Source organism: Lagopus muta, chromosome 3, assembly GCF_023343835.1.
Source record: "Lagopus muta isolate bLagMut1 chromosome 3, bLagMut1 primary, whole genome shotgun sequence".
In the NCBI taxonomy this organism is placed as follows: Eukaryota; Metazoa; Chordata; class Aves; order Galliformes; family Phasianidae; genus Lagopus; species Lagopus muta.
In genome coordinates this window covers 30700305-30772393 of record NC_064435.1, presented here as the reverse complement: position 1 = coordinate 30772393, position 72089 = coordinate 30700305, and the positions used below count along the sequence as shown (strand labels likewise).

The following is a 72089-nucleotide window of genomic DNA, read 5'->3' as shown; positions in this document are numbered from 1 at the left end:
ACAGGTATAAATGTGCTGGGTCCTCCTTGAAGTCTTGCTCTGTAACACACCACGTCATTGAGTTGTGTGTGAGAAAGTGGTTCCCAAAATCCAAGAGGCAAGGAGTGTGGTCTGCAGTCCATGTGTAACTCTACATTATGTGGTTATATAGGGATGTGGTGATCCAAGAGAAATTCCTACAGAACTTAGATGGTACACATGTTGTTCTTATTATTTGAAAATCCTTTAGATGTTCCTAAATATCACCTAAAATATTAATTACTGCAAATGCTTGTTTTGTCAGATCTTACAGATTCACACAAACAACAAAACATTCAAATTCTCTACTCATTCTAACTGCCTTCTGATGGATCTTTTCAATACAAGTGACCAAAAGTAGCTTCATATTAGCATTAAATACTAAAATGATATTTAATGCAGCTTTACTTTTTGACTTTTACTGCAAAATGGGTTGATATTTTCAAGAAAAAATCATAGAACTTTATGCTAGTGCCTGTACTCAATACAGAAGAGGTCAGAAGCTCAGAAATCATCCTTTCTGCTGACCCTGAATCTTCTGTTCTGAAATTAACCTATCACTGAGTTGCCAGGCTACAGATATATGTTAGTTTCTGTAACACTGCACACAGTAACCTATACAAACCACATCATTCACATTTCTGCTGCCTGACTTAATAACATCATTGAATTTTAGAAATTCTGTAATCAGTTCCAGTTAATTATGAGATAAATTTTAATTATGTGATAAATTGTGAGATTTAATACAGATAAATAAAAACTATTGAGAATTTATGTATTACTTACTTTGAATGCTCTGCTACAAACTTGAGTCGCACCTCTAGGGCAATCTTTCAGTTTGCAAGAGAAGCCTTAAACGCCTATGCTATAAGATAGATTGGCCATCTTCATTCAGCCATGAGTACCAAATGATATTCTTTGAAAGACAAATTGGCAACATTGCCTGGAAAACTAGCACCTTTTCTCAGAGAAAATAGTAAGAATTAATCAGGTGCTAAGTTTATGTTTCTGCCTTTTGCCACACTTGCAGGTCCTTCCAGAGCAGGAAGAGTCTAATGTAGAATCTAACAAGGAAAGGGATATATGTAAAGTCTTTAAAATAAAATCAGAATTGTTATTTCATTTTATCTATGAAATATAATCAATTATTGCTAGTAATATTTGAATTGCTATGCAGTGTTTGTGAAATTACCCATAAATTTCGAAAGTCCACAGTGGAAGTCTGTTATTGGTTTGTATTCATGTTGAGTATCTGCTTAATATGCTTGTTATCCATCTAATGAGGAAGCAAACTTCCCTCCTGATCTGTGAATTACTTACTGGTCAAAAGGCAAATCACCATCATGAGACAACAGTAAATAATCTACATTAGCTTTTAGCTTAATAGATTTGATCTCAAACAATGAGTGCCATATGCCTCATTGCTTCACTCTTTGATTCCTCAAGTGCTTTCCAGAAATTATCATTACAGTATATTTTTATGATACGATTACTTTATTATCTCATATGTTTTGGATACCTAAACTTTGCTATATAGTATGCAGAACATAAATACCAGAGATACAAAACTAGTTTATTACTGCTTCTTTCTAAAAACCCAGCATGGAAGCTTCAGGATTAACATCAGAGAAAAGCAGCCATACAAACATCTGGTATAATTGAACTTTCAGCAATCTGTTACTCATGGACTTCCTTAGGCATGGGAAAAGATCTTTGAGTTTGACATCTCTTGATGTTTTCTCTGGTCATCTAAACTGCTATTTGGTTGTGTGTTTCACAGTTTTAATATTGATTTTATTAGTACTTTTGTTTGTTTGTTTTTGTTTAAATCTTATTGTAGTGTTTTTAGAAAGCTGCATGCTGCTCACAGGTATCATTGAGCTTTTATGAGGCAGCAAAAATATCTGCTTGCAACTTGGAAGGGTGAAGAAAGCATGAAAAGCAAAAAGGAAAAGCTTCAAGTCTTAGTTGATACCTGAGTTGCAGTACACTGAGCAAAGGTTGGATCAGATAGAAATTCCTAGAGTAGGCAGTTATGATGGTTAGTACTTACAGGGCACGGTGTCTCACCTCTTCTGAGGCTGTACAAAGGTTTCTGTTCAGGCTGGAACGTTCTAAATGTTTACCATGTGACAAGTGATTCAATCAGAACTAAAAGGAAGAAGGAAATGAAAACAAGATCATTCACTTAGTAGACATGCAATTGAGGAATGTATACAACTATGAAAGCTACATGCTGTGTCTGTGTTACAATGTATTGATCCTTACTTTTTTCTGGGAATTACCAAAGTATCTCACCATTTGCCTAGGTTCTGGAACTGCTTCTCAGATCTTCGAACTGCATTTTTTTTTCCTTTACTATTTTGAAAATACTTTCAAAGGGGAAGTAATTTTTGTTTTTGTACTTGCAATTCTATTAAGAACATAATAAATAGTGGTGTAATCTGTGTAATGTTGACTGACAACCACGATGATCTCCTGGTAGTGATTTCTTTCATCTAGTTAGTATGTTTTTTGTTTTTATCACTGAAATATTTATTCTGGTGAAATACATTTTCCCCTTGAATAAACTACAAAACTGTTACCATTTTATCAGGGACAGGTGCAAATGTAAGCTACCAAGTAAAAAGTAATAGTCTTATACGTACTATTACTTCAGTATCCTTAGTATTTCTTCTACCCGCACAACTTCTTCTAAAATGTAGGTTAAATATCTTGTACATTAGCAGATTAATTGAACAAAACACCATTATAGTACAGGAACCTGACCTCAGCAAGAAACAATATATATGTAAGCACAAATTAAAACAACAGAGGATAGAAATAAGGATTTTCCAAACTAGAAGTCTCTCTCTGAAAGGCACTTTCCTTTTTTCCCTTGCTCAGAAGTTCTCTACACAGACTTATATATGAGATTACATGAAACAAAGCAAGAAGAAATCTGTTTTTTCTTCATGATGACTGTATGGCATGTTTCAAGCTTGAGAAAAACATGTTTAAAATGTGTGGCCGTGCTTAAAATTGTGGCTTATATCACATTATTAAAAAGCATAATATACCACGGTAATGGATAATATTATGAACTATGTCGGTTTGTACAGACTGCATTTACACACTGCAAGCTGCAAGAGAGAAAAAAGTGAAACAGGTCAGTTATATGTAAATTGTTTCTGCTTACCAGTACCAGCACAAAGGAACACAAATCTGAAAACAGGCAAACCGCTGAGTAAATCTACAAAATTCACAAATATTGCATTAGACAGAAAGAGGATGAGAAGGAGGCTCTTAGCTACAAAATTTTCTGAGACATCTTGAATTTTCTCCTTATGATTTTGGTCTTCAGTGTTCATATCACATTTGGACTTTGTACCATGCCAGTAAGAGCCAGCAGTTCTTCTCCTGAGCTCCAGAATACCACATCGCAGTGTGGCTGCCAGGCCAGCTCTACCATCTACTGCTTATTCCATCTGAGAGATAGTGTCCTCATACAAGAGAAGATGTGGTGCCACATCTTGTGTGATATTGCACACTGCCAAAGGACTTGGGACACCCTATGCTCAGCTGATAATTGTACTGATACATTACCCAGTCTTATACACAGGCTCTCTAGTAAATTGAGAGCACTACAACATCAATCAAATGCAGCTACTTCTCTGGGGAACTTTGTTTTCCTTGGATACTACAATTAAATGAAATGTCTTCTCAATATTCAGTTTTTGACATCATTTTTGTGCTAAACCAAATAAATGATAAATAAATAAACGAAGAGTTGTAATGCAGCATTGCTACAGTATTTTTGCCATTGAGATATCACTATTACCTTCTGTGGTACTCTGGTGAAAATGTGCGTACTCTTATATTTAACACCTTTAGCATCTGAAAAGTCTATATTTTTCAGTGTAGGCAGCTCCTTGTATGTAGTTCCTTATTTTATGAATGTTAGTTTTGTGGTTGTGCCACTGTGGGGCTGTGGCTGCAGTGGTGATTACTGTTTGTCTTCAGTGCCCAGTGTGTCTCTTTTACCATTTATACAAGCAGTCTGATGTTGTGGTGGGGATAGAAGCCAAAGGCTAGCATGTAAAATCCAATATACAGAAGGCAATTCTGTTTGACTCCTTCTTAACATGCTAACCTATAATTAGACAAGAGCCACTAAGCTGAGGAAGAGGAGAAACTTGAAGCAAAGCATTGAGTCAGATGGAAAGGATAGTTCATAGCTCAAATAACCTAAATAACCTCTGGAAAAGTTCCCGTTTCCCTTCATGCAAGTACCAAAATCCTTTATTTTTCAAATTGTTTTCTCATGTCTACCCATTTACTTGCATACTTCAACAATAGTCAGCAATTCCTTACTGGCTTTAGATACTTTTTTAAACTTCACTCTACAGATGGTATTAGTTTAGATTGGAATTCTGAAACCGTTGATGGTACCTGAACTCAGTCTCTGGATAGCAAAACTCTGTGTACATCCTTTTCAGACCTTTGGTTATATTGCAGTCTCTCTGAAAGCAAGAGATCTTTACTTGCAAACTATCTTGTGTGCACTCTTACCTTTCAGATTGGTGTGTAAGAAAGGCATGGTATCGTTAGGAACTGTAGATTATCTGTGGTGGATGCTAACAAGTAGTGACTGCTAACATTTCTTATAACCTTGAGCTTTGCCATATGAGCCTGGATGGGGGGGGGGGGGAGGAAGGGAAGGGGGAGAGGAAGGGGAGAAGGGAGTGGAGGCGGAAGCAGTCCTTCACCAGTACTCTGTCATCAGTAGAAGAAACTATTCTTGAATTTCTCAATGCATATGGGAAACTATCAGATAAACAAACACAGTGTGTGGCATGAGGTTCTTCAGGATTTATTAAAAATTTTCTGAAAGAAATGTGCATGTTGCTGTCCTCTACTATTATGACGGTAGGACCAAAAGTTCTAGAAGTCCATTGGCAATGCAAAGAAGATGAGAAACTGAGAAAAATATCTGACAGTCTTAAAAAAAATAAAAATGCTGGTGTTCTCTTTAAATCATTACTTGACGAATGCAAATTTACAAGAAAAGTAGCTGTCAGGATCAAATATGCATGGAGGTGTGCCGCTGACAGAAGTTCAGACATGTCACCAGGAAATGGCACTATGGGAATGCGGCTAAAATGAGCTACAGATAAAGTGTCTTTGTGAATACAATGTTTAATGAGATCTAATTATTTGTAGAAATGTAAAAAAGAGATTATTCACACTGTTGAGCTTTAAACACATAAGAAGGAGTTTGAGCTCCTGTATAGTCAGTGCAGGCTTCTTCAGAGGGCTGCCCAAGATGAGGAGGTTAACTTTGATGTTCAAAGTCATTTTCATAATGGAAATATTTGTCATCACTTATTAGATAGTGAAATCATTCTCACTTAGCCACCTTTCTCAACTGCTCAGTGTTACAAGTTGTGAATATCCTCTATCACACTTTATAACATTAATACTCAGCCCATTTGTTCATGAAGAAAAAAGCCAAATTCCAGGTGTGACCAGCTGACCATTATATTAGGAACATGTGTTCTGAGGTTGTCAGTTCAATTTGCATAACTAAAAAATGGATCATTTCTTTTATTACTGGTAACTTGTTCTAAATGAGGTTATTGAAATAAATTGACTGTGCTTTTATGTGAAGAGAAAATCATGCTTCTCAAATGAAAACATTAATAAGTAATGAAAGGACAGAATTTAATAGAAAAGATTTAATTAAAAAGTTGTACAGAAGAAGGCAGAAACAGAGAATAAAAAGACAGAGAAGTAGCACTAACTAGTAAATGCAAATAGTTTGTCTTATTCAGCACTCCAAGAGGAAACACTGAAAAAACAAGAGTGTTTTGTTTATTTCAAACCAGAAAGAATTACCAACTCTAGCACAGCCACGACCTGGAGAGCAGTGCTATTCTTGTATGTTTGAAAGGATGATGATATAAAATATGTGTTCTGTGTTAGGTTGCTTACAAAATGGAAAATTATTAGTGTAGATACCTATTATTACTCTGTTGTTGATGTCACTGAACTCTTAAAAATTAAGTAAATCTCTGAAACAGTACCTAAGATAATTCTGTAAATAAAAAAGATGATCTCATTAATGAATATTATTATTGTTTTTAGAGGGGGAAAAAATAAAGGAGTCGCACTGAAATTAGTCTCATTACCAAGAAATCTTGGATTAGTAAATTAAAAGTAATATCCTTTAATTCATTATTTGTTATTTATATCGTCTCTTTCTTGTTACCTCATCAATTTTTCTGAGCCAAAATTTCTTGTACAGGATAGACTTAAAGACTTACTAAGGAATTGCTTTTACACTCATCTCATTTCCACAGATTAGTAACAAATCTATGTATTACCTTCTGTCAAAGAAGTAAATTATCTTTGAAACAGTGACAAATAAATGGTGCACCCGGAACTAAAAGTAATGGAAATGTCATTAGTATATCAGTTTGTTAATATCCATAGGATATTAGATCACTGAGGATGCTTTCACAGAATGAATAGAAAAAGACCTGAGTCAGACTAGTTTTTCAGTTCCTTATAGAAATCTGAAATGGTGCTTCCTGTTGTACTACACTGATCTTGTACAGTATATCTAGTATGTCTTATAACACAAAATAAACCAAATGAAAATCAAGCAAATCATAATCTGAATCCAGATCATATTTTGTAGCGAATTGAGAGAACAAAGGGATGGGCCTCAACCAAAGAGGCAAAGAGAATGAGCAAAGGGAAAATGATCCTGCTTTAGAGAAATTTTTATCTGTCAGTGTCCACACACCCTCAATGCATGATATATAACTTCTGTTTTATTAACTATTTTATAGCAGTGATATTTAATTGGTATCATACATTATTGCGTATTGAAGGGCAATGATAAAAGTAGACATCAAAAAGAGCAAATACAAGCCTATGCCTTTTAATGAGAGACGGCGAAACAAATGCATGCTCTGATCCAAAAACGAAAAGAACAATGAGCTTAAGAAAGATAATAGAGAAGAAAAGCTGAGGATTAAAAAAGGAAAAGAAAGCTATGAGCTGAAAAATCATTCTATCAGGCAACAAATGGCTAAAATAATATTGTGAGGAGTACATAATGGAAAATATTTGTAAATTGCTAAGTGGAGAAAATTCCTGAATTTAATAAGTGATGCTTTTAAGTGCACAAAATATAGGGTGTAGTACTGAGTACTGAAAAAAAAAATTATATATATATATATATATATATATACCTTTCTGTTAAACTTAGTGGTGTTCCTGTATTCAGAACAAGATATGCAGCAGTTTATAGTTTATTTAAATTTGCCTTCTATAACCACTGCAAAATATATCAGCCTCATTTAAGCATTTTTTTGTATACTGTCAAAAACAGATGGCTGTTCTCCAAATCTGAACCACCAGCTCGCCTTCCACCAGGCTCTCCTGGACACCTGGATACTTTCAATTTAGATGTGAGACAAATGCAATTTACCTTGGCTTTTGTTACCAAACACACCATTACGTTAAGGGTATGTTTGGGTCAAGGATCCAGAGGCTGGTTTAAATAATGTCTGTAGTGCAAGAAGGAATAAAGGTTTGCCAAACAGACTTGACAATAGCATCTCGCACAGAAGATAATGTTGGAAGTAGTCATGGAGCTCTCTTACAACTGACAAAGATACTGCACTGAGAACAGCAACACGGCAAGGTGTGGAACTTGGATAAGCAGTTGGATGTCAGAATTATGAGGCACAAAAGAAAAATTTTCACATATTTTCTAGGTCACTATTCTACATATGCAAATAGATACATGTAGTATATGTAGAAACTCATAAGAATCTTTAAAATTAGAAGGACTTTGACCTTTAGTTTCCTTACAGAAATCACTATAGATATTACCAATGCCAAACCATCTTTCCTGCACTTAACTCTCTTGTGCTTTGTCTCTTAAGCTGTCTTAAATATTAGAAGAATTTGCTTTCCTAGCATTTCTACAGAAATGTGTTATTTATTATACATCTGGAAATAATGCATTATATAGCTCTCTCAGGGCATTTCCTTCTAATGTATATTTTGGCTAACTTAGAAATTTAAGTTATTTTTATTGCAACTACTTAAATACAGACATGAGTCTTGCTGATAATTTTTCAAAACCTTATCACATGTCACTGAATGCATGGTCCTAATTTCAGGAACTGATTGTGAAGGGAAAAGCTGTGAGGGGATCATGAGGGGAGAAAGCAAGTAGAGTTAAAATTTGTCCACATCAGATGAGTCACCACATTAATGCTGTGCATCATTTTATTATGATCACTATTTTGAGAACGTTATGTTATCATGTATGTTATCATTTATATGTAGCAATTCAGTTGTAAATTCATGTGATATGAAGTATTTAGAAGAAAAATGCCGTAACGAATAAAATTATTGGCATCTGCAAGTTTTCAACAAAACCATAATATGGGCATCATGTTTCATAATCTTCCACAAATAATTTCAACCTCTGAAAATTTTCTGAGAAATAAGAACTTCAGGTATAAGCACCTTTTAATAAAACCTCCATACTAAATGGCTGGGGAAGTTACTTTACATGTAACTGGAAGTGTTTTCCATTTTACTGCTATTGAAAGAGCTATTGTGAGATAGTTTGTTAAAATGAATATGCATATATCATAACTATTACAGACGGCACTATTACAAAACAAGAAATACTTAAATATTGAAATATTACATTTCTAATGACAGATGTTTTACAATGACTAGAAATTTTGTGCCATTTCATTACAATTCTGAGAAACAATAGCACGCAACACAAATACAGATGTTTTCTAATTGCAAACGACAAATGGACTATCGCTATTATTTGAGAAATAGCTCCTTTTTTTTCTTCATTACTGAATCATATCAATTTGCACAGGGGAAATCAGAAGGAGTCAAAATCTTCACTTTCCCCTGTGCATTAGCATATGGGGAAGTTACATTTCTAGTTCATTACTGATAATATAAGCAGACAGTGATATCTTTCCCATGCAAGGCCATCACAACAGTCCACCTAACCAACCCTACCAAATATATGTCTCAGTTGTGCAATTATACTGTATCATCCACGGGCTCCTTTGCACTCTCTTTGATGTGTACCAGTAAACTGAGGAAGCCTTCTCACTCTCTGTCTCCAGCAAGATCCAGACCATAATTCTAGAAACTTCACTACATTCTGGACATTTCACAACTCCTCTGCAGTCACTGTATTTCTTGCATGGCACAAACTAATTAAAGTGAATCCACATTGGATTTCTTTTCCAAAGAAACAAATTTTGATCAAATTCTGTTCCTTTCACTAGGTTGCACTAAACTGGATATAGGGATATAAGGAAAAAGTCTCTTACAGTGAGGGTGGTGATGCACTGGAACAGGTTTCCCAGATATGTGGTGGATGCTCCATCGCTGGAGACTTTTAAAGTGAGGTTGAATCAGGCTCTGGGCAACCTGATCTAGCTGTGGATGTGCCTGTTAGTTGCAGGGAAGTTGGACTAGATGACCTTTAAAGGTCTTTTCCAACTCTAAGTATTCTATGATTCTACAAAATTTTACAACATCCTCAGGAGAACCAGTTGCAAAAAAACTGTATGGCTCATAAAGTCTATCCTCAGATTGATGAGGTATCGTACCACTGCAAAGATGCCAAAATCCCAAAGCTCTCATCCATCTCAGCAGAAACCTGTTCATTTCCCCCTTCCCCTTCCCCCCCCCCCCCCCCTTTTTTTTTGAAGGAAAGGAGTGATTGTGGTGTGAAAATATTGCAGTCTATACCCTCTGTAACTGTCTTGTTTGCATATATAAATATTGTTTCTTTAAGAAAAACAGGTACTGGCACAAATATTAGAATGTATGTTTTAATATTTGTGCTCATACAGATATCAGTCTGTTTAAAGTGAGAAGGCTGGATAACAGGCACACACAGCTGGCACAAAAGGGAAGCTGACCTTTCAGTATTTACCCTGGTGGTGTTTTCAATGGCACTTACCTGGCTGACATTGGCGACACTGCTTTGGAAAGTGCCAATTGACTTTGCAAATCTGAAAGCTTCTTTGCAAGACATTTACTATATGACTTGCTTGAACTTCCTTTTCTGGGGCCCCACATTTGTAAGCAATTAATTTTTTTTTATAGCCTAAGTATTCAAAGGAAAAGTCAGTGTTTTGTTGCAAATAATCTGCACTCTGTTAAAGGTGCTATGCCTTCAAAGCAACTCAAATCCTCACGTGCCCCCCTGTTGTAGCTCCTTTAGCTGCGTGGCTTTGCAGATACCTGCAGCTGCTGTGAATGTAAAAGTGGAATTGCTGGGTATAAAACATCACGCTGTGGAAGATCAATTAAATGGGATATTATTAGGAAATAGGAGTTCTCTAATAAACATCTCTGCGTTTTCCAAACACCTGTATACCCATGCCCATGCTGCTGCCAAATATAAGATATAGTAATGCATAATTCATACTACACAAGTAAAAAATGTGGTAAATACATTGTACATCTACTTAGAAAAACGTGTCCAGTTATTTTGAGAGACGGAGTAGGAAATTTCAGAACTGTGAATAGATGGCTACTGAGGAAAAGAGGACTTGGAGTTGCCAGTGTGAGGCGGGTATTGCACATCAGCAAACCTGGTGAGGCAGAATATAATGGACTGGGTCCTGCTGTGAGAGAGTGGGAGTAATAGGCCTGGCTATTAGTGGAAGATCACAGCAGAAATGTGGAGGAGAGGGACAGAAGGAAGTGGAGAAGAGAATCTGGTGATTGGATGAAGTCCTTAAATCAACATTGGACACGGTTAAGTTTAAAGAAGAAATGAAGGAAGAACATTTCTTCCTGCTCTGCCTGCAACTGGCAGAACTGCCAGTCTTCATGATTTCCCCTTAATACAACAAAATGTGCTACATGGAATGGTTCCTAAAGCTGTCAGTGCCTCCAAAACAGTCACTGCGTCACAGACTTTTTCCTGATACTGCAAAATAATTTACCCAGTGTTAGGAATGAGTATTTAGAGGTGCTAACAGTCAAGGCTGCACACTGAATTGTAAATGACTGGCAAATAAGCTATTAATTAAAATAGAAATTGATTCCATCTTGTGGGATTTAGGGAGAAATAAGAATCTCACAAGGTCTCTTCTGAGTGTTCTTTTAGTACAGCTAAAGGCAGCATTTTAATTTTCAAATAATCCAACCCTATAATTAAAGTTACATTTTTGCCACAAATTTTAAAATATTAATGAAACTTGAATAAGTCTGGCTGAAGTGCTCCAGGGCAAAATATAGAAATATGCTAACGAGCCACTTCTTCAAAGATCTGCTTATGAAAGATCCATATTCCAACGGACAAAGTTCATGGGTCTAGATGTTCTTTGTAATTCTAATTAAATCTTTCTTTATTAATCATTTTTAAACCATCCTTCCTTTTATGACATGGTAGAATTATATATTTAATTACATTTATCAGGAAATTTAAAGAAAATATAAGAACATATAATAATTTTAATTTATTTGTCTTTAAAATTGTGTTGATTTTTTCCAACTAGAATAAGTTGCCATTGAAAACTGAGGTAACGTGTAGGATGACATAAATTAATTCTTAATAAACGAATCATAAATGTTCATGCTGGTATAATTTATAAAGACCATTCTTGCACAGCAGGATATGAGCAATTTATTGCGAAGAAGAAGGAATTACTAACAATTTATAACAGAAAAATTAGAATGGTCAGTCCTGCCAAAATAAAATTAGAATTAAATATCATTATTGATCCTTGAACAGTTGTGTACTGAGTGTTCAACTTATACTATCAGTGTGTGGGGGAAGGCAATTTCACCTGACATTTAAGCTATGAGATTGTGAAACACTAGCACCAACTCAGAATTGTGGTAGCTAAATAATACAAATTATGCTGAATGACTTAAAACTGTCCTGTGCTCTAGACATACTAGCTGTTTCACAGACATAATCTCCAGTTTCTCCCTTTTTCCTTTGGTTTCTGGTGTTCCTGGGAACAGCTGCCCCCTAAAATCCTTCCTCTAGGGGAATGACTCTTAGGATTAATAGAAATATGATGCCTCTGCCTGGTTTTGCCCAAATTAAAAAGACATTATTAAAATGAAGCAAAGCCGAATACATCATTACGTATTTCATGACAGGATCGTTCTTTATTGTTACAGATGTTAGATGTATTGTTTGGCTTAGGCAAAAGTGCTGGATTCACTGGTTCTCTAGGAGAAATGTTGCTGCCAAGAAGCATTCAAAAGTGAGAGTTTGGATGGTGCAAGATTTTATGGATACTGATGCAGATGATTCAGTATTGGTTACCTGAACATGTTTCACAGATGAAGATGCTGTACTAGAGATATAATCAGCCTGGTTTACCATTTTGTTTCAGTTATAATATGCGAGGAAGTAGACCTGTTCTTTCCCTACATCTCTCACATTCAGCATGGCAAACAGTTTTTAAGGTGTGTGGTGTGGGAACCGGAAGTTGAGTTCAAGATAGAGTTGTAATTACGGTAGTGGATGTCTCAGAGTTAAAATCTGTTTCTTAGAGCTAGATTAATAGAATATACTATCACAGAAAATCCTGAGTTGGAAGGAACCCACAAGAGTGATTGCATCCATATCCTGAATCCACACAAGGCCACCCAAAAATCAAACTCTATGCTTGAGTGCATTGTGCAAACCCTTCTTGAACCCCAGCAGCTCAGTGCTGTGTCCACTGCCCTGGGAAAGCCTCTATCATATGCATTTCTCCCAGCTCACTAAAAAAAGCTCTGAACTAGGAGGATTATGAGAACCTGTGTTGCTATTTGACGAAGGTACCTCACAGCTCTGGTCATACTAGTACTAGTACTATGTAAATCACAGCAGTTCTCAGCTTGAAGGGACCTGATATCAGCAGGCTGATACTGCTGCTGGTTTCATCTGACAATTCTGCTTGAGATTATGCTCTGCCACGATTTACAGAATCACAGAATGGCTTGGGTTGGAAGGGACCTCAAGTATCATCAAGTTCCAACCCCTGCCATTGGCAGAGTCATCAACCTCCAGATCTGCTACTAGACCAGGCTGCCCAGGGCCCCATCCAATCTGGTCTTGAACACCTCCAGGGATGGAGCACCTACAGCATCTCTGGGCAACCTGTTTCAGTACCTCACCACGGTCTCTGTGGAGAACTTCCCCTTGACATCTAATCTAAGCCTTCTCTCCTTGAGCCTAAAACCATTCCCCCTTGACCCATCCTTACCTACCTGAGTAAAAAGTTGATTCCCCCTACTTACTGCAACTGCGAAGAATATCTCCTGCAACTGAAAAATATCTATATTCCCACCTTACTTCAGAAAGTGTAATATATTCTGGAGATGGCTAAATCAAGACGTTTCTTTTCCAGAGAAAAGACTGAATTAATAACTCTCAGAGAATCAAACTATAAACAGGATTGTGCCATTACAATTTATCTGTTAAGCCACAGTAAAATTAAATGCTCTATTCTAACTGGCAGGAATGGGTGCAAACTTCAGTTTCTTCCTCAAATATGCTGTTCCAATAATTCATATAAATAAATTTACAACTAAACAGTCAACGACATTTTATAAGTACATTCAGTTTAGACTTGGCTTTGTTCAAAACTTCACAAGATGATATCCACTCATCTTGGAGTAAAAGCTGTTTTTGGGGAAAATGTTCAAATGAAGCAACACTGAGCCCAAGAGCAACATAAATTTTGTTAAATTATTCTGTTAAATTATGTGTCTGGAGACAATAAAAACCACCAGCAAAGTTCCCAGTCCTATTCCAAATCAGTCAGCAGCAAAGGACTTGGAACAAAATGTTTCTGAGAAAGGATGGTAAACACTGTCCTTAAGGCTTGAATTTGTTGCAGATCTATGGGTATATCCACTAAACAAAACAAAACAAAACAAAAAAAAAACAAAAAACAAAAAAAAAAAAGAGTTCAGTGTGTGTCTGTGATCTTGAAAGACAGGAGAGAATCCACAGGAAAAAATAGACTATTTCTGTGAGAAAGTAACTGCTTTTCATTTCAGCACTTTTTTTTTTTTGTTCAGTCAACAATATACTTTTTGATCCTTAGCAGCTAAGGGGAAAAATTCACTAGTTTTATAATTAAAAGAAAGTTCTACAATTAGAACTATTCCCTGTATTATTCTTCTATAACATGTCTTTACAGAAACTTCAATCATGAGATTTTTTTTCTTAACAATAGCTTGCCTTCCTCTCATCCCAGCTCCCCAGTGGCTTTAAGCTCTGACATTAGGAAGCATTTCTTTACTGTGTGGGTAATGGAGCACTGGCACAGGTTGCACAGAGAGGCTGTGAGGTCTCCTCCTTGGAGATCTCCAGAAGCTGCCTGGACATGGCCCTAGGCACCCTGCTCTGAGTGTCACTGCTTGAGCAGTGATTGGGCTAGATGTCTTCCAAGACCCCTGACAACCTCAGCCATTCTGCGATCCTGTGGTTCAGTGATTTCTCCATTGGTTGAAGTCCTTTTTGGATTTCATATTAGTTGCAGAATGTTAATGGATGATAAATTTTATTTATTGTTGATCTCAAACAAAATAGAGCTGAAAAAATAAACTGTACTTAATCTCAATTATAAACAAAGTAAAAGCTCCCCTAAGTAGAAATAATTACTTCCAATCATTGTGAACAGACAAAAAAGAAATATTTTTCAAAATAAGGCCACGATACAATCATATTTCAGTCCTCATGCAATCACTGCATTCAAATTTTAAAATGAAACCTTTTAAACTGGTAACATAAAAGTAAAATGTTCATGCTATTTATTTCTAACTTATAAAAGTTACATTCAAATAATTGTTATTTTACGTGCCTTTAAAATCCAACTGAAATTTGATTCATTTACTGTCATGAGCAACTGTGGTTACTTTTGAGTCACTTAGGAGGAATAGCCAGTGAAGACAGTACAGAAAAACATTTTTACTGATTTTGCTTTCCATCATAGTGATGGAGATAATCCATGATAATAGTTATGGTTCCTTTTCCCAAAGGTAAATAACAGTGAAACATTATGAATGTCTTTGTTAAGTGCTGATCTTTTAAATAATCTTCAGGCTCCTCTGAGAGACAGTTGGGAACCATGATCTTTGTGAATTCTGATGGTGAACTACCAAACACCATGTTGTGAAAACTGTGCTGAGGAGTGCATAGTAATGCTTGTTCATAAAAGGAAATGGTTTGCAGTGCCACCTTGTACAACGGAAAGCGCTTAGGCACTTGTCTAATTTCTGATAGATTATGTGGGATGTTTATGCATCTTTTTACCCTGGTAAATCTGGCCATAGGAAAGCTATGTCCTGTTGTTTTTTGCTGAGTTCTGCCTCTCGATCACCATTAAAGCTGTCCTCAACAATGGATTTGGCTGAGACATTTTTGGTTGAAGAAAATGTTGCAACATTAGAATAATTTTATTTTGGATGAAGGTTTCCCACCACACACAGAACAGGTAATTATCACCATGTGTCCTCTCTTTACTTCTTTCACTGTTCTTTCCTTTTGTGACATGTTTTTAAACCTGCTCAAGAAAAACTCAAAACCAGTAGGGGCACTTTAGGCAAAAGCTAAAAGTCAGGATTTGAGCATATCCCAACAAAGAAGCACTGCCCTGCATCAAGCATTGACTGAAATTTAAAAATTGGTCTCCTACCTTACAGACTTATCTGATGAAACATCTCATGCTTTGCCATTTTTGTGGAAGTCTGAAGACAATTACCACACGATGAGCACAAGTAGTCATGGTATCTAAAGAGGCAGGCTTGATTAGCAACATTTTTGTTGCTTGAATAGCAACATTTTTTGTTCATGTGACACCACAGCATCAAATAGAGAACCAGAAGGTATATTAGCCAAAGGTGTTTAAAATCAAAAGAAAGATGGTCTGTGTTTTGAGTCTTCCTTTCGTTTTTTAATTAAAAGCCCAGCTTTTATAATTTAGAAGATTTGTAAGTATGCATTATATGTAGTAGAGCCTTTCTCGCTTTCTTTCTTACTTGGTGATGCCACTTTTTCTTAATCAAATTATCCACGCTTAAGGACCGTGTATATATTTTCTGTTAGAAAAACATTGATGATGAAGTAAAATATCTCTCATCCAGTCCTTTGTTTACTTACAAAGACTGCTGGAATTCTGTCTCCTCAAATCCAGAAAGGCTCAAAGAGCAGAAGATATTCGTCCCTTCAAAATTGAAAGGATTTTAGCCTAAGTTTGTGCTAAAAATATTCCCTTCCAAGGTTTCTTCAGTGCCTATTCTTATTGCTTGTCCAGCATGTAGCTGGGGCACTCTTACGATTTTTTTTTTTTTAATTTCTTCTGCAGCTATTTAAAAAATAGTTACTCACACAGTCTGCATATATTCTTGTTTGCATGTGCCTTTGGGAAGGGAAGATGATTAGTTTTAGTTTCAGGAGATATAATGGTGCATAACTGATTATTATAACAATTTTAAATTATAGATGATAGTTGTACCTACAGTGTTGGAGGTTTAAACCAATCCAGAATAAGGCAAACGGAAAAAATGATCTCCCATAAACTGATCAAGACAAGAGATTCAGGCAATTGCATTTATATATGAACAAAATTAGTGGATAGGCCCAAATCCCATTTTTCAAAGTCACAACACTTTTATGTGGTCACAAATCATACAGCCGTAAATCAAATACAAAGGGCACGGTCACAAAGTGTAAAGGGTTTATTCACTTACTGATAAATTAGCTGAAAAAAAAATAAATCAATTTCAATGAGAACATTTCTCTTTTTATATTAGTATTTAATTCATTTAAAAACCTGCATTATAATAATATGATAAGGTTCTCAATCTGACAAAGACCAAATATGAACAAGTGCTTTCTATACAGTGTGATGAACACAGAGAATGAAAGATGTTTGATACATGTCATATATATAAAGTTCAGCAATTGTCCAGTGCTGATGACGTACATCAGTCCAGTGCTGATGATGTACATCAAGGACAGCTACTGAACTTCCCAATGACTAAAGGGAACTCCATAAATATCATCATTCCCATAGATTATTTTTTTTTTTCAGTTTCTTGGCTATGATAATATTCATAATCAGCTATAACTCTTAACTTCTGCTGCTTTCTAATGATACACCACTTGTACCTGTATAAAGAGTAAATGTCTTGGTATGAATGACATAGAGGTGAGATAAAGAAATGCAAGGCACATATGGAACTGAACATAGCAAGGGATATGAAAAATAGCAAGAAGGGATTCTATGGGTACATTGGTTAGAAAAGAAAGATCAAGCAGTGTGTACTCCCTCTGATAAATAAGAAGGGAGAACTGGAAACAGACATGGAAAAGACTGAGGTACTCAAGTTTTTTGCCTCAGTCTTCACTGGAAGTCAGTCCCATGTCTTTCAAGTACCTGAACATCTAGGTGGAAGGTGAGGGAGCAAATCCCTCCTACTATAAGCAAAGAGCAAGTCTGAGACCACCTGTTAAGGCTGGATGTGTACAAGTCTAAAGGGACTATTGACCTGCATCCCAAGCTGAAGTAAACGGCTGATGAAGTTGCCAAGCTGTGGCTGTCAAGTGAAGTCCTTGGAGACTGGAAGAAAGGGAATCATCACTCTTATTTTTAAGAAAGGTAGACAAGAAGACCTGGGGAGCTACAGGCCACTGAACCTCATGTCTGTGCCTGGGAAGATCATGGAACAGATCTTCCTGGAAAACATGTTAAGGCACATGCAAAGAATGTAGGTGATTCAACAAAGCCAGCACAACTTTACCAAGGGAAGATCATGCCTAACCAATCAAGTGGCTTTCTACAAGGGAGTGACAGCATCAGTAGACAAATGAATCATGTTTACCTGGACTTCTGAAAGGTCTTTTATATGGTCACACACCACATTCTTATCTCTAAATTGGAAATATATGAATTTGAAGGGTGGACTGTTTGATGGATAAGGAATTGGATGGATGGAGTTATGGCTCTATGTCCAAGTGGAGGCTGATGATGAGTGGTGTCCCTCGGGGTTCTGTCTTGGGACTAATGTTCTTCAAAATCTTTATCAACAGCCTAGAGAGCAGGATTGAGTGTATCATCAGGAAGTTCACTGATGACACTAAGCTGCGTGGTATTGTTGAAACAACAGAAGGAAGAGATCCATCCAAAGGGATCTTGACAAGGTGGAAAAATGAGATTATATGAACCTAATGATATTCAATGGGTCTAAGTGCAAGGTGTTGCACTTGGGTCAGGACAATCCTGGAAATATGTATAGACTGGGAGAAGAACTCATTGAGAGCAACCCTGCCAGGAAGGATTTGGGAATTACAGTGGATGAAAAGCTTGCCATGGACCTGCAGGTCCAGAGGACAGCCAAAAGATGATCAGAGGACTCAAATACTTCTCCTGTGATGGAAGGCTGAGGTACGTGGGCTTGATCAGCCGGGAGAAGTGAATTGTGGCTATCTAGTATTCAGTAGGAGCTTATGTACAAAATGGAGACCAGCTTTTTACTTGATCAGACAGTAATAGGACAGGGGTGAAGTTTTAAAATAAAGGAGGGGAGATGTAGATGTTAGGAAGAAATCCTTTACTCAACAGATGATGAGGCACTGGAACAGGTTGTCCAGGGAAGCTGTGGAAGCCCCATCCCTGGAGGTGTATAAGACCAGGTTGGATGGGGCTCTGGGCAGCCATATTTAATGATTAGCAACCCTGTCCACAGCAAGAAGTTTGGGACTTGATCATAGAATCATTGAATTCTTAGAGTTGAAAGGGACCTGTAAAGGTCATGTAGTCTAACTCCTCTGCAATGAAAAGGGACAAGCACAGATAAATCAGGTTACCCAGGGCTTGATCCAGACTCTCCTTGAAGGTCTCCATGGATGGGGCATTGATCACATCTCTAGGCAACCTGTTCCAGTGGCTCACTATCCTAACTGTAAAACACTTTTTCCTTATATCCAACGTAAATCTACCCTCTTTGAGCTTGAAGCCATTTCCCCTTGTTCTATCACCGCAGGCCCTGCTAAAGAGTCTGTCTCCCCCTCTTTCCTGTAGCTTCCCTTTAGGTATTGAAAGGCCACTGTTAGGTCATCTCAGAGCCTTTTCTTCTCTAAGCTCAACAGCCCAGCTCTTTCAGCTTGTTCTCATAGGACAGGTATTCTACCCCTTTGGTAATTTCTGTAGCCCTCCTCTGGATGAGCTCCAACAATTCCATATCTCTTCTGTACTAAGGAGTCCACATCTGGGCACAGTACTCCAGGTAAGGCCTCACAGCACAGAGCAGAGGGGCAGGATCACTTTCCTTGACCTGCTGGCCATGCTTTTTTAGATTAGATGATCTTTAAAGTCTCTTCCAAACCAAGTATTGGTCTTTGGACATTTTTGTAACTACATCAGATTAGTTGAATAAGACATGACTACTACAAAAAATCCAGATCTGATGTGCAAACTCTATGAAGTTCTGATCCATATCTCAGCTCTGAAAAAAAAATATCATAGAGAGCAACCAATATAGATCATAATGTTATTAATATATTGTGGTACATAAGTAGCAGAGTACTCATAGAAGCTTGTAAAACAGGTTACATTCAAAGTTTTTAAGGAAATTCTAACTAAAAGTGAGAAAGAGAGGGTACAGTAAGAAGCAGTGTGTTCCTTGCACATTATTGTTTCTCTTGGGCCCAAGAAATTTGGAAGCATTTATGGAGCCAGTCTGAAGCCAGCTGGATTCTGATGAATTTTAACCTCAGCCTCCCAATAGCTGAAAACGAAAATACAGAAAACCTTTGCAAGCTGGTATAGCAGTACTATGAAGACTGGAAGCTGGTCAATCCCACTGTTAACTCAGGGCACCAAATCATACTAAATAAGTGAAACATTGTCTCTAGTGGTTTGGATAAAAAATAATAACCAAGCTACAGGACTTTGATGTAACTATAATTCAAAAGTTCACCTCTGATACCTAGTTTCGCTGGAAAATATACTTGTTACAAGCTTCTCTCCTGTAGCTTTGTGCTACATAGTACGTATAGCAAATAGCATTCTACTTTGTGAAGCCAAGGTTCAAGCAGCTGCTCTGAATCCGTAGTTCAGAATTCCTGCCCTGATACCTCTTGCTGCATTCACACGGTCTGGGCTTTTGGGAGCTGAACACCCAGCTTTTTGGCTTTGCTGAAGCCAACCGACCGCTCAGCATCCTCTCAGCTGTCCACGGGTGGAGGTGGCGGGGGAGTAGGGCCCTCTCTCGACCTTTTCTGGGCCACTACTTTGGTAGGAGCAAGGCCAGCTTCTGACGGGCGGCAGAGCTCGCGGCCGTCCAGGTGAGGACGGGCGGTGCGGTGAGCGGGGGGCGGCCGCGGAGCCCGGAACCCGGAGCGCGGATCGCGGCCCGCCCCCGGGGTGCCGGGAGGGGTGGCCGCCTCACGTCACCGCCGCCCGCGATAAATGCCCGGCGAGGCGGGAGTCGGGAGGAAGAAGCGTGGAGCTCCCAGGGGCGGCGGTGCGCTCGGCGACATCCACCCCTCGCCGGCACAACTCGTTCGCAACCCGGCAGCCACCACTGGGGCGAGGCCGTGCCCGGGCCCTCCTTCCCAGCCCCCCGAGCCCGGCGCGGGCCTGGCGAGGCGGCGGAGCGAAGCTGGCTGCGGAGAGAGGAGGCAGCCGCCGCCGGAGGGTAAGGGCAGCGTCCAGCCCGGGGGCGGAGGCACTGTTCGGGAGGGGGCCGCTCCCCGCGGGCCGCAGGGCAGGGCCGGGATGCGACTCCGTGGCGGCCGCTCGGCGTTGGGAGAGCCCCGCGCTGCCCCTCCGCCTCTTTTTGTTGTGCTCCCAGCGGCGGGTCCGGCTCGGGCGGTGGCGGGATTCACGCTTTTTTCCCCTGGGGGAGGGAGGCACCGTAGTTTTCCTCCTCCTGAGCATCGCTCAATCAAGTAACAGGCTGCGTTGGCACGTTGCGTTCTTGATGCAGTGGTACTTTTTCAAGCGTTGTCCGTGGTTTTTTCTGTTTGTTTTTTGTTGTTGTTGTTTTTTTCGATGAATGGGATGACCCCCATCTCCCCCCATTCTCTTGCCAGAGCTGAGTAACTTTAGTTCTATTAGGTATTTGGAAATCATAAAATAAAAGCTTTCATCGGAGTCTTGTTTTGAAATGCATCAAGAAGGGATATTTTGTATCTACTCCACTGTGTTTCTCATTTAACATTTTGAAATTGAATGGTTTTTTTTTGTTGTTGTTGTTTATAAATTCCAATACTAGGAAAATTATCTACAGCTAATCTTCCTCTATGTCTGGCTTCTGTTAAGTAGCTGCAGAAAGCATGCTTTCTTGCATATGTGCATGCCAGAGTGTATACAAAAGCACTTGGACAACTGAAGTTCACAAAGTTGAAGATAAGCGATCTTTCCAAACAGCAGCTTGTATTTATTAGTGTATATAGCACGCAGCATTCTTGCTTCTCCCTCTTAATCGACAGTGGCCAACTCTGTATACACTATAGTTTGACTTTTTTTGCTTAATGAATTCATACAGACCAGTGCTTCAACCTCCAAATTACATTACTCTCTCTTATGCGTTTGCAGCCAACAGACCTGGAAAAAAGACTTTGTCTTGGAGCTAACTCCTGAGCATTCTGAGATCATTCATCATGAAGTATGTAGTGCAGGAATGGCTCGGAGTAACTACCTTGCTATTCATAGCTCAAGCAGTTTCCGCAATGGTTCTTCCCAATGCCACGCTCTTAGAGGAACTTTTGGAAAAATACATGGATGAAGATGGTGAGTGGTGGATCGCCAAGCAGAGAGGGAAAAGGGCTATCACAGACAGTGATATGCAAAGTATCTTGGATCTTCATAATAAGTTACGGGGTCAGGTGTATCCACCAGCTTCCAATATGGAATATATGGTAAGGAAAAACTGATAGCCACATGCAGAAAGAAATGTTCTTTAGAGTAGTTACTGTCACTTTATAAAGCAGCATAATTTCAGTCATAGCTTGCCTGATTTCTTCTTACAAATGCTTGTTTTTGTCTCTTTTTTTTTTTTTTTTTTTTTTTTTTTTTTTTTTTTTTTTACTTTGTACAGGAGTGAACTTTGAGTTAAAAATGCTTTGTATGTATCTTGTTGTAATTTATTGATATTAATAGGTTTAATCTCTCATATCTCCTTTACTTAATTTAAGAGGCAATTCCTTCGGATCAGGGGCCAATTTCCAAAATTGCATTATTCAGAATAGTTGATTGTGGCCTATGAAGTTACCATCTGAGAAGAGCACTGAACTATGGAGCTTCAAAATAACATGGATTCTCTCCCACGCTTCTAGGTTGGATGCAATTTCTGAGCAAAAAGAGGCTCCTATAAAGTCTTCTGTTTGAGTTGACATGTGCTGGAGTTCTGTATGTTCCCATGTCTAACAGATTAATAATGTAATACATAATTTCTGTATTTTAATCTGTCTTCTGTAAAATATACAGACATATAGAAGTCTGTCTATTTTAGTTTGTTTGTAGATATAAATCTGCCATGTTTATGAGCTTAAATTTCATGCCGTAGTTCAACATTGTCTATTTCTCTTGTTGATTAGATCAAACTAGGTTATTGGAGCTTTTAACAAGAATTACATTTTCCTCCATAGTCTTGTTCTTGCAGAAGCACCCAAATCTTACTCCTATATCTATAATGTGTATTATTTATCTGACCCTTCATCAGAGGAAGTGTTACTGAGTTGTTAACACCGAACATTGCACCGAATATAACACTTTTCATTGTGAGTTTATAACAAAGGATCATGTTAGCATATCTCAGGACTTAAATATCTTTCCGAGCTTGGAGCTATGTCTCTATTAGCTTGGAGATATGATTGAACTGAGAATGTATGTGTCATAGAGAAACCGTGTTTGCTTAAGTCATCAATAAAGGTAGTTTAACTTGAATGTACTATATGAATTTTATTATATTAAGCTATGCACATTCAAAGAATTAGTTACTACATTCTGTCTTCAAACAAAAAGAGGATTGTATCTTAAACCTCTTTAGTTCTTTCAGTTACTCAGTTACTGTTGTCTGCACATACCCTTAGACTTTGTTGAGGGCTTTTTTTTCAAACTTTTCAGTAATATGCATTACATTTTTTGTCTCTAAAAATGAAGGTTGATTTTTTTTTTTTTTTTTTTTTTTTTTTTTTTTTAAAGTAGTCAAGCCTTCTTTCTGTAAAATGACACTAGGAAAGACTATTAAGTTAGAGAAGATAAAAGGTCTGTAACCGGTTGAACTAAGGAATGGAGATGTTTTCAGATGCAGGAAGCTATGAGAAGGATCTGGAACTAGGCTGAGTGTCTGGGGAGGTACTGAGGAGTTGCCAGCAGAGAGGGAAAGAAAATTTGATGAGTACATGCGGTTAGGAGAAGAGCTGGGTCTCTCAGGGTAGAGAAAAACTGAGAAATCGGAGCTTAGAGGAGGAGGTTTTTAGACTGCTAAGAGGCTACTGGAAAGTCTGAGCCTGGGATTGTTCGAGAAGGGAGGTTGTAGCTGGAGGAAGCAAGCAGAAGCAAAGATGGTGAACCAAGAGGATGGTTTAGGAAAGAACACATCTACTGCTTGAGAAGAAGAAGGTAGTGACTGAATTTGTGAATGCTGGAAGATACATTTTGTGATACAGTTTATGACTGACTGTCTATCTTGTTTTCTACATAAGATGTCATAAAGGCTGTTCTGCTTCTTAATAGCTCAAAAAATTGGGTACAAAATTGCAAATGAGATGGGTAGCCCCAGATTGAGCTGTGAGTAGCTGTAAAGGAAGCTTGTTTTGTCCCCCACTTAAAGGGAAAACAACAACAAAAAAATCTTGGGAAACCTAATGTCCAGTCATTATTATAGAGCATATAGGCAAAAGATAAACTTAGAAGCAAAATCCATTCTCTCATAACTTCTGACAGATATTGTAGCTGTATAATTATTAGTGCTGTTCTCTTGTCCATGATTGAATATAGGCAGATACATGTTTTTACATCTTAATAAACACTTTACTTTTCTGGACACATACTAAGGTATGTACCATTGTGGCCTTTCCAGACAAAGAGATAAACACTCTTAGATCTGGTTTCAGAAGCTTTTGTGGCCTCTGGGTCAGTTCTCTGAATCATAGAAAGGTCAAGGAGTCAATTATGAATGGAATTATAACTGCATTTGCCTTTTTTTTTTTTTTTTTTTTTTTGTTAATAAAGGATGGATGGTGTTGAGAATCTTAAAAGTAATTTTAAAAAGATCTTTGCAATATGATTAAGATATGTGAGGCCTTACAAATGCAAGTTCAAAAATCCCTCTAATTGTTTTCCTGATATTTAGTGAGCTAGAGAAGTACAGCTGAAATATTTTTGTCTACTTTTGGAGTGCTTTATTAGTATAAAACTCCTGGCAGAAGCCTTCCTGCTATGGGCACAGCCATGTCAGTATGAGCAGCCCTTTGTACTAGTACAGTCCTTCTTTGAAAACAGGGCTGGCTCTACTGGTGAAAATGAAGTATTAACAGTGTACAGAATCTGAGAGGAGATGGTGAAGGTTCAGGTGCCTCACTCATATGCCTATTTCTCTCTAAGTCTGTTGTAGAGCTTAAAATCTTCAAGTGTGTTTGGAGCTGGGAAAAAGTATGTGGGAACTATCTTCTCTCATTACACAATTCATATTTTTCAATTATGCTAAACTAACAGTCAGCTTCACCTGAAAATGCCTCTGTCCTGCTCCTGCCACTGATACATATCTGAGTTGATGAGATTGGTTTAACTGTTTAAAGAATCAGAAACATGTCCCTCTTTCTTCCCTCTTTCTTCCCTCTTTCTTCCCTCTTTCTTCCCTCTTTCTTCCCTCTTTCTTCCCTCTTTCTTCCCTCTTTCTTCCCTCTTTCTTCCCTCTTTCTTCCCTCTTTCTTCCTCTTTCTTCCCTCTTTCTTCCTTTCGTTCCCAGTAGTTTTAATTTTATGCCAGTTTGAGTTTGGAATTCCCTACATGGCTGAATCAGATGAGTAGTAGTGCTGATAAAAGAAGATGGTGGGAATGAATAGTTAAGGACTGGGAGAAATGAGGAACTGCAGTTTATGCAGAAGCGTTGATCTGTACCTTGATAGCCATATCAGCCATATCTTTGATATCTTTGAGAGAACTGCAGGACCAACACTTTTTTTTTTTTTTTTTTTTTTTTTTTTTGAGTTGTGCAGAGGAGAAAAAGCTTTTACACTAACTTACTTTTGTATAATGTATTCAGCAGGTAGATGATACAGCATGAACACCGAAAAGAATAAACCATGGCATTAATGTCTCATGTCATGCAGCGCGTTGCAGTTTTGATTTAGCCTCCGTGACAGACATGTGTAGTGATAGAAAATAGTATGGTGCTATTGTAGTACAGATTTCTGTAGTTCTTTGGCATGCCTTTGACTTCCCTTGTATTAGAGGATGAGCTTCAGCATGTAAGATCTAGATTTCCTTAAGGAAAAAAAAGGGTTGAATTACTGGTTTTCTGTACAGCTGTAAACTTTACCCTTTTGCCTTGTAAAAGAAAAAGGGTATGAGATTATCACAGTTCAGTGACCCAAAGTTACTAACAGCAGCAAAGGTTAGTGGCTATGTGTAATAAACAGAATATTCTCATGGCTGTCTGGCTGAACTAAACGGATGAAAAGTTCATCTTCCCACATAATTGGCTCTGGTGGTGAGCTGTAGGGGATTCCTAGGGTAAGAGGATAAGAGTAGAGAATGGAAACAGAGAAACTTCTGCAATGAAAACTCCCAGCTTTGAGCAAACAGCAGCTTAGGGACTTTCTAAATCGGCACTTTGTTTTATTTTTCTACCAGTAATTCCAGAAGGAACTCTTTTCTATGAATCTAAATGCTTGAATCTACATATATCTTTGTGATAAAAAGTTGCAGAGCTCTCCACATAATCGTATGCTACATTAACTGTTACTGTGGTTATGTTTTTCCTTTAAACTGGATCTTTTTTTCTTTATCTCATCTATTTCATTATAGCTTTTTTTCTTCATTTTTTTTACCAACTTAGTGAGAGACTTTGCAAAAAAGACTTAACTACTTTTTTTTTTTTTTAAATTTTTTTTTTTTTTTTAATCTTTATGATGCTTTCAAAGAAGTCTGATAGATTGATAGATTTGGGAGCAGCTTGTATTATCCAGGTATTTATTTTATGACTTAGCCTATCAAATCATCCAAGTAGAAGTCAGTTTCTGGTCTGCAGTTTCTCAGAATCCATTGGAAGCATTTTAAAATATTAGCACCCACATACTGTATTTTGTTAATGAGGCCATTTTGGAAGATAATTTGTTGCACTACACAGTAATTCATCAATTCATCAATTTCATAATTAAGTTCCTCCAAATTCATGAATGATACTATCTAGACCTTGCAACTTGATAGCATTAAAGTAGCAATTTCCATTTTTTTTTTTTTTTTTTTTTTTTTTTTTTTTTTCCTTTTCTTTTCATTGCTTAATTCGGGTGTAGGTGCACCTTCTGTTTCTCTGTATAGAAAGTTTCTGGTGTGGGGACCTGCCTAAGCTCCCGTGTAGGGAACAGCAACCCGACATATTCAGTTGCCTCCTCTGCAGTGGCTGCAGATGATCTTATGATTGCACATTAGATCATTCTTTCCTAGAGCTCTTCCATCAGCACTGAGACCTTTTGAATTGTCAGTATTGCAGCTTGGTAGTACGAAAAAAAGTCTTGAGGTAATGGTGAACAGCTTGCTATGAAAACATACAGCAAGTCCATACTCTATGGATGTTTATCCTTTTGTATACAGTAAACAAGTGTTTCCTAATACAGAAAGGAGTGAAGACTTTTTTTCTTTATGATGTGTGCAAGGATTAACAGCACTGCTAAGAGAGCTGTGAGAGATGACGTTTCTGTGCTAATATTCCAAGGCTCCCGAGCTGAAATTAGATGATGCTTTCAATATTTCCTATCCTGAGCCATTGACCCAGTATGGCCTTCTCATCAGTCACTTGGGGTAACTGTGGAAAAAATGTCTGTAGTAGTACAGGGAACTAAAGCAAACTTCTGATGGCAGTTGTGAGTCTGACCAGAACAGTGCCATAGTGAGGCTTTTCTGCTCTGAGGCTGGTCTGTGCTTTGCTGTCTATTACTGCCCAGCATCCCTTGGCACAGACCTGCTGTTTAAGACAAAAATGGAAAATGCCATGATTTCTCATACACTTGCCAGTGTATGCAATAGCCTTGGAATATATAAGGCAACACATCTTTTTCTCTCCTTGTTTGGTAAATTGACTTTAGACAGACTTCTGCACTCTCCTGTCATCTTTTTTTATCAACCTTCCTAGGTTGATAGCAAAGTATTTCAACCTGGTGTTTCTTGGCACCTTGCCACACACTGCAATTTGTAATCAAAATAATTAGGAATATCAGTGTTTTCTAGGCTTCTTATTTAATTATTTTTAGTCTTCTTTTGTCCACATCCTGCCATTACCTGTTAGGGATGTCATCACAAAGCCCCTGCCTCCTGTCTTGATTTTCAGATTTCTTTTCTTTTTGTTTGTTTGTTTGTTTGTTTCTGCAAACCTTGTGAAGGAAATGAAACTCTTGTAGGAGTACTTTTTTCAAAAGTTCAGATTAGCACATTGATTTGGTATAATTTCATAATTCTTACGGACAAACATGTATGTGCTTCTGATAGCAATACTGCATCCATATTTTGTTCATGGGAAAGCTAGAAATATACCTAGCTCGTTCTGATATATTTTCTCAGAAGGTCTTATCTGTCTGAAAACTGCCATAGCATTGTGTTGCAAGTGTTGATACTGTATCCTTTCTTTCAAAATAGGCTTCTGAATGAGTACTGGCTTCCTCGGGGCCTCGTTCTGGGGGTCTTGAGAACTTGAAGCTTGGTTCAGTAGCTTCGTGAAGATTTCAGAAGAAGAATGACTATAAATAATTTGGATTTTTCTTCATTTTCCTAAAGCAAATTCTTGCTGTTTTTAAATATAGATGATTCAACTTTGGATCGGTTGAACCCACTAGTACAGAGAGCTCTTGCACGGATAATAGAAAAACATTCTTCATGTCATCACAGTGGCTGATTTCAATCCCTACTCTAATAGAGACTGAAATAATTTCAGCAATTGTATGCTGCTTCATATAATGATCTGTGTATGTCTGGATTTAGCAGGTTTCTGCATGTCTGTCAGCTCTCAGCTGAGATTTTCAGTCTATCACCTATGTAGCTACAGAACAAGTATGCTCAGGAGTCAATCTCAGTGCTTCAGTGTGCAGAGAACTGAAACAGCATTAGTAAACTTAGAGACCTTGCAGTAGATGTGATGAACTTTTATGTGCTGAATGGCAGTCTCCTGTTGAAATTCCTAGACATTACTGATGAAACTCTTACATGACTCTAGTTTGTCTTGCCCATTTTGCAGAAAGTCTGGGTAGCTTGGTTAAACACAATTCACAAACACAAAACAGAAAACCTTGGTTTGTGGAATCCCTTAAGTGGCCAGAGAGCACTATAGTTGCCAAAAAGAGAGGAGCCTTTTTCAGAGTGAACCTGTCTGTTTTCTCTCTGGTTTTCCACTTACCTGCTCCACTTCAAAGGTTGATGGAATTGCTTCAGCCTGTGCTCAGAGCTTACTGACACTGCATCAAAGAGCTCAGTGACGTTGACTTACCCTCTTATTCTCTCTGGCTGTTTTAGCAAAGGATTGTGCAATGTGAAGTGGCCAAGAAAGCGAGTGGATAAGTCCATGTTATGACTTTTATTGATAGAATGCCAACCACAACTAAGCAACTCCAAGTAAAGAAACTGAAAGTGGAAAGTAGCAGAAAGGCTTACTGTTAGCCTTCCCATAATGAAAATAATTAGCAACATAGAACAGATATTGTTCATCCTTTATTTTGCTGACAGAGGACTTCTCATTGCCCTCCCGAACAGAAAAAAAATATTGATCAGAAGTAATGGGATCAGACTTAAACATAAAGTAGGCTAAAAACAGTAGGAATCAACGAGATTTGTGAAAGCAACTCCATGTAGTCTTTCATCTTTATGACATGCTCTTTAACATTTTTTATTTGAGGAAAATAAAAAATATATTTACTTCTTAAATAATGACATTGAAATACTAGATATGTCTTCAGTCTGTTTTCTATAAAAGTACTCTTCAACCTTAGATTTGGCATAAAGTGGAGTGATTATAACAGTCAAAAAGGCATAATTCATTAAGACTATCTTATGTCTGGACAACTTTTACTATATTATGAGGGAAGATTGCATTAAATCCAGAACTTTGTCTGTTTCAAGACAGTTTTAAGAAAGAGTGATTCTTATTACATAATGCAGTATATACATTCTCAATGCCATGTTGGCTGCCTCAGTGGTCAAGTACTCTTTAAGGCATATTTTCCAATTCCCTTCATTTAAATTTTATTTAAACATTTCTGTCAGTAGGGCCATGTTACGTATGATCACTGTGATCTCTTACAGAAAGTTCAATTCACTTCTGCTGTACTAATATCAAATTGCAGTGGTCACCTTTTAAAAGTGAACATTCATTGTGACACGTATGTGAGACACTGTGGCTAATTCCTGTTCAAAGTCCAGGAAATTCTGTAGCATCTGTAAAACTGCTGCATGAAAGCAATCAGTTACAGCTAGTTTATAGTAGTAATGAGTACTAGGATTTGAGGTAAGGAGCTGTGCTGTGGTCAGTTTATAATTAGCTATGCATATTTATGAATACTGTTTGTAATGAATGTGTAATTCATTCTTTGGCAATGCACAAAATGCAGAAATCAAGATCAGTTTGCACATCTGTGATCAATGTTGTTTCTTTTCCATTCATGTCAGAATATAGAAGCAAATAGATGATTTTTTAGTCATCTTGTAATAGAAAGCCTTTATGCACTGCTTTTAAAAAGTAGCAAAGTAAATGTACTGTTTCAGAACACCTTGGAAACCTGACTATTCCAGCAAGGGTGTTTTTAACACTCTTAGAGTACACACAGAATTAAATGTGATTAGTCATGTCTACTCATTCCTATTCCTGGTTTTTGCTTTTTGAACACATAAGCTCAAACACTTGAAACTGTAATAGAGAGATACTTCTAAATATTGGAGCAATTTATTCAGTGTTTGGGAACAATATTTTTGGCCTCATCTTGCTTTCCTGTTTCCAGGCAAAAGCCACAGTTTTCCTGCTCTTTACTCTTTTCCAAAAAGTAGCTGCAACCTCAAGGTCTATTCAAGGATCTCTGCCCAGCCTAATGCTCTATAACTTCAGTCTACCATGTGGTAGCATGTAAGGTTCTTACCTTTTACTTTTAGACAAGCTCTCTTCTTCCAAAAGAAAATGGGTGCCTAACTTTCCTGCTACTGGAAAGTTTAATGATTTTACCTGTGCTTTCTCTGTGTTTAAGGAGTATATCAGTACTTATTAGAATGGGTATTTTTGTATTTTCAGGGACAGTTGTCTAGTGTTTCAGTACTCCTGGGGTTTTGTGTTCACTCTGCTATATACTATGTAAGTCACCTCAGGCTAGCATGGAATTTGATATTTTTGGATTCAAATGTCTGAAGGTAGCTGTCTCAGTTGCATGCTAGTAAGTGACTTTTCAGAGGTGTTAATTATCCTTAGTTTTTATGGACTTCCCTTACAAGGCTAAGTATGGATAAAATTGCCTTACCCTCACCTTAAGTGAAAACAAGGAAAACTGCCAGTATCTCTCAAGAAGAGATTGTATCAAACCAATCTTTTTTACTTTTGTGACCTGATATTTAACTAGCGTAGTATACTTGTAGAAGTAGTGGGTGTCTCATTTTTTGACTCTGGAAGGGTTTTGACACTCTTGACCCAACACAAGTTAAAGATGACAGAAGCTTGGTGTTAAATGCACGAAGGGTTGAAAATGTTGATGATGTCCGAGCAAGTCCCATTTCAGTTAAGCATGTAGATAATGACTTAGATGAGCAAGGAATGCACTTAAGAACTGGAGAATACAGTAACATAGGTTGGGATTGTTTTAGAATTATTTAAAAATTATCAGAACTTGTCAAGTGGAGGAAATGTCCTGGAATGAATGTGATGAAATAAAGTAAATGTAACTGCAAGATGTAGAGTAAGTAGAGTATCAAGTAGGTGGAACGCAAGGAGTAAATAATAGCTAGGAGTAACACTATCCTGTCCATAAGTTACACTAAGAAAATAATGAGCCAACAAACAATATGTGAAAGAAAATGACTTATCTGTGTGAAACTGGTGAGACCTTGTTTGAAATGCGATGTCCAGCATTGGCCGTCTTTTAGGAATTGTCTAGCCACTTCATAGTCAGTGAAAGAGATTAATGGGATTGATTATAAATGCAGAATATGTGATTTATGAGGACTGAAGGAGAGAAACAGCTGAGTTTTTTTAATCTGGGAAATAAATAAAGGTTAGTACAGGAAAGAGTGATTTCTTGTTTTTTGTTTGTTTGTTTGTTTTTACATGCAAATAAAAACAACAACAACAAAAATCAGCTATCATTGCAGGGCAGGAGGTTTAGGTTGCCTATCAAGAAAATATTCTTTACTCTTACAGTCATAAAGTTTGGAAGAAGAAGGCAATAAATATTATTCGGAAATTACCGTTATTAGTTTCAATTGTTAAAAAGTGGACAACACACAAATATTTGATTCGTCTCAGTAAAAGAGGCTAAAATGTTGTTGAGATCCATCTCTTGAAGTTGTTTTCAGCTGTGCCTTTCTGCCATTCTATGCTGATACCACATAGCTGATTTCTGGTTCTTAAGTGTATTTCTGGCTTAGTTGCTCATGACATTTCTTAATCAATGTTTCATCTTCCTTTTTTTTTTTTTTTTTTTGCTTTTTTTTTTCCTTTTTGTTATCATTAGTCTTAAAGAATACTGTAAATAAATACCCATACTGTATGGTGGTATTTACTTTACTACTCTCTCCCTATATTTAGAACGTATACAGCAATGAAGTATTTATACTATGCCATGGTAAATGTTTACTTTCAGTGGTGCCCACTGTACTTACTTTTCCATCTGTACTGAGCTTAAATTTTAGCTCTTTTTTTTTTCTTTCCATACAGTTGCTTTCCATACAATTTTTTCTTTATTCCTTCACACATGAAAGTCTCTCCAATTAAAATGTTATTACTGTGCTCTTGAACTATTGGGCTTCTCAGTTTTGATGCAACACCTGTTGCTGTAATTGATGGACTCATGCTGATTTGCCTTGGGTAGAGAATTTCCTCTTGATTTAGCACTCATATAATATAAATAGTGAGATTCATCTCACCAAGCTTTTGTTGTCTGGTGTGGATGTCTGCATTTGAGCCAATCTTTTATAATTAGTGGAGAGAAATGAGAATTTCCAGCATGCAGTTCCTCTCAGTTAAAGATAGGTAGCCAAAATTATCTCCTTCTGTAGGTGCCTATTTGTCTATGTAACTACAAAGGTAATTCAGATAATTAGCTCAAATGCTTGTATCTACTTTGAGCCTGTTTAATTTCCAGGAAGGTTAATCCTACCCCATGTGATTGGTTTGGCTGATGCCAAGTTGTACTGTAAGCTGCAGTATCCTCTCTGAAACAGCTTTTCAATAAGCGGAGCATTGGTTTCAATATACATGCTACTTGAACCCCATATTGACAGAGGTTAAATACCACAATTTGTAGTCCAGTCTGTGAAGTTAATCTGGTGTTAGTTTTGGTTTATTTTAATATGATGTGTTGTAAACTGGGAATATTTAAAAGATTTGCATTGCATGTGACGTCCCTACTGCTAAGCCTATAAAACTTTCTTGAGGGGAAAAATTGGCAACTGGAATTAGTAACTGCTCTCACTATGTAGTTTAATCAACCAGCCTGGTGCTAGCCTCAGCTAGTCTAGGATAAGATTTGCAAAACTCTAGGATTGTTATTGGCACACAGTTTTAACAAAATATTGAGAAAGGTGGTGCTTGTGTCAGCAAGTGTTGTGTTACAACAGCAGGTTTTGTAGAGCAAAAGAATTGGTGCCGTGGGTCTGACATTCATACTCTCTACATTTCAGGGTTTTCTATTTTGATCTGGGTCTTATCTGTTGGTGTGGACTGAAAACTCATTAACAACTGTAAACTTTAGATGTGCTCTTAGAACACAACTCCTGGCATTTTGTCTGGAAGGAATCTGGTTTGTACCCCAAGAGTGCTCTGTGATGTACACTAAATGGGAATGATCAGGAGTTTCATTTAGAAATCACATTCCTGATCTAAATTAAAATCCTGCCACTGAAAAATCCTAATCTGATCTGACTTCTATCAGGGTGTATGTGATGGTGTTACAGTCTTAAAAAATTGGCATTGTTTCCTTCATGGATGGGAATGTTTTAGTATGTAAGTGTGAATAATGCAGAAATATTGTAAATAATCATGGTGCTTGGATGATATGCAAGTTATTTTCCAAATCTAAAAGAAGAAGACAATAAAATAAACCCAACTGAGACTATAAGATGGAAGTATGTAGAGCTGAATGTTTTCTCCTCTTACTGCTTGCAGATTCTGGAAGTTCAGCCAATGCCCATGATGTGCATACCAACTCATACATAAGTTTGGGGATAGCAGTTTTACTCTGAGCATACTTATTTGGATAGCAGAAGTCAGTGGTAAACTATTCAGAATAGATAATGGAATCAAGTCTAGATCATCATTAAACTTTCAGCTAAGGGTTTTATATATGGAGGAACATGCTTCACAGTAATGATGCCTGAAAAGTTCATAGACTTTCTGTCACATATGAGGATACAAGTGTAAAAAGGAACTGCTTATGCTGGTAAGTTTCTACAGAAAAATTGCTGTCTTGAATGGCCAAGAAACTGATTTCCAGCATTTGAGATCTCCTGTTTTGAATGTGCATATTTCATTAGAAGAAAATTTGCTTGTCATAAGGAAGCAGATTGCTTGTGAACTTAGTTGTGTCTGTATGTCCTGGGGAGTTTTAGGAAAGGTAAATTTGGCAAGGTTAAAAGCTAAGAGATAGTATCTTGATTAAGTATGAAAAAAAAAAAAAAAAATGCTTGAGGGAGTCTGCCTTGCAGGATGTTGATCTTGAGTAGAAGCAAACTCTGTATTACCTATGCATGTTTTGTTGTTTTTCTTTTTGTATTTCTGAATTTTTATATCAACAACTGAAGCACACTGAGCATCTCTAAATTATTATCAGCTACCACTAATACCTATGCCAAATATTTCTGTTTATTCAATGAAACACAAATAGCACAGTTTGTTTCTCTAGAGAATTTTGTACATCTGGATTTATGAATCTGTCCATCACTTGGAACCAGACTAGCAGGAAGTAATTTCCTGTCCAAAATGGAAGGCAGAATGAGGGAAGAACATCATCCTTTGTCTTCATGAGAATCTACCTGTCTGACGTTGGTTGTAGCTGCAGTTCTCAGGAATATGTGTGTATTGAGTGTTCTAGCCATCTGCTATCAGACACAGCTTGGAATGTAAGAGATTAATATCTTTCTAGTTGAGGTTAGGTCCATGAACTGGTAAAATTGGTACATGTCTTGTAAAAGCCATGGACGACGTACATGACTCAGTAAAGTTGAAGAAGTTTAAATCTGCAGGACTGTGGTAAGTTAATACCAATAGTTTTCTGTGAAAGCCAGAATTAACAAGTACTCAATACCTATGTATAATACATGAAAGAGATAAGAAAATAAGATCTATATAGGTCACTCTGAAAGTAGTGCCTCCTGTTTTTATCTATTGTAGTTTCCATGGAAATAAAGAATGCAATAAAACTATTTGATAGAGCAAATTCTCTGCGACAAAATACTATTTTTCAACATAGTCACCACCATTAGCTAGGCATTTTCACTAGCGATGAATAAAAGCCTATATGATGCGCACAAAAAAATCTGCATCAGCTTAAGTGACCCTTTGTTGCTGTCACCTCTGCTGAAATGCACCACCCACCACCTCACTGTGCTCACATCCACTATTTGGTTTCCATAAATGTTCAGCAAGTGTAATGAATGTCAGTGGGTGCAATATTTTTTCTGCATGAAGGAATCTAATGATGTTCCTTTTGCTTCACGTGTAATTCCATGTCAGACACCATTTTGTCTGACTGCTCCTTTGCTGCCATCTGCCAGATGATAACAAAATGTAATGGAATATTGGTGGGAAGAATCAGTTCTACTGTCATACCACCATTGTCCACCTCTGACTTCATGCGCCAACATAATTAAATAGGAAACATTACTTTCAGATCAGCCCTTGTAGGTATTCATATTCTACTTGGTGTACCTCCATATGTTGAGATACTTGAACTAGCTTTGAAATATCTGTCTGCATTAACAACATGAGTAATTATTGTATATTTAAACTCAAATGTAGCCTTGATGAAGAAGAAGCAATGTTGAATTGTACTGTAGGTGGATATTTCTTCACGATCTCCTTATAAAAAAAAAGAACAAAAACAAAAAACAATAAACCACGCTAGCTATATACGCATTATATCCATGCCAGGTAGTTTTTATGTCTGGCTTAGAAATAAGGGATTTAAGTGTTAAAGGTTGAGAAACAAATGAATGAGTCCTTTCTTCTCTGGCACACACAGAGAATTTCCTGAACAGCTGACTGTTCTGAAGTGACTTCATTGTGTAGCATACACATCAGGGAGAAAATAAGACATGGAATTGTTTGTTGCAAAACTAAAATATGAATGCAAGCTTTTTGATACATGATTCATCTCATTGTCTCACAGTATTTTGAAGGTGGAGTTATTTGTTAATTGATCATCTTACCATGTGTTTGAGCATGCTATATAACTGAGAAATGAATCTTTACATAGTCCCAACTATTTGCTATCAGATTTCTGATGATTTTCTCATAAAAAATTCTTATCACTTTTTCATCAGGATTTTCATGATTAAACTTAAAATTAATGTGTTTGAAATGTGTTGAAATCCTGTACTGTATTTTTTATAAACATTTCTTTTTATACTTCTGTTTAAATTCTGATTTATGACACAGTTCCCATTAGATACTACCGCAGACATTTTACAAAGGTACTATAATTTGAATTGCTCAAGTTTTACATTTTTTTTTCTTTTTCCAATATTACAAAACTGCACCAAAGCTGTTTTTAAAGAACAGTTGATGACAGAACAAATGATGTTGAAATGTGCATATGTGTATAGATAATGTAAAAAGAATTAGGTTGATTTGCACATGAGCCATAACCTAGAACCTCTTGCCCTTAATTGTGCAAATTCCAATCTGAGGCAGTCTCATGCACACATTCTTGGGAAGGATACAGTTGCCTCCTTAGCTCACATACCATCCTTTTCTGTAGTCAGGAATAACTGCAACAGGCAAAAATATTCAAGGAGCCCAAACTCCTCATTGTTAGAATAGTCTTCTGCATTATGCTTCCTGCAAAGACCTTCAGCCCATCTTCTGTTTCAAAGACTATATCTTTGATGAAGCTAAGGTTGTGGCCTGGAAACTGGAAGGCAGGCCTATCTCTGGCTTGGCAAGAAGAGAGGAGTAACCTTATTTTATACTGTGACTACAGACAAGAAGCAGTTAATGAAAAAAAGAACAAAATTGTTGAACAAACATTTGAAGACAGTATCCAATCTCAATCGTACTTTGGAGTTTGGGTGTACATTGGTCAGGAAAATTTGTGATGAATTTAAGTTCTTTATCAAAGACTACTGCAGTGCTCTGGATGTCTGTCATGTATAGTTATCATGAGTTAAAAAAAAAATAAAATAACTTATTCATGAACTTGAGGAATTGCTTCAAGCAACTACTACTGACTACCTTGCTGTGAACATGCAAAAATCATTAAGTTAAAATAGCTGCATATAATATTTCAAAATTTGCATGGAGAAAAACAGCAATAATGAAACAATGCAATTCCCTTATCTGCCACTTTTTTCTGAGAGTTGAAAATCATGGAATGGTTTGGTTTGGAAGGGATCTTTAAGATCATGTAGTTCTAACTCCCCCTGCTATAGGCAGGGACACCTCTTATTAGACCAGGTTGATTAAAGCCACATCTAGCCTGGCCTTGAATGCCTTTAGGGAGAGGGCATCCACAAGTTCTCTGGGCAATCTGCTCCAGTGTCTCACTACCCTCATAGTAAAGAATTTCTTCCTAAATTCTAGTCTAAATGTACCCTCTTCCAGTTTAAAGTCATTTCCCCTTGTTCTGTTGTTACATGACCTCATAAAAAGTTCCTTCTCAGCTTTAGTGTAGGCTCCTTCAGGTAGTAGAAGTCTGCTATAAAGTCTCCCAGACCCTTCTCTTCTCTAGGCTGAAGAGCCTCAATTCTCTCAGCCCGCCCCATAGGGGGAGGTGCTCCAGCCTTCTGATCATCTTCATGGATGATAGTCTTCCCTCTGGATCCACTCCAATAGTTTGATGTCCTTCTTGTGCTGGGGGCCACCTAAATGAATGCAAGGTGGGCTCTCAGGAGAGTAGAGTAGAGGGGCAAAGTCACCCTTCTCAACCTTCTGGCCACGCTTCTCTTGATGCGACCCAGGATATGCTTGGCCTTCTGGCTTGAAAGTGCACATTGCTGGTTCATGTTGAGTCTTTCATCAGCTGGCACCACAAAATTCTTCTCAGTCTTCTCTCAGGCCATTCTTCATCCAACCTGTATTTGTTTTTGGAATTGCCCCAACTCAGATACAGGACTTTGCATTTGGCCTTGTAGAACTTCATGAGGTTGGCATGGGCCCACCTCTCAAGCCTATCCAGGTCCCTCTGGATGGCATCCCTCCCTCTAGCATGTCAACTGCACCACTCAGCTTGATGTCATCTGGAAACTTGCTGAAGGTGCACTTGATCCCACTGTCCATGTCACCTACAAAGATGTTAAATAACACTAGTCCCAGCACCAACTCCTGACGAGTGTAGCTCATCACTGGTCTCCACTTGAACACTGAGCTGTTGACCACGACTCTCTTAGTGCAACTATCCAGCCACTTTCTTATCCAACAAGTGGTCCATCCATCAAATCCATTTTTCCTTAATTTGTAATCCTTGCCCTTGACAAGAATCTCGTCCAGGACAGTGTCAAATACTTTGCACAAGTCCAGATAGATGATGTTACTTGCTCTTCTTTTATCCACAGATGATCTAACCTCATTATAAAAAGCCAGAAAGTTTGTCAGGCACAATTTGCCCTCAGTGAAGCTATGTTGTTTATCACCAATCACCTCATTTTTATTTTCACATGCCTAGGAAGAGACTTCAGGAGGATCTGCTCCATGATTTTGCCAGGCACAGAGGTGAGACTGACTGACCTGTTGTTCCCTGGATCTTCTTTTTTTTCGCCTTCTTGAAAATGAATGTTTTCCCTTTTCCAATCTGTGGGAACTTCACCAGACTGCCATGACCTTTAAATATGATGCATAGAGGCTTGGCAACTTCATGTGGCAATTCCCTCAGAACCCGTGATTGAGTCTCATTGGGTCCCATGGAATTGTGCACCTTCATGTTCTTTAGATGGTCTTGAACCTGATCTTCACATACAGAGGGAAGATCTTCCTTCTTGCAGTTCTTTCCTTTGCTTTCTGCAACTTGGGTAGCGTGGCTAGAGCCGTTGCTGGTGAGGACTGATGCAAAGAAGTGCACCTCAGCTTTCTCCATATCCCTCGTGACCAGGTCTCTCATTTCCTTTAGGAGAAGGCTTACACCACATCTTCCTTAGCCCTCCTTTAATCACTGATATACTTACAGAATTTTTTCTTGTTCCCTTTTATGTCTCTGGCTAGATTTAATTCTATGCTGGTTTTAGCTTTCCTAATCTGAACCTTGGCTGCTTGGACAACTTCTTTGTAGTCCTCCCAGGTAACCCGTTCCTGCTTCCACTTTCTAAGGACTTCCTTTTTGGGCCTCTCTTCCCTTCAGGGCTTTATCCCATGTCACTCTGCCCAAGCAATTCTCTGAAGATTTCCAAGTCTGCTCTCTTGAAGCAAGCTTGCTGCATGCCCTCTTGGATACTAAGGATCTTGAACTCCATCATTTTGTGGTCACTGCAGCCAAGGCTGCCCTTGAGTGTCACATTACTCACCAGTCCATCTTTGTTGATGAGGACAAAGTCCAGCATAGTATGTTTTCTCATAGGTTCTTTTCCACTTGGAGGAGAAAGTTATTATCAACATGTTCCAGGGACCAATTTGATTGCTGTTGCTCTGCTGTGTTGTCCTTTGAACAGATACTGGGGTGGTTAAAGTTCCCCAATGAGAACCATGTTTTATGAACATAAAGCTTCTCCACACAGTTTGGGCAGTGTGCAGCAGACCCCTAATATCATATCTCCTTCCCCTGCCTTCCCTTTAAGTGTAACCCATAAGAACTGTCAGCTCCTTATGAACTTGTTTGAAGGATGCTTTATAAGAGAATATATTTTGGTGTTCTTAGGTTCATAAGAGTTCTAAGAAAACTTACCTGGCTTTGGAGATAGGAAGTTCCAAGAGTGTGAAAACGCACACACTTGGTCTAACTGAAGTCTTATTTAATTATATATTTCAAGATCCATTTGATAAAACCATTCTTAGCAGCAATTTCTTGGGGTATGCGTTACATCTGGACTTATTCATATTCAGAAATCTAAGTGGTAAAAGATTTTGAGCCAACTTCACTTTGTACACTACATGCAAGGACAAATTGTACGGCATTTATTTTAAAATGCTGCAGTGTTGCAATTCTATAGCAGAATGACAAAGCAATTGTACTATTGCTTATAAGAAAATATTGTATATATGGAAGAAATGTGTTAGTCTTTGGATTTTTTGTTTGTTCGGTTGTTTTTTTGGTTTTTTTTTTTTAGGCAATGTAGGAAACAGGACTGTTTATGATAGTGTGACTAGGAGAGGGAAAAGATTTATACAAACTCATAAAACTTTCTGATTTGAGATTAAAACTATGGTTTATGACATTTTAACACCGGCCCAGTCAGACAAATAGAAAATTACTACTGCATCCTAGAGTTGAGGAGTTTTGTGTCTGTATGTAGGGTAAGAGCATTATTATATCATCATTGTACATTGTTATGTTTAAGAATTCTGTCAAAATAAATGCTGCATTTTGAGAGTCAAAATGTATCTTGTAAATTTTTTACTAATAATAGCAGACAGAATGGAAATGCAGTAGCACTGGAGTCTTCTGAAGAGAACAAAGAATTGATAAACTTGGATTAAATTGAATGATAGTAGTCTTTCCATAATCATCTTCTTGCATAACCAAAAGCATATCTTTTGTTAATGACTACTCTAATAAGGTGAAAACTGCATATCAAAATTAATAGAAAAATAAATTATAGCACATGGATTTTTTTCTGTTATATTTCTCTATTCTTTCGCTGTATTGAGTTCTTTACCTTCAGTCTCTGCCAAAAATTTGTAGACATGACCTACAGTGTCTTCATGGGAATTTGGGTTTGGAAATACTGAATTATTGTTACTTAGATAACACGGTCTAATGAAAAGAAATTAAATTTGAACATATGATGAAATAATTATGTTTTTATAAGCAATTTTCTTCATTCCTGGGAAATATTTCATTTTTTTAGCCTGGGTATTATCAATGAGTCAGATATCTAGAAACTTCTTCTGCAAGTGTCAGTAAATTTAAAAGGCCAATCAGCAGTATGGGTAGTTTGCTTAACAAGGACCACTTTGAGTAAACCCTAGATGAATATGTTAAACATACACAGTATGATTTAATTTTTTTTAAAGATGAGTAAGTTTTAGTGTGCTTTTGAAACTTACATTTGCCTTTTGGCTACAAACCTGTTCTTCTGTATCTTTTAAAGAAAAGGAAAAAAAAATGATGCTTTTTATTTAACTTGTCCTAAGCATGCTTCTTACTAACATGAATGCTTGCTTTTCTTACCAACCTAGCCATAAATCAATGTCTGACAATGTTGTTCTGGTTTCCATATTTTCTGTTTGCATTGTGTATTATTTCAATGAAAGCTGATTATAGAAGAGAGAGAGAAAATCACTTTCATTTTGAATAAACTACTGGTTTAGAGGAAATAAAGTCTTATGTTGAAAGCATGTTAGATAATACTCTTTAGGCTAAGAAAAGTGCCTGTTACTAAAAAGAAATCTCACAAGACAGAAAATGCACTTAATTTAGCTTGGAAAGTTGAACTAAGCCTTTCAGTTTCATATTTGTCTTTTATTCACTGCAGAGTGCCTGCACAGGCTTTCTAGAAGGGAAATCTGGGAAGGGATTAAAACTTTTTTCCTCTTTGTGGAAACTTTTCTATTTCTTATATAATAGGCACACAATTGTACTGTCACTTTTTTTTCTCAGTAGCAGAAGCTTTAAAAATGAACAATCTTCCTAGCTTTCTTTTGGCTTGCCTTTCTGTTTTAAGGTATATGAGGTACCCATCAAATATTTCTGAGCAGGTGTCAATTTCTTTTATTTCGAATTTCAGACATGGGATACAGAACTGGAGAGATCTGCAGAATCATGGGCTGAAACGTGTCTATGGGAGCACGGGCCTGCAAGCCTCCTTCCGTCCATTGGACAGAATTTGGGTGCACACTGGGGAAGGTATTTAAGACATTCTTAAATACTCTATTATTTTTTTTTTAAATCTAAAAGTTGCTTATTACTTTAAGGATATGATAGACTATCAATGACAGAACTTACAGCTGTTTAGTGATCTAATAGAATGCTGCTGACTTTCATAGGTACAGACCTCCAACATTTCATGTCCAAGCATGGTATGATGAAGTGAGAGATTTCACGTATCCACATCCTCATGAATGCAACCCATATTGTCCTTACAAATGCTCTGGTCCTGTTTGTACACATTATACACAGGTATGTAAGTTGGTTTGTGTTTTGTCAGCTACAGAAGGAAATGAGCAATCCTAACCTCCAGTTAGGTCACTGCATGATAAGTAGAACATATTAGTCTTACTATGTGTATGGTGGTACAAAAGCAGGAAAGGAGCTTTTTACTAGACTCTTTAGTTACAAGCATTGGGTAGTGGTATTGTTGAGTAGGGCTGTCATGCAAATCTTTAGATTTCTTCTTCATAAATATCACCTCATTAACAGGGTTAAGGAAAAAGCTCACAATACCCGGTACTAAGTGTGGCTGCTCAGTGCACTTTGCATAATCTTGTTTCTGTGCCAGCTGGCGTGCTGGTACTCCTTTCTGGAATATGCATGCTTAAATGAAAAAAGCTTTCTTAGATGAATTCCTCAGGTCAAATAACAGTTAAGTACAGTTTATAACACATTTCTTTAACTTCAGCAAGATTTTGAAATTGCGTATGAACTAATTTACTTTCTGCTCATGAAGTCTAGGCATGTAACTTCAAAATTTATTTATTTATTTTTTTCTGAGAGGAGCCGGTCACGTTTCCAGTAAATGGGAAATACATGATCTTTAGATTATATTAAAATCTAAATCTAAAATCTTTTTTTTTACATGTTATTAGAAAACTGCAAAATGCTCAATTTCAAGAAGTTTATTTTCTCTTTGCTTACTATCACCATTTATGATTGTATCTATTTTTTGAAGAGAATTATTCCCATATTTTTGCTTACAATTTCTTTAAAAGTGACTGTTATAAAAAAGTGATTGTGTATAAAAAAGTGATTATAAAAAAGTGATTGTGTATAAAAAAGTGATTATAAAAAAGTGTTATAAAAAAGTGTTTAAAAGTGACACTTCCCTGCCACAAGCACGACCTATAATATAAATATATACTTCCTTATGTTACTATTTTCTTCACAGTACATATCCTTTTCAACTCCCGAAGTCCTGAAGGAACTACATAGTTAACTTCCCTTAAATTAATTACTGGATTTATTACAAGATTAGCACCTGTTGTTTTTGTCTGCTTTGAACATACCCAACTTTGTCTCTCAGATTATTTTGAGTTCTGCAATAAAAGGTGTTTCAGTAGATGTATAAAGGAGCACAGACATCGTATACTGCAATAACATGGAGGCATATTTATTTTTTATTTAAAATCTAAGACCTGGATCTTACTGAAGTATGACCTTTTTTTTTTTTTTTTTTTTTAATAGTTTTATTGTTTGTCACTTTCTCTCATGAGTGACAAGTGTCCATTCTCTCAGTCTAAGTAATCTGAATCTTTCTGCATTCCTAGTTCATGCTGAGAACTCCAAAGCACAGGAACCTGAGGGAACCTGAGTAGAAAACTTTGAATTACAATAAGTCATCTTAGTTTCAAGGATCAGTTCTTCAGATAATGTGCTGAAAACATTTTCCTGCAGTTTCAAATACATGCTTAGAACATGTATTTAAAAAAAACACCATGTATGTTCTATCAATGTAAAGCTTTACTTTCTAATGAAAAAGGCCATGAGAGGCCTTTAGTCAGTTTTAGCTGGGTTGCTTCAACCCATATATAACAGAACAGAATACAGCATCTCTTGTGATTTGAATTTTGTATGTTGAAGTTATGTTTTCATGTTAGCTAGCTTTGATTTCCACATGTCTTTCTCTTTTTTTTTTCATAGGTCGTTTGGGCTACAAGTAGCAGAATAGGTTGTGCAATTAATTTGTGTCATAACATGAACATCTGGGGACAGATTTGGCCAAAAGCCGTCTATCTTGTATGCAATTATTCTCCTAAGTAAGTTATCTGACACCCAAAAATATCTTGAATGGGGGGAAATACTTTGTAGTAATCCAGGAAATAATCCAGAAGGAAATCAGTCTGAGTTTTATGGTTTTTTGTACTGTTACAAAGTAGAGCATTGTTCCCAGTGCAGCCTTGGCAGCACAAATACTGTTGTGATTTTCTAGAGCTTTGGTTTTCTGGCCTTCAATATTGAGTGACTTTTTTTTTGTAAAACAAATATATCTCCCCATCCTGACCTTAAAGAATGTGTAACGTGAAGTTGATGTTTGAGATTACATCCCATAAGTTATTCCATTTAGGGGAGTGGAGCCTGTTCTCATGTAATTGAAGAATTTATATTTACATTGCTAGGCCAATATAGAATACGCACACACATTAGAGCAGCTAATGGCACTACTTCTAATATTTTTGGTGTACTTCTAAATGACTTACAGCATGTTCAATTTACTGAAGCAATGCTATGGTCTACGTTAATATTAGATTTCATCACGTATTTGTCAACATATAGAATGATGCTTATTGTTAATATATTAATTTATTATGGCATATTTTACTAACTGTTTTGTTTTGTTTTGCTTGAAGAGGTAACTGGTGGGGTCATGCTCCTTATAAGCCTGGCCGTCCTTGTTCTGCATGTCCCCCTAGTTTTGGAGGAGGTTGCAGAGAAAATCTTTGTTACAGAGGTATGTAGGATTTTAGCAGTACAGCTATAACTGGGCAAAGAAATGTTACCTTTTGCTTTATTTTCTCATTATGTCTTAAGTTAATAGAATATAATGTATTATGCATGTAGTCAAAGACATGGTGGGGGTCTGCTTTCCCATACTGAATGAGATCATATACTATGTATGGTAGATATGTGGGGCTGAGCATCATGAGAAAGAGTGGAGTGTGCTGCTGATTTAATTGTTGCATGAGAACATTTTCTTAGTTTTAGTACACAAAAATTTAGACTTTTTCTGTATGTTATTCATAGGTCTTTTTGTAAATTGTAGTAAAGTCTGTGCAGTGATTTGTTTAAAGGGAAACATACTAGCTCAGTGACATAGCAATATGCCTTACTATAAGAGAAGATCAAATCAAGAATGAATTAACAATTAAATTTTCAGCTAGTGTGATTATTCGTTTTTTAGAATTGTCATAATCTTATATATATTGCATTGAATTATAGTACGTCATGAAACAAGTGTTTCTTTTTGTTTTGCTCTTTATATATATACCTTAGCTGCTTCAGAAAGATACTTTTGAAATCTACTATGTATTCATATGGACCATAAAAGCCCCAGAGTCCAAACACCTTCCTTATGGTTCTTATTTAAGTGAAAACTTTAGGTTTAGTATTGAGTATTTCAAAATTATTTACGTTATGTGTCATATTTTCAGGTGCAATTTTTTAGAAAATCAGATTATTTAATTGCAAACTATTTTTGAATTTGGTAAAATTTTTCACCATCTATATGAATTATTTCCTTTGACCTATTTGTTTTCTGATGGCATAAAGAAGATAGATCAAAAAAGCATTAGGGTCATTTTCATACCTCATTTGTGCTGCTTTTTCTAGAAAAAATCTACCTTTTGTCAGCATACAAAAGATAATTGAGATTATTATGAAGCTAGAGCTGTTCTCCCTTTGAAAGAATGGAAAGTTTTCCTTGTTTTTTGCTTATACTCAATGACCATTTTATGAAAACAAAATTGTGTTATGAAAACATGTTAAGAGTTTTACATTCCACAAATACATTTTGTGTGAGAAATCTTTTCTCACTTGCTTTCTGAAATAGAGGGTTCAGAGAGGCCTTATTCTCCTCATGAGCCAGAAGAGGAAACCAATGAGATTGAACGGCAACGATCCAAAGCCCAAGATGCAACAGCACAAGGCCGACCAAGAACTCATTCACCTTCAGGTTCCACAGGCAGTGAGGACAGTGAGAAAAATGAAGTAATAAGCACACAGCAAATGTGTAAGGAATTTAACTGTTTTTCAAGTGGTCAACAAATTTGGAATTTGGAATATACTATCTAATTTCAGTGAAATTGCTCTTTTCTTGTTTTAGCTCAGATTGTTTCATGTGAAGTAAGGTTAAGAGATCAGTGCAAAGGAACAACTTGCAATAGGTATGGGCAATTTTACAATTGTCATTACATTACAGTTGCGTTACAGATTGTTATTATTCTGAAAGGCTATTCTTCTAAATGTATGTGAACTGGAATACTTTCCCTTTATGTAATCTCAGGTTCTAAGACCAAATTATATTTTATTTTCCTAGGTATGAATGTCCTGCTGGCTGTTTGGATAGCAAAGCCAAAGTTATTGGAAGTGTACATTATGAAATGGTAAATATTTTAAAATAAGATTTTGTACAAATACAATGTTTAATGAAATGTTTTTTTTTCTGGAATGCTAGTTAAAATTGCAGTGAGAATAGATTTTGAAGAAAACAGTTTTCAGCCTAAATAAAAGCCTATATCAAAATATTTAAAATAGTACCAAACTGAGTTTGCACCTTTGCGTTTACTATCCATGTGTACTTCCTCCTCTTGCACACAAACAGAATGAAAATTTTCATGCCAAAATGTTGGGGTGCAAATTTGTGAAGATGCAAATTCAGGACAAATATGACAGTCTGTAGGCACAAATTGCTTTGGTAAGACAGATCTACATATGTAAACTAAATATCTTGCTGCATAATTTTTCACGTATAACTGAAAAATAGTATAGGAAAAAAAGAGCAAAGGTGAATGAATATATTGTAAATGAGTATATTTTATCTCTGAATAAGGCAAAGTGATTTTTTTCTTCATTTGAAATAATACCTACATAGACCACTTCAAACTTGATAGACTATCTACCAAGTTTTGAATGGCGTAATTAAAAAGCTAAATTAAACTGCAATAGAAAGTAGTATTTTTCTCTGACTTGGAATTCCTTCTCAAATTCTGTTTTTCAGCAATCCAGTATTTGTAAAGCTGCCATACATTATGGAATCCTAGACAATGAAGGTGGTTGGGTTGATGTCACAAGGCAAGGAAGAAAAAATTACTTCATCAAATCTTACAGAAATGGCATTCAATCAATTGGGTAAGCTTCCTTAAAATTAAAACACGTGGAACAGTTTTCATTTGTTTTTTCTGTTGTTGCTGTTATTTCATACAAGATGTATAACAAGAGTAGCATTTTGCATACTTCTTTTGTCATAAAAAAATGAAAATACTGTAAAAGTTTATGTGGATATACAGGTATTGAATCAATTTTGAAACTTTAGCCAGTGTTTAATGGTGTATAGAAAAGTGACAGAATAATTAACTCATTTGTAACTGTACAGAATTACTGTAGAAAAACAGTACATACTGACACTAACATAGTTTGCCTTAAAAGTTTTGGACAAAGCTGCTAATTTATTCAGTGTTAGTCCACTTACACAGAAGTGTATGACAGCTAACAAGGCAAAAATTGTCCAAGCTCGTGTTTGGAAGTGATCCTCTTGTGCTGTGCATAGAAACAATATGAACCAAGCAAAAATGCATCTCTTCTTATATTTCTGATAGTTTCATTACAGTTCAGTGACATTTTGCACAAATACTTGTTTCAATATCTGCATTGGCCAGTGATGGGATAATACTGTATGCCGTGGAAACTTCATTTGGACATGAACTACACTGTTCAGGTGCTTGTCCTGAGACTGATGTGTGACAATAAATCCAGATACTCCCTGACATGCTAAAAGTAAAATGAGAAAAGTAGTATATAAAACTGAAGTATATAATGCATAATTTTCTATTGGTAGAACAGCATTAATATTAGTATATTGGAACGTAAGATACTAATAGCATCTGGAATCTACACTACATCTTAATGTATTCTGAACAACTGTACAATACTATGTGTAGTTAGTATATGTGTGATAATACTGTACATGTAAGAATGTATGAGTAATATCAAATTGAAAGAACAAGCATTTTGCTGAATTATGTATTTGGTTTGTGTATGAACCTGGTGTAACCAATAGAAGCTGTGCTATGTCTATGTGTTGTGCTAACCAATTGCACATAGTGTAAAATCTGATGTAATTTTTCTCTTCAACAGATTTACATAATCCAGAATACAGAGAAACACTGACCAGGTAGACTAAGTTCAGTGGCCTAGAATTAGGGGTATCTAGGTAGCAAGCACTTCAGGCATTGACATTTATCTGTTTCTTTGGTCATCAAATGGTCTGAATGCAGTTTAAATTACACTTCCTTAAAAGGATCGTACAGATAATTATTCCTTCATTAAATGTTTTGAGACAAAGAGATAAACAGATCATAAGATCACAGAATGGCTTGGATTGGAAGGGAAATCAAAATCATCTGGTTCCAACCTTCAAATCTGTATTGCTTTTGGACTCAGCTCTCCTACAAATGTAGTGGTAATTAAATTTCAGAAAATTTTCAAAGTGGAAGGAATGGATTACCTATCACCTTGTATGTCTGTGTTTCTGCGCTATTTGAGACAAAACCATGAGTGTCATCTACAGAATGTGTTTGGCACTTATTCTCTGAGAATCAGAACACAGAAATGAGCTATTAGTTCTCAGTTTTCTTTTCTATGGACACATATAAGTTGTATCACATCTGAACATTAAAGGCTAATTTGTTTTTGGTTTTTGGTTCACATTTTAGAAAAATTATATTAGAGGCCTTATGGATTAAATACTGTTAAACGACCAATACTGTACCTTCCTTTCTACAAGTATATTTCATGAAATTTCTGCTACTGCATGTGTGTACAGATGACATAATTCTTCATTAATGTCCTGCACTGTTTGTGACTTCACACTATAGAGTGAATTTATAAAATATTGCTATATCCAGCATTAGCATAGTAAGTCAGTCCCTAAATTGTAGTCTTTGGTATAAATAGAGAAGATTTACCAAAGTTTCACATCTAGTAAATGTCCCTTCTGTGAGGTTATGATGCAAATTCTGTATTAGTTGATTTCTCAGTTTTGTAAGACACCTGTTTAAAATAAAATGACAGTACTACCTGGGCAGGATTTCTCTAGTTAATGGATGAAACCTTCAAACAAGAAGACTAGGGAGACCTTGCAGTTATCTCACTGTCTCTAGGTGGATTCTTGCATAAGCTACACATAAATTTGATGAATATTATGAAGTGAAGACAATTTCACTCATAGTGTATAATCCAAAACACAGAAAAAGAAATTTCAGTTTAACATACAGCAAACTTCTCAGTTTTCTTCACTGATTTATATTCAGGCTTGCTAATACAATTTTTTTAATCCATCTGTTCTATTATCAGAGTATAGGCAAACATTTTAAACCATATGTCTACTAGTTAATCAACAATAGAATACAGTCAACTGTTCCTGTATCAGTGTTTGGCAATGCTAGGGCAACCAAAGTATGAGCTAACTTAATGAAAACAAATTGAAAGGCAGTAAGGGACCAAATATGGAACTGGTAGACTATGCAATGACATGAACTAATCCAAGCAAACAAGTGAATGATCCCTTATTGTAAATGAATGTTTCTGAAAAATTCTCAACCATAGTTTTTGTTTAATACATTTTGACGGACAAAGAGTTTGCATAATTTGCACTTAGCACGCATAGTCTCTAAGCAAACTAAGTTACTGAAAGAGTTTAACATGCATTCTTGGTTTCCAATTAGATTTACTTAGAGTACAAACTAAATGTGCCGCTCTAACAAATAGATTCACATTTGGGTAGGGTGGGTTTAATGAGTAAAAATTGACTGAGGACAATGTCTTAAGTTTATTTTTAGGTTTACGTATGAAAGTTCTCCTAACTAAAATGACATTGAAGACTGGAAACATTAAGAGATGTTATTTACTGACTATTTCTGTTATATCTTCTTCAGAAAATACCAATCTGCTAATTCCTTCACAGTCTCTAAAGTAACAGGTTAGCATTTTTTTTTTATGAACTCATTTATTTTAAACTATGATTTTCCAAATAGCACAAACTTATTTGTTCCTATTTTACTTTTTCCAGTTCAAGCTATCACCTGTGAAACAACAGTGGAACAATTGTGCCCATTTCAAAAACCAACTTCACACTGTCCAAGGTAAAATTCTTTGGATCTTTTATTAATACAAAATGCTACATATTTTATGTCAGATACTGATTATCTATAGTTGACATTAACAAAGGTGACAGCAGTAGATGTGCTAGGTGGAAATGTTTTCCCAATATTTTAGTTTTAGGTCTAAATAAATGGTTGAGTAGCTGAAGGTGATCCATCAGCTGTTTTCATAGACAAATTTCACTTTCTCTTGTCTGTTCAGATCTTTCTTTCATCTCTTTATCAAATCTTAGTAAATCTTTTGTTAGACTAAAGACTGAAAAGGAAAATCTATTTTTCTTTTTCACTGTTTATTATTAAATCTATGCATCTTGAGCAAAACATACTTTATTTCAATGTAATTGCTTGTAAGGCAGATAAATTAGAAGGAACTGATGCAGATACTTATCACAGAAGTAATCTTTTTTTTTTTTTTTTTTTTGAGTCCTGGAGGATTCAGTGAGCAAATATATTTGCAAAAATATTGAAGAATATGTTTTTAAGGTAAGGTGTAGTCTGCAGGTCAGCTAACACCTTTCAGTCAAACAGATGCTCCTTTTCTTTGAAGCCTATGTATTAGCTCATCAGTAGAAGCCAATGCCTCAATGTTTTGAGGAAGGAGATCAGTAACACTTCTTAAGACCATAGATGAGTCAAAGGTAAATACATTATAGCATGATTTACCGCAAGCTAAGCTGGAGATATCCACAGGAGTACTTTCATACCAGTCCTAAAGCCAGAACAGGAAGCAAGTACAAAGCCAGAACTGCTAGGAAAACATCCCTTCATGTAGCACTTGGGTTCGTGGACTTGTTTGGTGTTTGGCTATGACTTCTGGCTTCTTAGCTGGAGGATGTGGAGAAGTAAGAGAAGGAGTGGAATGCGGGAATGGACACTCATACTTCTACCTTTATTATTTTTTTCGTAATCAAAAACTGAAGCTACCTTAATTAAGAAGAAAATTAGTATCTAGCTCAAAAAAAAACAAACAAACAAAAAAAAACAGCAAAAACAAACAAACAAACCCACACAAGAAGAACTAATTAATTCTGAAGTATCAACTTAAGGAGCTTCTCAACAGTGGTGATACACTTAGGAACCTGTATACGTACTTAACACTATTCTGAAAATGACTGTCTATGGCATTGATCGTGCAACCTTGTTTTTCCCTCATGCTCTATCTATAAATCAGGAAGTCTTCAAATGACTCTTTGACATCTTACTTCCTTTAGACAAAAATCTCTCTCACAGCTGCATCAGCTTATTTTGGTGACCCATCTGATAAAACTGATAATAGCATGCCCAAAGGCTGTGGCATATCAAATATCGACAAGGGCATGGATAGAAACATATCCCCTGGAATCTGCTAGGAATCTCATTACCTTCCAGAATTTTCTATTTTATCCAAGGATTTTAAGTGCTGACCCTCATTATAAGTTGCTAATTTTTCATGGCATTAGCACTGTAGCAGGCCTTCACTGAAGTATTCATCTCCTGAGAAGATATGCAGCTGTACAGTTCAGATAGGATACTGTAGAAGCAGATAATAATACACAAATGGCTTTATTACTGTACTCAAATATGTAAAATGAAAATATCATAAACTTATCCAAAGAGAAGAAGATCAGAGCTTTGAAGTATGTTTTCAAGCACTTTGTTATGAATTACAAGTTACTTTAGGAATTCTTCTCATTAGTAGTATCAAACGCTCAAAACTGTTAGCCTTCTAGCATCGGTATGGACCTTTGTGTAAGCACCACCAGGCTGATTAATACTCACTAATGTTGATACTGAATATGTTATAATAGTACTCTTTTATCATTCTTCCTAATTGTGCTTTATTTTCAATATTTCAGAGTGTATTGTCCTCACAACTGTATGCAGGCAAATCCACACTACGCTCGAGTCATCGGAACACGAATTTATTCTGATGTAAGTTCTGTGATCTACGCTGCATTAAGAAATGAAATGTAAAGTTCTGTGAAAAGCTATAATGTAAAAATAATGCTAATAGATAAATATTCAGTTTTCTTCCACATGCTAATTTTTTACACTTAATATCAAAAAAAGACATACATAACAGTCTTTTCAGAAGTTCTTTGTCTTTGAATACTCAGACAATTCAATGGAAATTTTATTAAAAACTCAGTGTAGACTTCAGTCATGGGACTTCTGGACCCATGTTCTCAATTTTTGATCTAAATTCCCATTGATTCATTCACTGACAATGTATACCCATTTAAATCCTTGCACTTTAGATCCTAAGGCAACCATATTTTTTGTCTGACTAACCAAAATTACTCTGAAAATAAATGTCCACGCTATTATTGTTTTGGATATTTCTTATCTTTGTAGATAGCTAAATATTTGTACAAGGATTTTGATATATTTCTATAAAGTTTCTCATATTGCATTATTTTAAGAGACTAATGTTGCATTTTCTGTCTGTTTCCTAGTCAACTTTTTTTGTTGCCATGTCTTCTGTACATCATGTTTAGTTCCCAAGTGGATAGCCAAAACTAAATGAATATTCTTTTCCATGTACATCCTTTGTCATCTCTCTATGAAGGAGCCAGGTAGTAGTGGCAGAGTTCACATTTTTATCAGTTTGCTGTATATTATAACTATTTTTTAGCTGGCATCGATAGTAGAATGGCAACTAGCTAGGTTACTTGTGTAACTTGAATCCCTATCCTGAAAACACTTTTGTACTTGCTGACAAAAGTGCTACCTGTTTGAAAAGCCATTCCTGTTTAGTAAATAACATTGATTTATGCATGTGCAACCTGGTCCTTAATGTGTTTAAGAGATTAAGATTCATTGATGGTTCATTTAGTGGAAGACAATTTTCAGTTCAAAGGTTCCAGCCAAATTTTCCCAGTGAGACAGATGAGGCTTTGTTGTGAGAGAAAGACCTGTTTCTGTTTAACTTATACAAGAGGACATCTTACACCAAGTGTTTATTTTGGCTGGAAAAATCCTAGGTGGCTTTTGTTAGTATTATGGAATTATGCTTTAAAGATATTAGACATCGTTTCTCATTATTAATCTCCACTGGATAGAAATGTGTACAGCCATACTGCTTTTAGGAAAAAATGGACAGAAAAACAGGTAAGAAGCCAGTGACGGGAGTCTTTTTACCAACTTCACGTGTTGGCAGAGTAGATATAATCACTGAAGCTGCTCCTCTAGGTTATTTTTACAGCAGTTTGCATAAGTAGTGGTAAGGTAAATAAATGGACAACTGATGTGGAGAATGCATTTGACCATTTCTGAGTGTCTATCTCTAGTGTGAGGTGAATAGCTGAGCAGAGACGTCCACTCCTCTCCATTTCCAGCTCAGATGTAGACAGATGCATCCTATCTATATTTGTGCAGATGTTTCTATTGATAGTATTGTCATTATATGATTTTCTGCAGGTTTTTTGTTGTTGCTATCACTTTTTATTTTAAAGCTAAGATGATTTTAACTGAAATTTTCACTATCTAATACAATTGTGTATTTTGTACACTATAACTTATGACTGAACTAGTTTCATATTAAATATTTATAGAGAACATCTAACAAGTATCCTCTTTTTCAGATTTCCTTGTATTCACAGATTTGTCCATGGATACAGGGAATTCATTTATGCACTTATCATAGCAAATGTATTTCTAATTGCAGTCAAAGGTTTTCCTGGTTAACTCTAGAAAATCAATATTTTTTATGATATTCCTGCAATTTTTTTCCCCCCCATTTGTGGATGTATGTATGTATTCATATATGCACGTGACTATTTATTTGCAGTACTGCTTAGGCCACTTGCATTCTGTAGACGTAGAAGAATTTGCTTGCATAAATATTCATTAGAGACAAGTAATTAACAGATGTCACTTCAAAAATATGCCTTTAGAGAACAATTTTGGTAGTATCAATGGGAAACTATTTAATCACTTCCTTTTCTATCTTCAGTTTGATCATATACTCATTCTTAAATTCCCAGTGTTTTACCGGTACTCCTTTTTCCCTTGTTCCTGAAAGGGATTTTTCTTTGATTTGTCAGTAGCACCACACACAACTTTTATCTTTTTATTTTCCCACCTCTTTTAGCCTTGACATTGCAATGACTATCCCTAACATAACTAAAGGAAAACCATCCATTATTTCATGCTGTTCTTCCAGTCTGCCAAATATTGTCACTTTGTGACAGACAAATTACAACTGCAGTTGATATAGTCAATGCCTATAAACTTATTTGTGGATGGAGTTTTCACCTAATACTAATCCCTTTGTGTTCTATACCCTCTACTTCTCATACCTTCCATTTGTTTCTCTTATCTTGAGGTAGATATCCCCCTGTATATCAGATATCATACAGTAGCAATCTGATATATAGCTACTAACATAATATGCGTATATAAAGGATGTTGTAACCCTAAAACCAAAGTGACTACTTCTGTTCAGGATATAATGAAAGTGTGGTGGATTTGGGAAGGGAAAAAGTATGAAGGAGTGCATAAGTGGCATCACTTCTGACATGCTCAAAAACGCAGCCATCACTATGGAGAGAAAAACTTAAACATCTAAACATGCTAAAGCTTCTTTACATGAACAGTTTCAAATTGTTACTTTCAAAAATATTGTTACATCAAAAGACAAACTAGTTAACATTGAAGCTAGCAGCATTTGTGTTTGGAATAAGAGTAGGAAAATTATTCTTATCTTAAGTTCCTGATTTTATACAGCACTGAGATTACAAAATATCTACAGGAACAGATATAAATTATTCCAGTTACATCTGGAAGAAATGCAGCTCTTGTTTGAACAGTGGTCTGTGTGACCAGCTATTAATTTATATTGGCTTCAAATTTAAGATTGATTGAGGAGAGACCTTTTGCTGTGAATTTTTTTTTTTTTTTTTTTTTTTCCACAAAATAGTGTGATTTTCAGTGGAGATTCATTGTAACTGGAACTATGCTTTGCAGCACTTTGTACTGAAGAATACTGGGACCTTCATTCTGCACTATATAGAAAGCTTCATATTTATGGCTATTGATTTAAAATATTTTGAAAGTGATAATATCCTTGAAGGCGTAACTTGCAGGTTTAAATCAATTATTTAAGTTAGTGTTTTCAAGATTGTCACTGAACTCTCCTGTAAATATTATTTGTGCTACATAGATTCAGGATAGAAAATTAGTATGTTTCACACAGAAGAAGGTGCTGTTAACTTCACAGAGAGTTTTGCCTGAGTAAAATTTGTGACAGAAAAATTCTTCTTCTGAAGCAACTGAAGAGACTTCACATCCCAACTGTATTTCCTCACTCAGAATTAAAGATCTAAAATCATTAGTCTGGCATTAATCAACTATCATATCTAAGGAATTATTTTAGATCTCTTTGTTCTATATGATGCTCATATTATAACTTTAATCTAATTAGATTTAATATTAGCCCATGCTGGACAGAAAAATTGTAATATTCCCTTGAATATGGAGCATTTCACCTCTATTTGAGGTTATTCAGATGGAGATGGAATTGCTATCCTCTATCCTTCTTACTTTTAGGGTAGGACATCTCTTCCTAGAAACATACGACTACAGTGTGCCTTTGCTACTGTGCTGTTCCACTGTTTGGCTATGACTGGAGATTAAACAGAATCTCCTGAATTATAATAATTCATGGGACATGGGTTTGGTTCTCACTACCTCTCTGCTACTGAAATGAAGGCAGATAGATAGAGCCTATCATTATGAAAAGCCCAAGAATTTAAACATCTTTCTTGAAATGAAATAGGCTGAAATAAATGATTTTTGGATCATGCTGTGAATCCTTGCTGAAGAGACAGTGGCTGTACTCCTATAAATTGGCTTTATCTGTATGTAACTGATTTAAGGACTCCAAAGATTAATAAAATCAGTCATGCAATGAGTGTAATTATTTTACATTTCCTAAAACTTGGTTTACACATTTTTATTTTTTTCTACTTTTGAAATAAAAAAAAAAAAAAAGAATACTAAACTTCTCCTCATTCTTTCTTAGATATCCAGTATCTGCCGGGCAGCTGTACATGCTGGCGTAGTCCGCAATGAGGGTGGCTATGTTGATGTTATGCCAGTAGACAAAAGAAAGGTGTACATTGCTTCCTTCCAAAATGGCATATTTTCAGAAAGGTACAGAGCTCATTTTCTAATATTACTGTTTACCCTTCACCTTGATAAGATTATAAAGTTTTGCATTATGTCTGTTTGTACCTGGGCCACAGCTAGTAATCAATTAGGGTGATTTACAGAGCTTGCGTAAGAGCTGCAGTGATTTTGGAGAAACTGTGGTACCAGAGCTGCCTGCCTCCTCTAAGCCCATAAATCATTATTCTAAAAAGCTGCTTATGAAAAAAAAAAAAAATAACCCTCTTGTTTATTTTTCTGGTTATGTTGCAATAGAATATTTAATAAAAATGCTTCTGGTTTATTTGGGATTTATTAAAATTAATATCAGTGATCTATTCTTTCTGAGTTAGAGAATAGGCTGGCACTGGTAGCTAGTTGCAGGTTCATTCGCTCACTCTGAAATGGACTTTACAGGTTTATATAGTATCAAACCAATAAGCCTGGACCACGATTGGTGCACATAAACCTTTAAAAGTTTTTTAGTTTCTATTTTGTAACGGTTTTACTGTTTTTATCAGTTTTTCTGAAAGACATAGATGTGTTGTGGAAGTCCTTTTAATTATACTAGTATATTAGCGAGTTATGTGATGATAACTCATGGCTGTACATTGCAAATCAAATGTAATTCCTGAAGGAGCTCTCCAAGTTCTACAGGAAGAAAAAGATATAACCTTAAGAAAAACTTCCTCAGTCCTGTAAAGCCATGAATGATTTTTACCTCTGTAAAATCTCAGAAAGTTTCTTTAAAAAACTTGCAAGTTGGAGAAAGATAAAAAATTTTTTCTTATTTTTTTATTACAGTTGTCAGGCAGTCTTGCCCTTTTCTTTCATAGACCTCTGAGCAAACCTAGAAGCTTGTAAAATACATATTTCATTTCCTTTGTGAATAATTTCATTTGCATATTCTTTGGCTTTTTCCTGATTATCCTCCAGTTCCCTCAGAAAGAATGCTTCCTCATTGTTTTCTTTTGTTCTCCTTCTAAATTCCCTCACTGGGTAGAAAAGTATTGAAGTGTAGCAAATTTAGTCATTATTTGTACTTTACCATCTTGCTCAATGTTTTGGAGACCATTCTCATGAAATTTTTATTTTGTGAAACTGAAGAACTGTAATGAAGACCACAATGCCAATGGAGACAACATATTTCATTACTCCCTTTTTCATGTTCTCTCCGTTTCCCCTTCTTTCTCAGATGTGCCTCAAATATGTTTTGCAAAAGGGAAAAGCATTGGACCATTAAACATGACAAGTTCTTTCAATTCTCATTACAAAAATATTTATTCTAACAAAATTTAATTGTTTTTGTTTTTGTTTCTTTTGAAGCCAGATATTAATCTCTTCAGAAGCTATCTGTACTTTAAATATATTTCCTTTGTTTTTGTAAAATATAAATTCTGTTTAGCAATACATCCGTTAAAGTATAAACAATCAACGAGCAAGTGATCTCTTAGATCTGTAAGTTATATCTGAATGTAGGTCTTTAAACAGTCTACGTAAGATGAATGCTTTTGCAAGTTCCCATAAGCTGTTGTTTAACATTTTGCTTCATTAGAGATTTATTCTTTAAACCAGAATCCCTGGTTTTCTTTCCAAAGGAAAATCTAGGATTACTTGAAATTCATACGTTATGAATTGTTCTTAATAAATTTATTGGGAGAGAAAATTTTTATAATTTTTGTTACAATTTTTTTTTTTTATTTATTTTTTTATTTTTTTTAATGTTTCAGTTTACAGAATCCTCCAGGAAGCAAGGCATTCAGAGTATTTGCTGTTGTTTGAATCAAGCGAGTGGACTATAAAACAGGCAAGTGAAACCATGGCACTTGGAAGAGAATACTAAAGACCATTTGTTATCATTGCTAAAATTTGTATAAAACTGTAACATTCTTGTACAGAAGATATATACTGCTTCCCACAAAAAAACCTTTAAATTACATATAAATTTTAATGAAAAAAAATCTTTAAACATGGGAGAAGAATCCATTTGAAAATTTATATTGATAAATAACAGTATTTTGAATCCTGTGTTAAATATTGCTATATTTTCTTAGCAGTTACTCCTAGACAGCTAATTCAAAACTCATAAATGTTCTGTGTTTTCTTCATCTGAAAATATTATTGTATGGTGCTTTATATATGCCACTAACAGTAACCTTAAGAATAGGGAGGCCTGAGGTTTTATTTCTAATGTACATAAAAGAAGCCATCCCAATAATTCAGTATAACAAATCATGCCTTAAAGTAAAATAAAAATATATATAACTTTTTGATGATTTACAGTAGCATTAGCCATGCAAGCAGAAATGAAGAGCTAGACGGTTTTCCATTTTCACACAAATCATAATCAAATACAATTTTTAAATAAAATAGGAAATACAGAGAAGTCCTTTAGAGAAAACATATTAGTATATTTTCCTCTAAACAAATATTTCTACAAGAGAGGACCATTCATATTTGCTGTTTTTAAAATAAATTTATGAATACAATGTTTATTGAATGCTGCTAAGCTCTTTAGTTCAAGGTACTGATTCACTATGGCCCAGTCCTTCATATATATTCTCTTATCGGGGCAGATTGAGAGCGAGATGTATAAAACCTTGAAGGATCTTAGTTTGAAAGTAAATTTTCATATTCAGAAGTGGAGCAACCATAAATTAAGGCATAAACCATCAGATCTGCGGTGCAGTTCTGCATAGATACGCTTTACTTTTACCACGTGACTCATTCGATTTACCTAAATTGGGTTTCAGAAAAAAACATAGAATTGTATGCGTGCATAGTTATTGGCAAGCTCAAGGGCTTAAGCTGTACATGGTATCCGCACACTATACAAAATTATGAGGGTAGATTTTAAGAAAATAGCAAGCTTATTCCTCATGACCTGGCAAATATTCCTGCAGGCCAGGAAGTATAGTGGCGCGGAGCCCTGTGGCAATTGTCATTTGTTGCTTCACCATTTCTTTGAAACTCATTTATGGTGAACAGCCTTGTGCATTAATTTTACCATATTATGGTATATGGAGAACATGTAATGGTGATACTATGTTTCTTTCTATGAAAAGTGTATTGTGCTTTAAGACTGAAAAGCTGTTAAAATTTATTTTTGGTATTTTTTTGTTTCTGTTGTTGAATTTATTTCCTTTCAATTTGTAAACTGATTCATATTCTTCATACTTCAGAATATTATATTCTGCCTTCTGTTTTGCTACATGTACTACCTCATGTAGTTAGACAAGCTTTGTTAGTTTTTTTAATCTGTTTTGAATAAAAATTATTTACTTAGAATTCATTTGATGGCCTTTATTGTTCGACTGTTTCCCTCGCCTCAAGAAGAAGAATTAGCAACCACACAAGGTTTCCTTCTGCTTAACTAATTGTTGCAAGTTGTACAACCAAGTTGTACAGCCTGAAGTTTCAAAAGCTGTAGAGACAGTGTAGGCACACAATTTCTATTAACTACATTGGGAGTTCTCTGAGTAAGTCTTGCAGTCATTTTTCAAGTTCTAGCCTGGGCATTTGGGAGCAGACTGTTCTGCCATTGCAAAGTGGAACTGTGCCAGAAAGCCAGTGTTATAAAAAACAATTTCATAAAACAAAAAACTGCCAGCTTTTTCCATCTCAATCCAGCCCTTTGCTCTTCTGGTAAATGCTTCCGGTGGGAAATATTCCTCATCAGCTCTAGTTGGGAAATCTGTTCAACTGATGAGGGAGACAAAATGTGGTATTGGCAGGGGAGGATGCACTGAAAGAAGCTTTATGTAGATTGCACAGTAATGTCACTAACAATTGCTCAGAAATAAAACCATAGTGCAAATAGGCTTTGACTGTGATGGGGCACCAAGTCACTCAAAGGCTTGAGACAGATTTGCACCAGCATTCTTTAAATAATAACAACAGTTAACATTATCAAAACATAAAATGGAATAAGGCAATTTCTGAAATTAAGGAAAAGCAGACTTGATGGTAAAGATATCTGAAACTACATTGTGGGAAAACAAACACAGTGTACTCAGACAGGAGACATTCCTACAGGTTGGCTTCACAGCCCAGCAGCAACCTTGTTGCCACGTGTTACCAGTGCTGCAGGGCTTCGGTGATGAACCAGCTTTCTGCTCTCTGACCAGGCAAACTGCATACCTCTCTTGGGATAAAGCAGAGTCCAGGGTAGAGGGAGGGACACTACAGTCAAACCTTCAGTCATACCCACACCTTCTTTCCTTTCGCTACTTGTGTGAAGGGGGTCCTAGATGGAAATGCAGCTGGCACACAAAATTTCTGCCTTTTCCTATACTTGTTTTCCTGAACAGGTTTTTTGTTTGTTTGTTTTTGTTTTTATTTGTTTGTTTGTTTTTTGTTTTCTGTTTGTGTTGTCTTTTTGTGTTCTGCAAGTCTGCTTTCTGTCCTCTCTCTCCCCTTTGAAGTCAAATCTATGTTTTCCGAGCGTTCCTGTGCAAGGGGTCAGGGATAGATCCACGTCAGTGTAGCAACAAAGAGAGTGTTTTGTGGGGGAAAAAAAAAAAAATGGGGGCAATCTCTAGTGTATTTAAAGAGTTACAGGGAGCAGTTCTCCAACACTGTTTGAAGAAGAAAGGGAAGTAACTCTCCTCACACCTGTTGCACAAATTTGGGAGCCTGGTTGCTTTTCTGCATGCATTCTAGCCCCCCATCTAACTTTGGCCTGTTGAAAATGAGAGAAGTATCTGTTTCCCAGTGGTTGTAAAGTGAAAGCGACATACTTTTATGTTTGTCTGCAACAAAGCTACTACATGCCAGATGATTACAACTAATATGAATGAGTAACTAGCTGCATTTGAGAGCATATTATAGTAGAAGCAAAAAATATAGAAGAAAGTAAGACTTCAAATTCTGAAGAACTGCTCGGTTAACGTATGGGAACTGTTGATCACAGCCTGAACCTCTAATTGACCACCTGAAGCAAGCAATGAGTCATCCACAGGAGCACAGGTGAAGGCAATTCACTTGTGCTACTGGAGGGGGTGGAGCCTGTCTCCACCTCTCCTAGATTCCATTTAAGTGCTGCCACAGAAGAAGGATCTCTTTCTGGAGATTGCTTCTTGTGGAGTCTATTGTGAGTCTACAACACCAGCGAGCATTTTCTATTTAGTATCTTTCTGCTACAATGATTCTAATTAGCTTAACCTCTGTGCACCTATTGATTGTACAGTTAATCAGAGAGTTACAAAATCATGGTATGAAATTTAAAAAGCATAAACAATAAGAAAGCTTAATTTGAGCTATTCATAAATTGTGGTTTTCTCCCACAAAATATCAGCAAATAGCTGCCATGAGTAATTAACACTGATCCATAACAATACTTTTCTAAAATAATAAACCACTCTCCCCCTAAAAACCCGAGCTGTTGTAGTACACCAATATCTGCTATTTATGATTTTCAAAGAATTAAAATATTAAGAAACGTAAACCCAATGAATTCAATAGGCCCTTCAAAGCATTATCTGAGGCAAGGAAGAATGCTATGAAACTCATCCTACAATCCTGTGGTATTTCCAATTACAACTTGCAATCTTTTCATAAAAAAACAATCTGAATCATGTGGAGAGGGATCAAATATTCATTAAGCATAGTTCACCTGCCTGATGAAGCAGTGCACATCAGCTGTGGTCTCTCTGCTATGCTGCATCGATTCCAGATGGAGTGGCTAATTTTATGAACTAAACAGCAATTAGTATGATAGCAAAGTGGTCAGACACAAGTCATTCGAATTTCACCATTTTTTATAAGTGTTTGAGAATATTTTAGTTTTAGGAAACTTGGAACCCATATTCATGCCAGCAGAGTGCTTACAGTACTAGGCAGACATAAACTAGGGGTGGTGTGAAGCAGTTCTTAAAAACTTTGTGAACATTGAAATATATTAGGGAGTCTACAGACTTTGCTGTGTCTCATTTCCATGTAGGGGACAGTCTGATTTAAAAATTATGCATAAAGTATTTTCAGAACTAAGCCTGAAACACAGGTTAGGACAATTTGTATATAAGTTTGTGGGTTTTTATCTGATGAAGTACCCAGTCTCAAATTTTACATAAATACCCAACTGTCAGCTTCGTATGGATTATCTGGAGATAATAAATAACAACAATAATAAAAGAATAATAATATCTGTTGTGTTTTTTTTCTTGTACTGATGCATATACTCAGGAAAATGCATGGCACTTTATTTCATATAGCAGGGATGTAGCCAAGTTACTCACACATACAGTATCTTCTGTGTGGCAATTGTTTTTGAAGTATGTTTTGAATTTGGCTTAAAGCTCAGATAAGCCAGCTTCCTGTGAATTCACAACGGAAGGTTTATTTCCTGCAATTTCTGCAGTAATACAAAGGGTCAGATTCAGAAATATAAATATTTAGAAGTGATGGAAATAATTCATACAGTGCATTATTCTATTTGGAAATTCATATAAATACTGTGTAAAATGCTGTACTGTCACAATTTCTATCTTAAGGCCTTTTAAAGCATCTGTGAAACTCTAGGGAATTAAACAAGGAATGAAGAGCCTGGAGAGTTTTGTTTCACTCACTGTATAAGATGCATCTTACAGAGCTTTAGGTGTACAGATGAGAGCATACTTTACTGTTCAGAAAATTGCATATGATTTTGTAAAGACATAAATTATGCTTGTGGGAAAAGTAACCATGCCGTTAGTGCTAGCTTTCACCTGTATTTACTGTCATGAATAAATGAGTAAATTGATATTTTAAATATGGTCACTATTGATATTATTAAATCAGAGGTCCTTACCATGCATTGTGAAAATAGAATCAAATGTGATTCCTGCTCCATGTTAACACAGGATGATAATGTGAAACCTGAGATTTGCCATCAGCTGTTCAATGATCCATCTAATGTCTTGTTCATCTCAGCCTGGTTGCTGGGAGACAGATTTCCAAATCATAAAACCCTAACAGCATTTTGCACAAAGTGCTAGTAATGAGTCTTAAATGTTCAGAAGCTAGTAGTACCTGAAAGCCCACATCAGACCAGCTGTTATAATAAGGTAGAGTGAAATATAAGAGACCAAGGGAGGAAAGTCAAGAACATGTGAACAAAGTCGCCAGTTGTGATGCTCCATGTCTTACTAATCACACTGATTTCTGTAGTAATTACTCTAGTTACTCAATTCAATATTTGCCCCTGGTGATTTATCCAGTATTGTTTTTGTCTTCACTAACAATGGTGTGAATTTCTGAAGGCTAGCAGTGAAATTGTTGGTTAAGAACTGAGACACACTGGCCAAACAACTAGAATAAATTTGCAGTACTCCATTTCTTTACAGGCAAAATACTTTAATTTTCAATGCCAAAAACACTCAGGCTTTAAAATTCAATGATTTCATTTAATGCATAGGCATTATAAGGAAATAAAAATGTCACTGTATGCTGACTGTTTAGTAAGATGTTCAGAAAGCTGTTACAGCTGAACAGAAATTGCTGTACTGAAAGCCAGCAATATTAAAAATAATCCTGAAATTTTGTTGCATATAAGACATGCAGTCTGCATTGGCTTTTAGATGACATTTAACAAACTTCATTAGGTGTGTTTGCAGATATTTCTGTATGAACGTTCTTTATGAAGGCAATATCCATTCTAGGAGTATCAGCTTAGGATAAATGGAAGAACTCGTATTAGATTTACTCTTGCATCTATTTGTAATTATCTGAGAGACTCCACAGGATTTGTAGCAATGCAAATTTTTTTTTACTATTCTTCAGAAACAAAAAAGCGCTAAGAGATACCAAATCTCCTAAACTTAACCTAATGTTTGAGAAACAAGTACTTCAGCTGCTTTATTATTCACTTAGGCTTGTTTATATGCAATGTAAATAGCAAGCTGGCTTTGACTTCTCATAAATTACTGCTACTGTACATCTCAAACACAAATTGGAAACAGTTGCTAAATAAATCTCCCTGTAGTCAGTTCAATCTCCATTCCATCTGTTTCTTGTTGGTGCTGGGTGGTTTTCTTTATTCATATTGAAAGATCATGTCTTCTGAATAAGCATTTATTTTGTTGTGTCAGAATGACTCCAAGACCTTTGGGCTGCAGGCTGTGCTAAGCACAGAAACAGAGCAATCATTTTATGCAAAAGGACTTAGTCTCAGATTTTGGATTTAGCCCAGTTCCATACACAAAGAAGTACATTGTATGAGTTGATTTAGTGCTTGCTGTAGTGGAGGTGATAGTCCTACTCTGGCATGCTTATAACTGAAATGAAGAATAGTTTTGTGAAATGCTCTGAGCCCCACTCTCTTATCCAGTAAGAATTACAGAGTAAATTAGATCAGTTTGCATTTTGAAAATAAAGGAATTACTGCACAAAAGGTTTGGTGGATGACTAACAAAGACTTGCCCTTCTGCCACTGTTTGAGAGTTCGAGTATATTATAAAAGATGTATTCAGTGATGTGCAGATTGTGCAGGTATTGTCATTTTTAGCTTGTCACTAATGTTAATTCATATTTGGAAGCTTCAAAACCCACATCATTTTAAAGCAGTTTTCCATAAGTTAGAAGGCAATTATTTTGTAATTTTAATTATTCTGTAATGTGAACAGATTTGTCCTAGGAATGAGGAAGTTATGCATAGAATGAGATGTGTTGTTGCATCCGTTACACAATGTACATATTTTTCTTTGGTTAAGACTTCTTTTCTGCTAATGCTTCAGTTCAGTTTGTAGTTATTAGAGTCCCTGGAGAAGTGCAGTCCAATCAAAACAACTAAAATATACTTAAGGAAAACCACCATCTCTACCATGATCTCTCAGAATACTTTCAGCTTTTATTTTTCTTATATCAGTACAGTACAGAACAGAATAACTCTGAGCCACTCCTATAAAAAATTGCCATCTATGATTCCTTAGAAGGCTGAGTATTCAACCCAGCTTCTTATTTAGCACTAACCAAAAGCACATGCAAAATAGTCAATATTCTTTAAAATATACTAAATAACATCCATAATCTGTCACAGAATTGGGCTTTAACAAGAAGATTGAGACTAGTTTGCAGCTAAACGCTGGAACATCGGAGGTTCACAGAATATGGAAAATATCTCTTACCGAAAAACAGGGCATTATTGTGTATGAGAAGACAAACTTATATGACTGTACCAGACACACGGTCCTTGAATAGAAGAATTCAAAGAATAAATCATAATAAAGATTGATTTCAGTACTTTAAAGCTGTGTGGTTGCTATCCTAAATCAAATAAACTTCAGATAAGATTACACACTACAGAAAGCAGAACAAACTGTTCAGTAAGGAGAAGACAGGATGAAGGGTATGTCATAGAAAGCTTCCCAAACTGCTTAGGTTTGTTTGTATTTACAAAGTCTGCTAAAATAAACAGCGATCAAGTTTCTCTTAATTTCTAGGATGAATCTTTACTTAAGATTGAAGATATGAAGGTACCAGCCAATCATTTTATTCTGAATGAATTTGGAAGAATTTAAAAATGAAATTAAGTTCCTGTAGTCTGTTTGGCTCAAAACTCTCCTCTTTGCTTGATTTCCCCCAATTCACTGATCAATAGAACCACACAATACTCCCCAGACAAACAAATTCCCAGACACCAATGTGTTGGAGGTGAAAATTCAGAGCATTAGACATTGGTGAAGAGTTAGAAAGGATGCAGTAATACGGGGATTAGCCTCACAGTGCAAGGAAGATAATCTGCACACAGGGAATAAAATCTGTGACTCTCAAAAGCCGATGTAAAGAATATAGCTTCTTTCCTTCAAAATTGTATGTGTTAGCTGGAATACTTGTTACGCAGTGCAACTTCTGGTTCTGACCCTGAAGTTACTCACAGTAGCTGCACAGTTGAAGTTGTGACTCAACTCTCACTCTCACGACTCATGCCTAGCTACAGAAGTGACTGTGAAACAGAAGTCGTGTCTCTCCTCTCACCTAACCTAGCTGCTTTGAGCTTCAGCAAGGCATAAACGCCTCTTTTCCTTCCTAGTAAAAGGTAGGAGTTACAAAGAAAGAGAAAATCTTGAGAGAATATCTCTGGTGATACTGCATTGCAATGCACAGCAGGGTGAATGGGATGGCAGACTCCTTGCAGAGCTCTGTTTCTGGAAATGTTCATGTGAAATCAGAGAGGAAAGGGAGGAAGGGAGGGAGGGAGGAACATGAGCGTGTATGAGAAAGCATGGTAACAAAGGTGTCTTCAGCACAGGGACAATACTGACAACAGAGGTTTTGTTCTCTATGCAATTTAGCAAACCATATTATGCAGCAGTCAAGCTGTTTATTGTTAGATAAAATGTCAAAATTTGATAAATGAAAGGTTAGGTTATCTTTTCAGTTAAACTTGTAATTCAGTGAACAGAATAATCTCATAAATACCTGTAATGCTCCTCAAAAACTGGGATATAAAGAGCTCTGCTTTTCCAAGTTATAAAAATATTTCTGAAAGAAGCAATGTGTTCACCAGATGATTAGAGATCATAAAATTTTACCTATGTCAGTGTTTCAAGTGTTTTTGTCAAGGAAGGATTAGCATGGCCTATTCTGAGCGTCTTATCTCAGTACTAGATGTTTTAATAAAGAGATAACTTTATAAAAAGATAGTTAATCCATTTAATTGGGTCATTCAAGTCTTAGATGATTACACAATTATGCAATGGTTAAGGCTGGAAAGGACTTCTGGAAGACATCTAGTCCAAATTCTGCTCAAGGAGGGACACACAGAGCAGGGTTCCCAGGCCCATGTTCAGGTGGCTTTTGAATATCTCCAAGGAGGAGACTCCAGAACCACTCTGGGAAACCTGTACCAGCATTCAGTTACCCACACAGTGAAGTGTTTCCTGATGCTCATAGGGAACTTTCCATGTTTTACTTTGTGCCCATTGCCTCTTGTCCTGGCACTGGGCACTAGTGAACAAAGCCTGGCTCTGCCCTCTTTGAATTCCCCCTCAGGTATTTATAGATATTGATGAGATCTCCCCAAGCTTCCTCTTCTCAAATCTGTGTATTCTCAACTGTCTAAGACTTTCCTCATGGGAGAGATGCTCCAGTATCTTAATAATATTTATGGCCCTTCATTCGGCTCTCTCCAGTATGTCCAGGTCTCTCTTGTACTGGGGAGCCCAGAACTGGACACAGGACTTCAACTGTGGCTTTGCTAGTGTTGAGTAGAGGGAAAGGATCACATCACCCAACCTGTTGACAATGCTCTTCATAATGGAACTCAGAATACCATTAGCCTTCTTGATGGCAAGAGAATACAACTAGTTTACATTCAATTTGATGTTGACCTGAACCACCAGGTTCTCTTTGGCAAAGCTGCTTTCCAGCCAGGTTTCTGCCAGCATGTACAGATGCCTGGATTTGTTCCTCCCCAGGTAAAGGACTTTGCACTTCTCCTTATTGAACATCATGAGATTCTGATCAGCTAGGTTCCCTCTGGGTGGCAGCAGGGCCCTCTAGTGTATCTGCCACTCCTCACAGTCTTAAGCAAACTTGCTGAGGATTCACTCTACCCCATCATACAAGGGATTAACGAAGATGTTAAACAGATTTGGACTTAGTATTTACTCCTTGTTACTGGCTTTCTACTACACTTTGTGCCACAGATCACCACAACCTGGGCCTGGTCATTCAGCCAGTTTTCAATACATCTCAGTGCCTGATTATCCAGACTACACTATACTAGCTTCTCTGTGATGATGTTATGGGAAGCAGCTTTGATCTACTGACAGGAGATGTCCTCTTTATGACTTGCCCCGAGGGCTTTCTACTAGTCTGCAAGTAATCTGCTCAGTGTGTTCTAATTTCACTCTCAGTGGGATGGAAGAGAGAACTGGGAAAAAAAAGGTATAAAAGGAATTAAAAAAAGGTATAAAAAAGGTATTGTAGGTTGAAATAAAAACAAGTTAGTAAGATTGAGAAGAAAGAGAGAAATAACATTAATGATAATTATATGTAAATGTGTATACATACACTAAAAATGTGATGCACAACACAATTGCTCAGCACCTGTCAAAAAAAAGCCCAGTCCCTGAACAGCACCTGTCCCTCTGGCCAACTCCCCTCAGTTTTGAAGTTTTTTCACATGATGGTATATGGTATGAAATAACCCTTTGGCTGGTCTGGGTCAACTGTTCTGGTTCTACTCTCTCTCAGCTCCTTATGCCCCTCAGGCACTCAGTGGAAGTTCAGTATGGGAAGCTGAAAAATTGTAACTAAAACATTACTATGTTAACATTATTCTTCTCCTACAGGCAAAAACATAACCGTACCAAACACTATGAAGAAAATGAACTTTGTTCTAGCTGAAACCAGGACACAGTGGCTGCGGTTTCAGATGTTTAATGCAGGGATTAGTAGGAATGCTTCTCATTCTGTAAGTGGAGGCAGCCTAGATAGAGAGAGAAAGGGAGAGAGAGAGAGAGAGAGAGAGAGAGAAACAATATTCCTTATGTTATGTTACTATCTTATTTCCAGACTTTTCTCCTTAAATAAAGATTTCAGTTTAATAGTCTGACTCTCCTAACTGGACATTTGCCTGTGACCTTCATCTAGCTCTAAACAATGTCTCCAATTTCCGCTGTCAGGGACCCAAAACCCCCACCTGAGAACATGTCCCTTACAAAATAAAACAGTCTGCTGAATGTGATGACCAGTTTTGCTGTTTCAGATGGATGTAATTCAATCTCATAGTTAGAGGCAGACATCTTCAGACCTAAAGTATTCCATCAGTCTATTCATGCCAGTGTACATCAGTTGAAGGCTCCACTCATAGGATTTAATGTAAAATTGTGATGCCATTTCCAATACAATGAGATAATACCCTGCAGAAGGCAAATCCTTCCTACATTATCTCCACAAACAAGTCAAAGACATTTGAATGTGATGAATGAACTGATGTAAGAAAGTATTCTTTGTCTGATTTCCCTGGAACAGTTCTGCTTGGAACAGAGGAAGTAAAGCATCCAGGGTTAGAAACGTTGCAGGAAGTGGCATGAATTATAGGTCATTCAACACAATGGGAGATTCTTTGAGAGAAAAAATAAAAGTAACAAAGAGGTATACAGATGATTCAAAATACTTATTTTGGAAGCAAACCATTTATTTCTCTCTAACATAAGGGTGCCTTTCATTTTACTTTGAACAAACTGAGCAGGACTGGTTTTAATCATAAAAGTAGGCTTAGTTTTCTCAGTTTTGCTCCATTCTCTCTACTATACACATTTTCTTGACTGTGTAATTACCACATATTTTTCTTGAGGTGCTGTGTATTTCCCTCTGGATACCATCTTTCTTAACATAGCAGCCTTAGTAACACTGTACCTCCTATTTTTGTGAATAGCATTAGTACACCAAGGCACAAGTACATCTTCCAGACAAGGTTGAATTTACTTTACCCAAAGAAAAAGAGTGGAAAGGGGAATTAATTCACAGCCTCTCTGTCCAGGTTATTCACTGAATTTAGCATTCCCTGCCTTCTCTTATGTGGGCTGGTCTCTAACCTATTATGCCCAACTCTTTTTGGGATGAAGTCATAGATCCTTTAAGTTAATCTCTGTGCTTGACACAGCCAATCTCTCTCCCTTGATCTCTTTCTACCAGCAGAAATACCCTGGCAGAATGAGCAGGGTTTCTTCTCACATGACAAAAAGCAAACTCTCTGAGGGTGCACTCGATTGCATCATCGATGTCATTGATAAAGATGTTATAGAGCATAGACCAAGACAGACCCCTGGGGGCGCTGCTCTTTACCAGCCCTCCCCCCCCCCCGGACATAGAGCCATTGACGACCACCCTCTGTCTGCGGGCTTTCAACCAGTTTCTTATCCATCGAGTGGTCCACCGATCAAATCCACATCCCTCCAGTTTGGAGATAAGGATGCGGTGAGGGACCATATCAAAGGCCTTGCTCAAGTCCAGGTAAATGACATAGGTCGCCTTTCCCTTGTCCACCAATGCCGTCACTCCGTCATAGAAGCCCACCAGATTGGTCACGCATGACCTTCCCCTTGTGAAGCCGTGCTGGCTGTCTCGGATCACACGCTCATTCCTCATGTGGTCAAGCATGTTACCCAGGAGGATCTGTTCCATGATCTTCCCAGGCACAGAGGTGAGACTCACCGGCCTGTAGTTCCATGGGTCTTCTTTGCTCCCTTTCTTGTAAATGGCAGTGATGTGACCCTTCCTCCAGTCATCCGGGACCTCACCTGACAGCCACAACTTTTCAAATATGATGGAGAGCATCTTGGCAACCACCTCAGCCAGCTCCTTCAGAACCCTGGGATGCATGCTATCCAGCCCCATAGACTTGTACACATTCAATCTCACGAGGCAGACTCGGACCTGCTCTGCCCTCACAGTGGAGGGGGATTTACTTGGTCCCCACCTAGAGGTTTAAGGATACAGGGCTCAGGGATGTGAGAAGTACTGCAATCCTGGCAGCCAGTGAAGACTGAGGCAAAGAACTCATTCAGTACCTTGGCCTTTCAGCACCTCACCAGGTTTTGAGTAATCTGGTCTAGTGGGAAGTACCTATGATTCTATGATTCTTGGTTTAACAGACAAGATTTTAAGAAAGTAAGATTTACTAGTTTTACTGTCATGTAGAAGAAACTCCCCTTACTGACCCACTGTCCTAGCTGCTTTCAAGATGCCTAGCTGAAAGTTCTCTGCCTCTGAAATTTTGCCTCATTTTCCACTTCGGTAAATATATTACTCAAGAAAAATAATACCAGCATTTAATCACAGTGATTTTTAAAAACTCAAGCCAGATTTTCAGCTGGTGTCAATCAGGCCAGCTCGCTTGGCTTCAAGGGATATGTGCTAATTTACACAAGCTGATGGTGTAGTCTACATTCTTCAAAAACAAACTGAAAATAAACATTGACAAAGTTTCTTCAAAGAGCATTAATTTGGATTCATAGACTGTCACCTCCATAAACTTAAAAAACAGAGCATGCATAACTTTCCATTCCCAGGCTCATTTCCTGGCCAACAACACAAAATGGTAACACGGGAAGCAAACAAGGCCCTCTTTAAAATGATGATATTTTTAAAGATTTACTACTAATGAAATAAACATTACCTGGTTGTACAATAGGGCAAACCTCTTCTAGGATGGGAATTTCAGGAAACAAAGCAGGAGAGAACTGAATTTGCTGCGCGGATGGGATAGAAACTCTACCCTGCACCATGAAACAATTTTACTGTCATTACTTTGTTGGTGAGAGTGGAGTTCTTTTAGAAACCCCTGCAGAGCCCCAAGACATGAGCTATTTATGTAAGCTGAATGCAAAGCTAGAATTTAACCAAAGCACAGTAAAAATAATGGATAATATAAAAGGCCAGCTGTTAAGAGCAATCTCACGCAAACTAATGGGTACTTGTTTTTATAGACATAAGGGACTCGTGTTAAGTCAGTTCTCAATGATATTTTGCCTGGCCCCAAAAGCATCCCAGATCCCACAGGAGTGCTAGGAGTTTTCGTCTGCATTTATATACGAATATTTATGAGACTGAACAAGAACTTCTTTACATTAGTTATGTGGATTTACTCTCTGCTATTATTAGGTGTAACATAGATTACATTCTATGATTATGTATGAAACTGCAAAAATCTAAACCTCTCATCTATAGCACAGCTTCAGAAATACACAGAAGACAAAATATACATATATTGCTTCCTATTACACGGAACAAAATCCAGTGATGCAAATAATCCAGAAGGAACCTTAATCAATCATTGATGGTGGTTTTTGTTTTGTTTTATTTTGTTCTTTAATAGATACCCATCCATATTTCTTGATAGATCACGTCCTGTACATTTAGGGATAGATTTGCTAAAAAAGCTCAGTTTTTCCACTACAGGTTTGTAAACTGCAGGACATACCATCAGAATAAATGAACACCTTGTCCTTTGGAAAATCAGTCCTTTGTTCATGCAATATGTGTGATGGGAAGCATTTTGAAAACCTGGTCATTTTAATACATCCTTCTGGGAAGAAAATAGCCCTACCAAATCACAAACACATTTGAATTTTAGAAACAAAATGAACAATGTGATAGCCATATTCTTTCCTGTTCATTTCCATCAGCCTTTATTGACT

General features: G+C 36.6%; 1 protein-coding gene across 2 annotated transcripts; it reads left to right on the top strand.

Annotated features, from left to right (window-relative positions):
* Window positions 1-20507: 20507 nt before the first annotated feature.
* Window positions 20508-59171, top strand: CRISPLD1 (cysteine rich secretory protein LCCL domain containing 1). 2 transcript variants are annotated; one of them, XM_048938640.1, is made up of 15 exons: window positions 20508-20733; window positions 21636-21958; window positions 41535-41653; window positions 41794-41926; window positions 43604-43719; window positions 44311-44411; window positions 45510-45689; window positions 45783-45843; window positions 45996-46062; window positions 46677-46807; window positions 49612-49655; window positions 49746-49818; window positions 51672-51747; window positions 55841-55971; window positions 57696-59171. In XM_048938640.1, exons 2-15 carry the CDS (start codon window positions 21701-21703, stop codon window positions 57745-57747), a joined length of 1542 nt encoding a protein of 513 aa, XP_048794597.1. In that variant the 5' UTR covers window positions 20508-20733; window positions 21636-21700; the 3' UTR covers window positions 57748-59171. The 2 variants fall into 2 exon arrangements, with proteins under 2 accessions (XP_048794597.1, XP_048794598.1); XM_048938641.1 differs by lacking the exon at window positions 20508-20733 and having other exon boundaries at window positions 21713-21830.
* Window positions 59172-72089: the final 12918 nt, after the last annotated feature.

Coding starts and splice junctions, on each gene's coding strand:
- CRISPLD1 (XM_048938640.1), top strand. CDS start 21,701: ATGAAGTATGTAGTGCAGGAATGGCTCGGAGTAACTACCTTGCTATTC. Junction 41,654..41,793: donor TTGGGTGCACACTGGGGAAG/GTATTTAAGACA, acceptor TGACTTTCATAG/GTACAGACCTCCAACATTTC. Junction 49,819..51,671: donor CCAACTTCACACTGTCCAAG/GTAAAATTCTTT, acceptor TCAATATTTCAG/AGTGTATTGTCCTCACAACT.